Below are 72,089 nucleotides of genomic sequence, written 5' to 3'. Positions count from 1 at the left end.
TTTTTTTAATTAATATATTTATTTTTGTTACAGATGTTTCTCGTTTTTACCCCACTGATTCCTCCCTCCCCGCCCTGTCCCCAGCCTTGTTGTCCATGTCCACTGTTCATACATACATGCATATAAGTTTTGTGGTTTATCTCTCCCCCACCACCCCCTCTTCTGGGGATTGTCAGCCTGTATCCTACTTCCACCTATCTGGGACTACCCCATTCCTCAGACTGTTATGTTCATTATATTCCACAAATAAGTGAGATCATATGATACTTGTCTTTCTCTGTTTGGCTAGTTTCACTTAGGATAATACTTTGCAGGTCCCTCCATGTTGTCTCCAAAAATAAGAGATCTTTCTTTCTTAGAGCTGCATAGTACTCCATTGTGTATATGTACCACAGCTGTTTATCCATTCGTCTACTGGTGGACACTTGGGCTGTTTCCAGATCTTAGCTATTGTAAATAGTGCTGCTACACACATGGGGGTACATATATTCTTTCTGATTGGTGTTTCAGGCTTTTTAGGGTATATTCCTGGAAGTGGAATCACTGGGTCAAATGGCAATTCAATTTTTAACTTTTTGAGGTAACACCACAGTGTTTTCCATAGTGGCTGCACCAGTCTGCATTCCCACCAGCAGTGTACTAGAGTCCCCCTTCTCCACACCTTCGCCAACACTTGTTTGATGATTTGTTGATGGCGGCCATTCTGACAGGTGTGAGGTGATATCTCATTGTTGTTTTAATTTGCATCTCTCTGATGATTAGTGATGTTGAGCATTTCTTCATATGTCTCTTGGCCATTTGTATGTCCTATTTGGAGAGGTGTCTATTCAGCTCCTCTGCCCATTTTTTAATTGGATTCTGTGTCTTCCTTTTGTTGAGTTGTATGAGCACTCTATATAAATTAGAAATTAACCCCTTAACTGATATATCATTGGCAATTATGCTCTCCCATATAGTGGGTTTCCTTTCCATTTTGATGATTGTATCTTTTGCTGTGCAGAAGCTTTTGAGTTTGATGTAGTCGCATGTGTTCATTTTCCTCTTTGTTTCTGTTGCTTTAGGGGATGTGTCAGTGAAAATTCTGCGCGTATGATATCTGAAATTTTGTTGCTTACATTTTCTTCTAGGATTTTTATGGATTCATGAGTCACATTTAAGTCTTTTATCCATTTTGAGTTTGTTCTTTTGTACTGTGTAAGTTGATGGTCTAGTTTCATTTTTTTTTTTTTTTTTTTTTTTTTGCATGTAGCTGTCCAATTTTCCAACACCAGTTATTAAAGAGGCTGTCTTTACTCCACTGTATGCTCTTGCCATCTTTGTCAGATATTAATTGAACATATTGCTGGGTCCATTTCTGGGTTCTCTGTTCTGTTCCACTGATCTATATGCCTGTTCTTGTGCCAGTACCAGACTGTTTTGATTACAGTGGCTTTGTAGTAGAACCTGAAAACTGGTGATGTGATCCCTCAGACTTCGTTCTTCTTTTTCATTATTGCAGTGGCTATTCGAGGTCTTTTTTGGTTCCATATAAACTTTTGATGTATTTGCTCTAGTTCTGTGAAGTATGTCATTGGTATTTTGATGGGGATTGCATTGAATCTATAGATTGCTTTAGGTAGTATGGACATTTTAATGATGTTGATTCTTCCAATCCATGAACAAGGTATGTGCTTCCACTTTTTTATCTTCCTCTATTTCTTTTTTCAATGACCTGTAGCTTTCTGCGAATAAGTCCTTTATTTCCTTGGTTAAGTTTATTCCTAGATATCTTAATTTTATTGCTGCAACGGTAAATGGGATTCTTTTTTTCTCTTTCTGTGAGTTCATCATTGGTGTATACGAATGCCATCAATTTCTTGACGTTAATTTTGTATCAACTTGGATCCCTTTTATTTTTTCTTCCTGTCTGATTGCTGTGGCTAAGACTTCCAGTACTATGTTAAATAAGAGTGGCAAAAGTGGGCATCCTTGTCTTATTCCTGTTCTTAAGGGAAATGCTTTTAATTTTTACCCATTGAGTGTGATGTTGGCTGTAGGTCTTTCATATATGGCCTTTACTATATCAAGATATGATCCGTCTATTCCCACATTACTGAGCATCTTTATCAGAAATGGGTACTGGATTTTGTTGAATGCTTTTTCAGCATCTATTGATATGATCATATGATTTTTATCTGTCATTTTGTTCATGTGGTGTATCATATTTATTGATTTGTGAATGTTGTACCAGCCTTGCATCCCTGGGATGAATCCCACTTGGTCATGGTGAATGACTTTTTTGATGTATTGCTGGATTCAATTTTCTAGTATTTTGCTCAGGATTTTGGTGTCTATGTTCATCAGGGATATTGACCTGTAGTTTTCTTCTTTGTAGTGTCTTTTTCTGATTTTGGAATTAGAATTATGCTGGCTTCATAAAATAAGTTTGGAAGTCTTCCTTCTTCTTGAATTTTTTGAAATAGTTTGAGGAGAATGGGTATTAGTTCTTCTTTGAATGTTCAGTAAAACTCCCCCATGAAGCCGTCTGGGCCTGGGCTTTTGTTTGCTGGGAGAGTGTTGATTACATCTTCAATTTCCTTTCTTGTTACTGGTGTGTTAAAGTTTTCTATCTCTTCCCGGTTCAGTTTTGGGAGACTCTGTGTTTCTCAAAATTTTTTCCATTTCACTAGATTGTTGAATTTGTTGTCGTATAATTGTTCATAATGTTTGTTAACGATCCTTTGTATTTCTGTGGTGTCAGTTATTATTTCTCCTCTTTCATTTCTGATTTTGTGTATTTGGGTTCTCTCTCTTTGTTTCTTGGTGAGTCTAGCTAAGGGTCCATCAATCTTATCTTTTCAAAGAACCAGCGCTTTGTTTCATTGATCCTTTGAATTGTTTTTTTGGTGTCCATATTATTTATTTCTGCTCTGATCTTTACTATTTTTTTTCCTTCTACTTGCTCTAGAGTTTTCTTTTTGTTTGCTTTCTAGTTCTTTAAGTTGTGAGGTTAGATAGTCTATTAGAAATTTATCTTGTTTCTTGAAGTGGGTTTGTACTGCTATGAACTTTCCTCTCAGAACTGCTTTCGCTGCATCCCATAGATTTTGTGTTGTTGTGTGCTCATTTTCATTGGTTTCCAAGACGTTTTTAATTTCTTCCGTGATCTCCATGTAACCCATTCATTGTTCAATAACATGCAATTTAGCCTCCATATTTTGAAGTGTCTTTGCATGTTCTTGTTGCAATTGATTTCCAGTTTCATACCATTGTGATCTGAGAAGATACTTGATATGATTTCAATATTCTTGAACTTGTAGAGACTTAGTTTGTGCCCTAATATGTGGTCTATCTTTGAGAATGTCCCTCGGGCACTTGAGAAGAATGTGAATTCTGCTGTTTTGGGGTGTAATTCTCTGTAGATATCTATTAAACCCATTAGATCTAGCGCTTCATTTAGAGTATGTGTTTCCTTGTTATTTTTTTCTCTAGATGATTTTTCCAGTGATGTTAGCAGGGTGTTGAAGTCCCCTGCTATGATTGTATTGCTGCCAATTTCTCCTTTGAAGTCCTCCAGAAGATTTTTAATATATTTTGGTGCTCCTATATTGGGTGCATATATGTTTACCAAGATTTTATCTTCCTGTTGGATAGATCTTTTCAATATGTAATGGCCTTCTTTGTCTCTAGTTATGGCCTTCGTTTTTAAATCTAATTTATCACATATGAGTACTGTTACCCCAGCTTTTTTTTCCTTTCCATTTGCTTGGAAGATTTTTTTCCATCCCTTCACTTTCAACCTATATGAGTCTTTTGTCGTGAGGTGGTGTCTTGTAAACAACATATATATGAGTCATGCTTTCTTATCCAATCAGCTACCCTGTGTCTTTTTTTTTTTTTTTTTAATCCTCACCCGAGGACATTTTTCCATTTTTTGTTCAGATAGAGCGGGAGGGAGAGAGAGGAAGAGAGAGAGAGAGAGAAACATCGATGTGAAGGGACGCATCAAGGGGCTGCCAACCACCCGCACAACCAACCAGGGCTGGGGACAAACTGCAACCGAGGTACATGCCCTTAGCAGGAACCGAACCCAGGTCTCTCTGTACCGCAGGCCGACACTCCAACCGCTGAGCCAAACCGGCCAGGGCTACCCTGTGTCTTTTTATCAGAGCATTCAATCCATTTACATTTAAGGTGATTATTAATATGTACTTTTTTTTGCCATTTTTTTGTTTAGTGTGGTAATATTTTTCTTCCTATTTTTTCTACTAATTACAGCAGTCCTTTTAGCATATCTTACAGTGGTGTTAATATATTCCCTTAGCCTTTTTTTGTCTGGAAAGCTCTTTATTTGACCTTCTATTTTGAATGATAGCCTTGCTGGGTAGAGTAGTCTTGGATTCAGATCCTTGTTTTTCATGACCTTGATTACTTCATGCCATTTCTTTCTGGCCTGATGTGTTTCTGTTGAGAAGTCAGCTGAAGAGTCTTATGGGGTATCCTTTGTAGGTAACCCATTGCTTATCTCTTGATGCCTTTAGAATTCTCTCTCTGTCTTTAATTTTTGGCATTTTAATTACTATGTGTCTTGGTGTGGGCCTGTTTGGGTTGTTCTTATTTGGGGCTCTCTGTGCTTCTTGAACTTGAATGCCTTCTTCCTTCACCAAGTTAGGAAAGTTTTCTGTCATTATTTCTTCAAATATATTCTCTAACCCTTGCTCATTTTCTTCCTCTTTGGGGACTCCTATGATGAGAATATTATTACATTTCCAGTTGATCCACAGTTCTCTTAAGCTGTCTTCCTGTTTTTTAATTGTTTTTTCCTTTTGGTTTTCTGATTGGTTGATTTTTTTCTACCCTATCTTCTAATACACTGATCTGGTCCTCAGCTTCCTCTACTCTGCTGGTTAGTCCTTCCAATGTGTTCTTTATTTCTGCTATGTCATTCTTCATTTCCACTTGGTGGATTTTCAGTGTTTCTATATCTTTACTCGTGGTGCTGATGTCCTTACTCATGCTGTTGAGCTTCCTCAAGATCATGTCTCTGAACTCTACCTCTGATAATTTGCTTAGCTACATTTCATTTATCTCATCTTTGATAGAGTTCTCTTGTTCTTTCATTTGGGATTTGTTTCTTTGTTTCACCATTTTGGCTATCTCAGTCAAATTTTCCCTGTGACTGTTGGTGTTCTGCTGTTTGTAGCTCCCTCTATTGAGTTTGGATGAGCCTGGGTGGGCCCATGTTAAACACCACTGTCAAGTCTTACTTTCCTGGGTAGATTTGCAAGCCCAGGAAAGGTTCAGTTATCCTCTACCTTTTTCCTGGTGAGTAGTAGTTTCAGTTACTCAGTGCCTTGGAATATAGCCCTGGTGTTCTGAGTAAGAGGATTTCCAGAGGGTGGGGTAAATGCTGGTTATTAATTAGCCTCAATTTGCATTTCTTTGCCTCACTTGAAAGTGGCTGAATCTCTGAGTAAGGGGTCTGCTGCTTTTCCCCACAGCTCTGGGAAGGAGCACACTGGCCATTGTTTTTTGTGGCCGCAACTCAGCAAAAACTCTGAGTGCCCTCCCAGGTGTCCCCACAGAGTTCCAGTCCAGTCTGCCCTCCCTCTGCCATAGCCCCCAGGTGAGTGGCTGTGGCTATTTTAGATCTCTGTCCTGGATCCCTGCGCTGTGGTGTGGGCTTGGTTTTTATTCCCCAAGGGTGCTGCTCACAGCTAAGACTGCTGCTGTCTGTGGGCTCCCAGCCTGCCACCCTCTCGTGCCTCCACAGATCCTACCGTGTCCCTGGTTATGTGGTCCTGTCCTGCTGCTTTTCTGTTGCTTTTTTCCAAGGATTTGTCTTTGTTTTAGTTGTAATTCCCATTTGGTCCTGGGAGAGCATCTGTGTAGCTTCTATTCATTCCACCTCCATTTTCACATCCACTATGCCTATTGGGTGCACAGCTGGGTTGCACATGCCTTTCTGGTGGCCCCGTACACCGCAGGTCCCGTGGGTAACTGAATGGCACAGTCCCTGCTAGGTCGCACAGGCCTCTCTGGTGCCCCCGCACCCTGCAGGTCCCAGGGGCGGGCAGCTGGATTTCACCAATCTCTCAGGCTCCAGCTTCCCACTGCTCTTGTGAGCTACTGGACCGCAAAGGCCTTTGTGGAGCCCCAGGTCTCACTGCTGGTGGCTGGGGAGTGCTGCTGCCCCATGGGGCTCAACTCCTGCTCAGCTTTTGCTATAGTTTTTGGAGATGGGTCTCAGCTGCTGGTCTGTGCTTCTATTGCCTGGGGATGGATGTCTGCTCCCCAGCCTCTGTTGCTGTGGGTATATCTAGACTCTGATCGGGCTGCTAGTATGGGGGATGGTGCTGGACTCCAGGCTGTCTGAGGCTTCTGTGACTGGCATCTTGGGAACTCCACTACTGTGCACCGGTCTGTGTTGACACAGGGTGTCCACTGGTCCGATGGTGCCAGGTGCACTGGTGGGCTCAGGCTGTTGGGCCCTAACTGCTCCCACTGCCTCCTCCCAAGGAAGACCCGGGATCTTCCAAAATGGTGGGACCTCCCCGCAGTGCAGGGAGAAGTGCCCTGAAGAACCAATTTCCCCGGTAGCCGACTGTTCCATCCACAGCACAGGGACCTTCTGTTCCTCGGCTCTGCTCCGCTGGGGTTTGGTTGTCCACCTTCACGTTCACTCACACTCTCACACACTCACCCTCCCTCCGGTCCTGCCCAAAGCCATCTTCAGGTAGCTTTCTCTGGAACTTTTTTTTTTTTTAAATCAGGGCTTTTGGTTGAAAATGGTGGCTGAGCGCACATGTTTTACAACTCAATCTCCTTGAGTAAAATTAAAAAAAGGGTGACTTTTTAAAAATAAGTATAATCCCTCAAGAATAAAGAGGAACAGTAAAGGGAGAAATTTGTAGCTGACAAGAAATTGCTACATATTTCTAAATGATGAAAGATGATGGAAGGTGTGTGTTAATGAAGATGGAAAAAGGAAGCCCCACCTCAGAACACGTGGGAGAAACTGCATCCAAGGAACCAGGAGAGGTTCAGCTAGATGGGACCGAGGGTGGGGAATGAAGACTGGCTGGAAATTGAGGAATCATTTCTCTATGAATATGCCTAACAATGAACCTGTCCCACATCCCCCCTCCCCCCCTGTGGAAGAGCTTGTAGTCAGGCACTCGGTGCAAAGCAAAGTAGTTTGAAGGTTCTTCTCTAAAGAAATTGGGCTGATTATCTAGAAAGAACTAGAGTGTCATCTACAAAAGAATGATTATCAGGCTGGTACCAGATTCTCATCAGCAACTCAAAGATGTGGAAGAATGCTTCAATATTTTAAGAGAATCCTTTCTCTCTCTCATAAAAATGAGAGAGATGTATTTGCTGGAAATGGCACGTGTAATTGTAGGGAATGACACATCTGAAATTTCTAGAGCAGGCCAGCAGGCTGGAAAAGTCAGGCAGGAGTGGATGCTGCAGCTTTAAGGCAAAATTTCTTTTGTTGCTCTTAAAACCAGTTACTGATTGAATGAGACCCATTCATATTATCAAGGGTAGTCTTTACTTAAAGTCAACCAACTATAAATGTTAGGGACATTTACAAAATACTTTCACAGCAATATGTAGATTGGATTTTGACTAAATAACTGGATACTGTACTCTAGCCAAGTTGACAAAACAAACCAACACAGGTGCCTACTTTAGCCTTTTTATGACATCTATTTTTTTTTCATTGTGGTTAATATATGTACCTAAAATTTACCATAACAATGTTGGAGGGTTATGATTTCTTTACATCTATGCCAACACTTGCTATTTCCCACCCCAGCCCCATCATCAACCTAGTGGGTATGAAGTGGTAACTCATTGTAGTTTTGATTTTGATTTTGATTTCCCTAATGACTGACGACATTAGTTATCTTTTATGTGCTTTTGGCCACTGTTATATTGTCTTTGACTATTCAAGCCCCTTGCCCATTTTTAAATTAGATTTTTATCTTTTTGTTGTTGAGTATAAGAATTCTTTATATATTCTGAATACTAGATCTTGACAGCTATATAGTTTGCAAACATTTTTTTCCATTTATGGATTGATTGTCTTTTCACTCTTGTAATGGATTTTGATGCATAAAAGTTTTTAAATTCAATGAAATACAATTTATCTATTTTTTTCTTTTGTTACTTGTGCCTTTGATGTGATATCTAAGAAAATCATTGCCAAATCCAATGTTATAAAGATTTACCCCTACATTTTCTTCTAAGACTCTTATAGTTTTACCTCTTATTTTAGGTCTTTAATTTATTTTGAGTTCATGTTTTATATATAAAATGAGGCGAGTGTCCAACTTCATTCTTCTACCAATGGATATCCCATTGTCCCAGAACCTTTTGTTGAAGAAACTATTCTTTCTCATTAAATGGTCTTGGCATCTTTGTCAACATCAACTGACCATAGATCCACAGGTTTGTTTCTAGACTCACTATTCTGTTCCACTGATCTATGTATTACCCCTATGCTCGTGTCACGCTGTTTTGGTTACTGTAGTTTGCAATAAGTTTTTAAATTAGTAAGTGAGATCTCCAATTTTGTTGTTCTTTTTCAGTATTGTTTTAGCTATTTAGGGCCCTTTGCAATTCTGTATGAATTTGAGAGTTGGCTTTTAAATTTCCGGAAAAGGGGGTTATTGGAATTTGATAACATTGCATTAAATCTGTAGATCACTTTAGGTAACATTACCATTGTAACAATATTAAGTCTTCCAATCCATAAATATGTTATCTCTTTCCATTTATTTAGGTCTTCTTTAATTTCTGTCAGGAATGTTTTATAGTTTTCAGTGTACAAGTCTTTCACCTCCTTAAATTTATTTTTAAGTATTTTATTCTTTTGGATGCTATTATAAATGGAATTGTAGTCCTGATTATTTTGAGATTGTACATTGCTAGTATATAAAAGTAAAACTAAATTTTGTGTGTTGATCTTGTATCTGAATTAATTTATTAGTGTTAATAGTTCTGAAGAATTCTTTAGAATTTTCTGTATGTGAGGTCATGTCATCTGTGAATAGTTTTACTTCTCACTTTGCCATCTGAATGCCTTTTATTTCATCTTATTGCCTAAATGCTCTAGCTAAAAGTTTCAGTACAAAGTTGAATACAAATGATAAAAGCACACAATATTGTTTTATTCCTGGTCTTGAGGAGAAAGCTTTCAGTTTTTCACCATTGAATAGATGTTAGCTGTGGGATTTTCATAAATTTCTTTTATCATATTGTGGAAGTTTTAAGGGATTTTTCTTTTCTTTTTTTTTGCAACTTCAAATTCAACACTCAGCCAATCTCTCAATCAGAAGTGAGAGCAGAATACGTTTTCAAATGTGAATGTGTAATGTCTCAGAACATTTGCATCATGTTAACTTTTTCATAGGCAGTTGCTTGAAAATGCACTACAGCAAAACAAGATACAAAGTAATCAAAAGGAAGATGTGAGATACAAAAATAGTAGCTCCATCCAATCCAAGAGCACAGTGAAAGAAATTTCTAGAATGACATCAAGTTTAGAAAGTAATTAGTCCAAATTTTAATGCTATTAAGATAAAGGGATTCTAAGAGAGAGCTCCATGGTTGGAGTTGGGAGTGGGGATAAGTATGAAAATATTGGTCCACAAATGAAGAAACTAGTCAAATTAAAACATAAAATCGGGAAGCTTAAGGAAGAATGAAATTTATTCCAAGTAATAAAGAGTAAGAAAGAGATTATTTAGATACATCATGGAGAAAGCAACATAAGAAAACTGGCTGGCTGGGTGAAAAAGTGAAGGGCTTAAGAAAAAAATAAATAAAATAAACCTCATAGATACACACACACACACACACACACACACACACACACAACCGTCTGAACTAGTTATCATGGAACAAACTAACTGTGGAAGGATTTTAAGTAATTGGTAGCATAAGAAAGCCAACTTTATTTAAACTTAACACAAGAAACTGTCCTTGGAATGGCACCAAAGTCGTGAAATTGTACCATTGGGAAGCCTTTAAGTGATGAGTATTTACATACTCATAATAATTTTAAAGCTGGTTATTGCTTTGCATCATCAGGAATTCAAAGGAAGTTTTAATTGTGGTTATAGAACAGAATGAAAATATAATCAACAGTCTGATGGGAGGACAAAAAAAATTATTTGGATTGTCCCTTAAGCAAAATGTTTTCCCTAACTGTCTCTTAGGTTGAGTTCTTTGTGGGAATGGACTCTACCAACAGGCTCTTCCAGGGGTGTGGGAGGAAAGGGCGGATTTACAAGGCGGTGTGAGGACTGGTGGCATGGCGTCCTGCAAAGGGTCTGAAGGACACTTTTCAAAAGCATTGGTTTTAAAAAAGGAGGATATTCTATCATCCTTTAGGGAAGAAAGAAGTAGTGATAATTAGTATAATTGAGGTGGGAACAAAGAAAGTTCCAGGAGAATTTGTCAGATTACCCTGAAAGTTCCATCTTTATTTAACGAATTTCTAACTTTTGCCTGAAAATCAAGCATGATATATCACATCCAATTCATTTTAAGCTTATATTTGAATCCATGAATAAAGTTCTTCATTTTTGCAGACTCCACACCCTTTTCCTGTCCTCTAGTTCTGTTCAATTTTGTTCCATCGGACAATTGTGCCATTATGATCATGGAAACCATTCCGCACATTCTTGGCATTCACTTTTGGTCCTCTTGGTATCTATAACTCCTATTGGTATGAATGGGCATGACATCAGTATCAAAGGGTCATTTAGTTTGGCGTAGACCATGCAATATGCTCATAATGAATTACTTTTAGTGCATGTAATATATACAACTCAAAGCTCACACGGAATATAAATAGTTCTTGAACATATTCTGTCCTTTTTGAAAAGCCATGCTATATTTATATGCATAAATCCCATAATTCCTTCCAGCCATTTTGGACATATTATATGTGATTTCACCAGAAAAGGAAAGTGGAAAATTAAGCAATTACCCAATGAATGTATTTAATGGAGACAGTCAGTCTGGACCACATAAATAATAAAACATTTTCTCAGAACCTTTTTTTAAACTTGCATTATCAATACGGACACCTCAACCCCTGAGTTATTTGTGTATGTGCTGCCAATCACTTGGAATGGGGATATTAAATGGCAATATTTTGCCTGTTTTCATAGAAAAAAGAAGAAATTGACCCTGTTTAAATAAATTTTAAGACTTTTGAAGCAGACATTGGCAAGTTTAATTTTTTTCAATGTGGTAAGTGATGTACCATAAGCTCTAGCTGAAGTATGAAGATTGTTGCTCTCCCCATGGGCCTCCTTCAAATACAACTTTTTCTAACACACTAGAAGTGGAGAATAGGCTCCCCTAGAGATTTCAATTTCTTGTCTTAAGTGGTCTTTTACATACTTATGGTTAAGAACTCTGGGGCTGAGCCCTGGCCAATTTGGCTCAGCGGTTAGAGCGTCGGCCTGCGGTCCGGAGAGACCCGGGTTCGGTTCCCGCTAAGGGCACGTACCTCGGTTGCAGTTTGTCCCCGGCCCTGGTTGGTCGTGCGGGTGGCAGCCACTCGATGTGTCCCTTCACGTCGATGTTTCTCTCTCTCTCTCCCTTCCTCTCTCTTCCTCCCACTCTATCTGTACAAAAAATGAAAAAATATCCTCGGGTGAGGATTAAAAAAAAAAAAAAAAAAAAAAAAAAAGAACTCTGGGGCTGAGAGTGAAGATGTGTAAAATACATAAATTAGCACCTTGAGTCAAAGCCAAGGTATGTTTTTTTAACACCCACTGAGAAATATGGATAAGGCTCCTCCTACTCTTCCACCTGTTTAGGGTAATCCCACAGGAAGCAGAAGGGAAGAATACTTTGTTTTCCACCCTCTCCAGCCTCCTGTCTGTCGCAGGCAAAGGCAGCTCATTGGAGTTATACAAATAGGCATGGTACATCTGAGATTGAGGAGGAAGCTGCTGAGAATTGGGCTTTAATAGTGCCATGATTTCTGGAGCATGGTGTGGGTACTACGAATACTCACATGACATCCATTATAAAAGATTATATAGCCCAGCCACTGTGGCTCAGTGGTTGATCGTCAATCCATGCACCAAGAGGTTGCCAGTTTGATTCCCGGTCAAGGCACATGCCCAGGTTATGGGCCAAATCCCTATTGTGGGGCGTGCAGGAGGCTGCCAATTGATGTTCTCTCGTCAATATTTCTATCTCTTTCTTCCTCTCCCTCTAAAATAAAATTAAAAAAAAAATTTTAAGAAAAAATTATTATATAGAAACTCACTAAAAATTAGTTACAAGACAAGGCCAAGCAAATATTCATCAGATACAGATCTACCACCTGTTTTTAGGATTGATTGCAACATAATGTAGCTGAGTAATCTCTGCCATAATGCGTTGATCTCCAAAGCACTCTTCCTTGTTTCATAGGGACTTCAGTCTTCCTCAGTGTGCGTAAGCATCTACCCCCAGCATGACCCTTCCTAACGCCTACCCTACAGCCCCTTAATCAATGAATTTCTTATTTCTCTCGTCTCTGTTCTCACTCTGATACTCATGAGAAGACCATGTACTTCAACCTCCAAAGTTCTCTACCTTCAAAGTCTCCACTGTAAAATCCCCACGCCCGAAGAGCCTCCTGTTTGAGATCTCCCGTTCACCAGCTCAGCTCCATGTGCATTTGGTTACCACTGAAAGTGAAATGCCCGCGTCACCACATGTTCAGCTTTCTCTCTATCCTACTGTCATGTCCATCCTGGCAGCCATTTAAAACTGTCACTTACCAGCTTTCAGAGAAAGATACCCAAGGTTGAAAGGGATGTGCTTTTTTCTTTTCTTTTCTTTATAGATTTAGAGAGAGAGAGGGAGGCAGAGGGAGAGAGAGATAGAAACATCGATGAGAGAGAACATCGATTGGCCGCCTCCTGCATGCCCCCCACTGGGAATGTGTTCCACAACCTGGACATGTGCCTTGACCAGGAATCGAACTTGTGAGCTCTTGGTGCATGGGTCGATGCTCAACCACTGAGCCACACCAGCCGGGTGTGTGTGGTTTTTTGTTCTTGTTTTTTTTAATCATTTGCTGTAGATGATGAAAAGGTAAGATTTGCCTTATTCAAATCTACCCCTTCCAAATAATTGTATCCAAAAAAATGCTTTTTTTTTCCCACTCCCCGAAACTGTCCCCCATTAAAACAGACACAGGAATGTATGTCTCACTCCTCAGTACATGTAATATTTGTACCAAAGTATCTTCTATGAAAGCGATTTGTATTCTTTAGACTTAATACCTGGGAGATCTCTTGAGATGTGAATCTCATCCTCTGGGTTGTGGGATTTTTGTTTGTTTGTTTTCGCCAAAGAAATCTGATCTTTAAAGTTAAAGTTAATAAATAAATAAAATGTGTCATCCCCACCCCACCCCCCGCCCCCCCGCAACAAGAGATTAGCTCTACAAAGTATCTGATGATCTGTAACGATAGAATGTGACTGTTACACGCACGTTTAAGGGAGACAGGCTTCCGGAGTCATGACATGGTGCGAAGTTTCTCATGACTAGATAAGCCAAGCTCTGCTGGAGGGAGATGTGGACATAGCTCTGTTATCGTGGTGATGACTGCCAGGAAGGCAGAACCAAATCTAGTGCCTGGGCACAGCAACTCTATTAGCCCTTGAGGTTGACATATTTGCTTTTTCCTTCTTTCTATGATCTTGACTTTCTATTTCAACTTTGTCATCCTTATAATACATCTCTTCTTATTCATGTGCTCCCTAAATTCCTTTTGAGAAAGAAAAAGAATATAAATAAGGGAAGTAAAATTGTAATAATAATGATGATGCTATGGTAAGGGGTTATTCCTATATATGGAAAGAACTGTGGTGGTCTGTACTCTACTTACAGTCTTTTCCCAAAACACACAAGTAATTAGTATTTCCCAGTACCAGTGTATAAGCGTCTGAAATTACAGGAAGAAAAAAATATATGTTCCTGTTTGTGTACAGATAGAAAAAGCTGAACCTACTACTACATTTGTGAAAGCAACCTCATTTGAACCTCAAACTTGAGGAGGTTTCTGTTCTTTCTCAGGAGAGGTGATGTCCTGATCTGTGGATGTTTTCTGTTTGCCCCTCCGGATCCGCCCTGCGCCCTTCTCTGTAATGGACCGCATCAGTGCCACCCTTTCCTCCGGCATCCATTTTCATGTGACCAATGCGAGGCAAGAGCAAGAAGGTGGGGAGAGAATAAGCTGTGTGTTTATTTTCCCAGCTTTTTTATGACAGTCCACACATTGAAATTCCCTTTCAACATGATCCCACTTATATGTGGAATCTAATGAACAAAATGACTGATGAACAAAACAGATCCATAGACTTGGAAGCCAGGAACAGATTGATGAGCCTCAGAGGGAAGGGGGGAAGGGTGCGGGAAGAGATAAATAAACCAAAGAACTTACCTGCGTATACGCATTACCGACGGACATGAACATTAGTGTGGTGGAGAATGCGTGCCTGTGGGGAGGCAGTGGGAAGCAGGGGGAAGTTAGGGAAAAGCAGGGAGTAGGGGGAACATGTGTAATACTTTCAACAGTAAAGATAAAAAGTAATTAATTAGTTAATTAATTTAATTTTCTTTCAAAAGCCTCACTACTGTCAGGTACAGCTGCTGGTCTACAAGTTGTGTGTCTTCTCCCCTTTCTCCTGCAGCCCCAGGAAAGACCACCTTTCAGGGCTTCACTGTCCCTTATCTGTTCCCACAATCCTTCTGTAGTGGGTTGGATGGTGGCCCCCAAAGAGATGTGTCCACCGTTTAACCCCTAATCTAGAAAAAAAATTATCTTTGCAGATGTAACTAAGTTGAGGATCTTGAGATGAGGAGACCGTCCTTTACTATTTGGATGGGCCCAAAATCCAATGACAAGTGTTCTTATAAAAAAAAGGCAAGCTTGGCTGGTGTGACTCCGTGGTTGAGCATCAACCAATGCACCAAGAGGTCGCCAGTTCAATTCCTGGTCAGGGCACATGCCCGGGTTGTGGGCCTGATCCCCAGTAGGGGGCATGCAGGAGGTGTCTAATCAATGTTCTCTCTCATCGATGTTTCTGTCTCTCCTCCATTCCTCACTTTAAAATCAATAAAGAAAGAAAAATTTTTTTAAAGAAAGGCAAAGGAAACTAATAGAGACCAAAGATAATGTGATGTAAAAACAGTCACAGAGACTAGATGATGTGGCCACAAGTCAAGGAAGCCACGGAATGCCAACAGCCACCAAAAGCTGGAAGAGGTAGGAGGATTCTCCCCTAGAGATTCTGGAGGGAGTGAAGCCCTTCTGACACCTTGCTTTTTACTCCTGGCCTCCAGGAAGGTGAGAAAACAAATTGCTATTGTTTTCAGACACCAAGTTTGTGGTCATCTGTTACAGTCGCCTAGGAAACAAATACACCTGCCCATACCTTTGTAAACAGACCATCTTGAAACTCATGCCAATTACCCAGTTTGTATGTGCAACCTATCTCCTGCCAAGATCTGCTGGGTATGTCTGGGAATGAGTGAGTACCTCGTTATTACAACTCTGGACGCCAGGAGTGTCCTGGTGACATAAATGCAAACCTGGTATTGATAGTACTTATTCTTATTAAATAGTATTTAAAACTGTGTACACTGGTAACTTTCTATTCACCTTGAGGTATGTCTAGAAGCATAAGGTACATTAAAAAGTCCACAAATAACCTTGCTGTGGGGTTGTTTTCCTGTAAGACAGTTCCACAGTAAGGATTACGGTTTGAGATTGGTTCTATGAAACAACTCTTGTGCAGTGGGGGCTCATACCTGGAAGAAGAGTCTGTAGTTCAGCTTCATGAATAAGAATTTTCATATCTAAATTGCAAAACGATGATTAAACCAAGAATAAAGTCACGATGTGGCCTACTAAACTAAAACAACCCCTGTGAGAGAGATCAGGCCAACAGACAGTTGTGAGGACATTGTTCATAGAGCGGTGGAGCCATGACGGCGTCCAGGGAAAAGGATCGGAGAAGCCTAGGAAAGCTCTTTGGGGAGCACCTGCATTTAAAGTGCAAAACGTTGAAGACAAGGCAGAAGAAAAGTTAGAAGTACAGGAGGAGAACCAAGAGAGTGAAGCATTTTCAGGTGCTTGAAAATATGGAGTGTTTCTAAATCTGAACCAAAGAGGTTCAGAGGAATAAGCACTAATAAAAAGCCATTGATTTGGGGTCTTTCAAGAGAGTGCCTGGAACAAAAGCCAGATTGCAAGAGAAGGGTCTGCTGATTACCACTGATAAGGGTCCACTGTGCAGGGTCAACTTTCAAATACACAAACAGCACTATTTCAGAGCAGTGGCTTGCAGCACTGACTGTACATTTTAATTCCTGGGGAGTTTTAATTTTTTTCCTGTATTGATTTTAGAGAGAAAGGGAGAGGGAGAGAGAGATAGAAACATCGATGACAGAGAACATCGACTGGCCTCCTCCTGCATGTCCCCCACTGGGAATTGGGCCCACAACCTGGGCATGTGCCCTGACTGGGAACTGAACTGGCGACCTCTTGGTGCATGGGACGACACTCAACCACTGAGCCACACCAGCCAGGCTCCCTGGGGAGTTTTAAATAATCCCAACACTGAGCACCCTCCCAGACCAAGCAAGTCAGAATTTGGGGATGGGGAGTCCAGGCAACACCATTGCTTAAAAGCTCATGGGTTCTTCTAATGATCATCCAAGATTGTGAGTCACTGCTATGAAGTGGTCCACAAACTGAAGCCCAGGCGCAAATCCAGTACAGGGCAGCCTTGGCACTCTGGACATTTCTTTTTGTACAGTTATCCCTCCTTTTTCCCCCATTGACACCCTCCACCCTGCTTCCATCCCCCCATCCCACCTTCCCCCACACTGTTGTCTGTGTCCATTGGTTACGCATATATGCATATAAGTTCTTTGGTTTATCTCTTCCCACACTCCATCCCTCTTCCCTCTGAGGTTGGTCAGTCTGTTCCCTACTTCCACGTCTCTAGATCTATTTTGTTCATCAGCTTATTTTGTTCATTATATTCCACAAATAAGTGAGATCATGTGGTATTTGTCTTTCTCTGACTGGCTTATTTCAGTTAGCATAATACTCTCCAGGCCTCTCCATGCTGTCTCAAAGGGTAAGAGATCTTTCTCTCTGATAGCTGCATAGTATTCCACTGTGTAAATACATTACAGCTTTTTTATCCATTCACCTACTGACAGACACTTGGGCTGTTTCCAGATCTTAATGATTCTAAATAGTGCTGCTATGAACATAGGGGTACATATATTCTTCCTGATTGGTGTTTCAGGCTTCTTAGGATATATTCCTAGAAGTGGAATCACTGGATGAAATGGCAGTAAATATAGTTTTTTTAAGGAAACACCATATTGTTTTCCATAGTGGCTGCCCCAGTGTGCATTCCCACCAGCAGTGTGCTAGTGTCCCCTTTTCTCCACACCCTCGCTAGCACTTGTTTGAGAATTTGTTGATGGCCATCATTCTGGCAGGTGTGAGGTTATATCTCATAATCATTTTAATTTTCATCTCTCTGATGATTAGAGATGTTGAGCATTTTTTCATACGTCTCTTGGCCATTTGCATTGGAGAAGTGTCTATTCAGGTCCTCTGCACATTTTTTAATTAGATTGTTTGTCTTCCTTTTGTTGAGTTGTATAAGTACTCTATATATTTTGGAAATTAACCCCTTATCTGATGTATCATTGGCAAATATGTTCTCCCACTTTGGACATTTTTGATGGGATCATTTTCTCTTCCATTTACTGGTTGCACAATATTTAGAGTCATTAAATTGATTCACAGCCAAAAGCACTATAACTCATATCCAATGCATTGTAAGAAGTTTAACAGCATCCTTGACCTTTACTCACACTCTCTTCCAACCTCCAATTAGTCATGACCATCAAAATGCCTCTACACATTGCTAAATGTCTCATGGGATACAAAAAATCACCATGGTTGAAAACCACTGTTACAGAATATCAGAAACTATAATCATATATAAGTCGATTCTTATTACTCACAGTAGTTATGTTCTATATAGTCACTGGAAACACTGAATTAGTGAACATTGAACTATTGCTCCTAAGGGACATACAGGGTTTGGTTCCTGCAAGCTTCTGGTCACAATAAGATCAATACGTAATATTGTTTTATTCTGTTAAGAGAAAACATGTTTGATACAGATTTTTCACAAATAGTTATATGCAGTATTTCTTATAATAAGACACTAGTCAAGAGGAGTTTAACATTTTCCTGACCCTGAGTAATAAATTCTTTGGTTTTCAGCCTCACAACAATTCATTATCTCACAAATATGCAAATTCAGCCACTTCCTCATTTTTTTGGTAACTTCATCATGCACTGTCACTGTTACTGTAGCCCTTTCTGGAGCAGTCTCAAGCACAGATTGGTGAGTTTTTATACAATATTTTGATACATTAACATTGACCTCACAGCCAGCAGCACTAGAACTCACGCCTAAACAAAGCTTATCTAATGTTATTTCTCCTTAAGGCATAGCTCAGCCTTGTGTTTAGGGACACTACCAGCACTTCAGGACTGTACTTGGAGACAATTTAAATAGCAAAATCACCGACAAAAAGCACAAAAATGCAAAAAAGATGTGGTAACAAAGAGACTGCCAGAAAGACACTGTCTACGGAATGAGAGCTGAAGAAGGCAGAGCATGGCCTCGTTCGGCTTCGCCAGGGTACGTGCCCGACACGGGGCTCTGTGCATGTCCACCAGTGACCACTAAAGCACCACAAGTCTTGAAAATGGAATGACAAACAAATTTTTATTGAGTAGACTAAATAATAATGAGGATCAGCCATATCAGAAATCAACACTGAACCTGATAGTTTAGTTACACCAGAGTATAAATCTCACATGGACAAGACCATGATTTATTTGTCCTTACATATCAATTGCTTAACACATACTAGTGTTCAATACATATTCATCTACTAAACTCATGGATACTACAGATGAGAAAGCGTTTTAATTCTACTTGCAGCTCTTTTAAAAGTAAGCAATTCTTACGGATAGCACGAACAACAGGGGGAGAGCTAGTGAGCTTTACTGACTGTTCCAATACCATCCGAAGGAGTTTGAAGCTTGGCAGCCGGTTACTCGACTGTGGGAAACACAGATGAAACCTGGAGACTGCACCACGGGGCAAGTGGAGAGGGTGACAAGTATGCAGGTAAGGCAGCGTGCAGGTCCCATGAAACGAAAAGGAGTTTGGAACATGTAACCCCATGCATCCTGACCGGATTAGGTCAGGCTGGCTCTGGACATCTCAAGAAAGTGATAGTTGCCTCTATGACTCTTCATGACAATTAACTGAACCTTAAGATTTAGTTAATTGCAAAACAGTGGTCACTTTGCTTAGCAAAGGGTAATTCTTTCCTTGTTTTTGCACATCATCTAGGAGTTCCTGTACTGTCTAGAATTTCTATGAACAACTTCTCATTTCTAAACACCAAAATTTTTGCTCATGTCTAAGATCAGTATAATAATTGCAGCAATAACAGCTTACATTTTAAAGTTAGTAATAACAGCTGACATATACAGTGCTTATTACTTATTAGATACACTTCTCAGTGATGGATACATATATGATATAATATACTATAATATGAATACATGTTTATTTACAATAAATTTAATATTCATAACAACTTATGACTAGGAATAATTATTATCTTTCCTACTTTATAACAAAGAAACTGAGGCACACAGCAATTAAGTGGGAGAGAAAGATTTCAAATCTAAGTTCACCTCCCGACTCCCACCCACTGTGGCGTCTGCGTGTATGAAAAGACTGCATTATCGTCTGATATGATCAGCAAATACATCTTTGGCTACACCTTCTGAGTCTGCAGACTATTAACCACTCAGTAATATTTGTTGAACATAGACCTACTGAACACTGGTAAAATACAAAATTGTATCACACTTGAGAAGTTCATAGCCTGATGGGAAAGGTATCTTGTTTCCAGCTTTGTTTTATTTTGTTATTGGGTTCAGACTGTTGTCTTCTTTTTCTCTTTTTTTACTAATGTAACTGGCCTCAAAATTATTTATAATATGAAAAATAAAATCATGTCCTTGTCAGGGGGATTTTATAATTCATAAAAAAGATCAAGACAACCTGTCAGAGTGATATTAACCATTTTCACAAGTATAAAAATATGTTCCTAGAAAGTCCAGGAGATACTGTAGCATGAATGAGAGAAAACACTTGTTTCAACGAAGACATACACACACAAACTAAGATGATTTAAAGTCACAACTTTGTACAGTGGCTGCCAGAGGAACCTTGAAAACACACTCTGTTTTGCCCATAACAAAATTAATCATGTGCAGAACCGCTGAATCTGATAGAGAAATCTTATCTAGCACTAGTGGCGACATATCAGCCTCAGTGCCAAAAAAAGAAAGAAAACAGACAAAAGAAGACTGGATCAAGGGGGAGAATATGCTCTTGTTTACATTCTTCAAAACAGAAATTTTCTAAGAAAAAGAAAATAGGAAAACTAGGCCAGTCAGAACGTTGATATCAGAGGAAAAGAACCGATCTCTTTTTGTAGGGTACATTTATAAAACAGACGAGCCCCAACTACAGCAGCAACGCGTGACGCCTTGGGAAAGCATGTCCCCGCCTGTTTAGAACAGTGCCATTGGGGTGCCAGGCAAGCAGGGTGGGTGTGTGAAAAACACCAGAATAGGGATGTTGATCAGGCACTTCAATCCTTCATTAAACTTTGTCCTTTTAAGTCTCCTGAAAATTTTCAGCTTCCTGATATTTAAAACAAGTAAGTAAAAGTTGATGGGAGGCAATTAGCAAAATACCAGCAGATTGGTAAATATCAATTTTTCCTCCCATTGAACAAAAGTAAAGCCATATTTTGGTTGTGGAAGGAGGTGGAGTGCTTTTCATTATTGTGTGTCTTAAATATAACCTTTTCTACCATAACCTCATTTAAACATGATCTAATTCACCAAAAAAAGAATAAAATATTTTGGGGGGGGGGGGGTGAGTGAAGGGTGCAACATTATCCACTACCTTAAATATAATCATATATTCCCAGTCAAATGTCTTAAAATATTTAAGATATGTATTCACACTTACAGAATTTGGGACTTTTAGGAAATATTTGCTATTGCATATCTTAACATTGTAACGTGATACAACATTGTACTAGTATATCTAAAATCCCAGGCAATATAAAATACACTTTGTTTTCTATTTTCCACACTTATTTTCCCTTCATTTTAAATTCACAAAAAATGTCTTATTTTAGATCTAAAGTTGTAAGAAGTACATGGAAGCTCTCTGTTAATTGCGTGAAAATTAAATCGAAAGTGTGGATAGGATTTGAAATGGGGTTATTCAGGAAATGAGAAATGCTCCCAGTCCCTGGATCTTGTTAAAAATAGGACAGAGTCTCATCTGTCTGGGTGGTTTGGGCGTGGTCCCGGCTGGAGGCAGGAGGGTAGACTAGAATAGATGACCGCACACTGTCCCTGACATCCTGAGGACGCTAAGGTTCTAGAAATGCTTGGACTCAGGCCTGTGGGAGTGAGTAAATGAGAGAAAAACTCTTCCTAGTTTTTATTGACCAACCAGGGCCTGAGAAGTCAACACACCCTTCATTCCTGTAGGTTTCTGTAACTGAAAACACCGAGGATATATGGGTAGCTTTATTTTGCCCAGTTCATGTATTCATTATGGCGGTGCTAAGAAAGGATATCAGAAATACCTTTACCAAAGTATGTAACTTTGTTTTTTGGTACATGCCCCTAGCGGAAACCGAACCTGGGACTCTCTGGTCAACACTCAAACCACTGAGCCAACCCTGCCAGGGCTGTAATTCTTAATTTTAAGAAATTAAATGCCCTGGGGACTCAAGGAAGCATTCTATTGAAAGGAATTCTATATTAATCCTTTTGTTAAGGAAATATTCATCCTTTGTTTTGCTTTCTCATTTGTCCACCATTGTGGTTTTCATAAAGTGAGGTGCACTTGTGTGGTACCGTCTTAATTTTCATTACCACATTCTGAATGCTTCTTTAATGATTGATATTTACTGACTGTGTTGTTGTGTACCCACTGAAATTATAAGTATAAAAAGCATAAAACATGGCCTGAACTGTGTGGCTCGGTGGTTGAGCATCGACCCATGCACCAAGAGGTCGCCGGCTCAATTCCTGGACAGGGCACATGCCCAGGTTGTGGGGCCCTATCCCCAGTGGGGGGCATGCAGGAGGCAGCCAATTGATGTTCTCTCTCATCACCGTTTCTATCTTTCTCTCCCTCTCCCTTCCTCTCTTTGTAAAAATCAATAAAGAAAAAAAAATATTTAAAAAAATGTATACAACATGGAAAAATGTAAATGAAATGTTACATGAGAAAGGTAGAATTTGAAACTGCATTTCCTATGATTACAACTATGTAAAATTATAATTGTATCTGAATTAAAATCAGAAGGCACTTTTACAAGATAAAGTTAGATAAAAACACAATGTTACAGAAAATTTACATAAATGTGCCTACTATTTTGAAAATTAATTAAATAAGCTACTCATATCTTTCACTGACTCTTTGTTTAAAGTGAAATAATAATACCTAATGTATTCAGTATGAAGTCAGTTCAAATCCTGACTCCTCCACTCTGAAATCTTGGGCAAGACATAACCTCACATGACCTTTGTCTTCTCATCGGCAAATGCAAGGATAGTAACTTAAAAAGCAGGGTAATTGAGAGGATTAAGTGAGATAACATTTAGTAAGTGGCTGACATTCTGCAAGAGCTATGAAGTGTAAGAGACTCACAGAAGTTAAGTGTAAGCATGACCTCCAGATCCTGGTGGGCCAAATGTACCCTGACCTAACCACACTGCCCATTCCCCACCAAAGCCAATTACCCATTTGGCAATCTAGTCTCCCTGCACAACATGCATTAAGGGGTGTTAACTCCACCTCTTGAGCACCCTAAGAGACCAATTTTTCAGAGTTGGAATATCCTAACGATTCCACAGCAGTAAACACCACTGCCCTGTAATCACATTACCCAGGAGGCTAACTTACTTCCTCCTAGACATCAGGGTCCAGGTTCTGTTCTTTTGAATGCTAGATTAGATTTCCTCCTCCCCCTAGGCCAGACATCTCCTGAATACAAGGAAATCCATCTAAAGCATCTTGACAGGGCAGGATTACTTGCATTTCATTATCGTTGCTGTGTCAATCACAATATGTACCAAACATAGAAAGTCCTGACAAGGACTGGATGGCTTACAATCACTGCCTTCTGCATCGTACATGCAGGAAATGGAAACAACGGAGGTTCGTATAAGCTAAAATTTAGTCCACCAGACAGATTTACAGGCACGCTTCTGTGCCAATATCCATTAAAGCAGGACGGTTGCAAACAAGAAAAGGTTTATGGAATCCTAGAAGCATAATTTGATGAGGGTAGGGTCCCCCTCAAAGTGCAGGTGAACAGCGTAGTGTCAATCTAGTTGAAAGCTACCACATTGGGGTGAATTTTAAGTCCCTAATGTTGCTCAATATTTTTTATCAGTGACAAAATGGAATCAGAGAAATTCTCGATTCTGGTATGATAACAAATGTGACAAGATTGTTAACACTTTAAGAAAATTCAAGAAAAAAAATGGAAAGTTTTCTTTATAAATTAGAGATATGTATAAACACAGAATTCTGATAGAAAAGTGTGAAGGCATCATTAACTTATGCCTTGAAATTAAAATATTCTCTATTTGGCATAATAAGAAAAATGATGACCAAGACATAAATATCCATGGATTTCAGATTACGATGGGACACAAGCTAAAAGATACTGACAAATCAAGAGTGGGTTTGCCTTGTTCCTTTTTATAACACTAGAACATGATACTATGCTAAAAGAAGGGTGGACTATACGAGCTTGATAGAGCACATTCTTTACTGAGCATGAGACAGTGCTTTGCGAACCTATTCAATTGAATCATGATATAATAAATTATAGGAGACCTAGAAAATGCATCTAAATAATAGAAAATATCTAAAGGAAAAATGAAAGACCTGAAATTATTTAGTCAATAGAAAAGATGCCTGAGACATTATTTATATCAGAGAGCAGTGACTAAACATTATCCAGCCTCCACAAAGCAGAAAGTGATTTTTTAAAAAAATTTTTAAAATTGATTTTAGAGAGTGAAGAAGGGAGAGGGAGAGACATAGATTCATCGATGAGAGAGAGCATGGATTGGCCGCTTCCTGCACACCCCCCACTGGGGATTTGGCCTACTACCCAGGCATGTGCCCTGACCAGGAGTCAAACCGGTGACCTCTTGGTGCATGGGTTGACGCTCAACCATTGAGCCACACCAGCCAGGCAGCAGGTGATTTCTTAATGTCATAAATTGCGATTTGAGCTCTTAGAAAAAGGGGATTTTTTTTTTACCCTCACCCGAGGACATCTATGCATTTATCTTCAGATAGAGTGGGAAGAAGAGAGGGAGAAAGAGAGAGAGAGAAACATTGATGTGAGAGAGACACATCGACTGGCTGCCACCCACATGACCCCAACCAGGGCCTGGGACAAACTGGGTATGTGCCCTTAGCAGGAACCAAACCCAGGACTCTCTGGTCCATGGGCCGACACTCTTACCGCTGAGCCAAACCAGCCCAGGCAGGGGATTTCTTGTTAATAAAAATGACTAAACTTCTGAATAAGTTATCAGAAGAAATCATGTGACCCTACAAAGATGATAGATCAATGTTAAATGAGAAGTTCTGCCTAGAGAGAGATTGTTTGATGCTTAGGTGACTCAAGGTGACTCAAGGTGTTACACCAGAGTATATCTAGAGCTTTTAGCTAAGTCTTATAAGCAGTAAACTTTCTAACTTAATTTCTACCTTTGGTCTTTTGATCTTTTTTCTGTACATGTTCTCTTTAGGTGATCTTGTTTCATGTCTTAGTTTTGAACACAACCCATACAGAGTTTCTGACACCAAGTCTGTCTCCAAATACCTGATGGACACATTCACTCACCTATCCCTTGACACCTCAAAATCAGTATCCTTCCTAAACCAGTGCTTTCACACAAATGTTCATAACAGCACTATTCGTGATAGCTGAAAGATGGAAACAACCCAAAAACCCATCAATAGATGAATGGATACATGAATGTGGTATATACATACAATGGAAAATTATTCAGCCATAAAAAAGAATGATGTAATAATATATGTTTCAATATGAATAAACCTCAAAAACATGCTTAGTGAAAGAATCCAGACAAAAAGATCACGTTATATGATTCCATGTGTATAAAATATCCAGAACTGGAAAATCCATTGAAAACAGAAAGCAGATTGCTGATTGCCAAGGGAGGAGATGGGAATGGGGAATAATTGCTTAATGCGTAATTTTCTAAATTAACTTCCATGTAGTATACATTGTTTATTATATGAATAAGTAGATTAATTAAAAGAATAAATAATAAGAATGTGCCCATTTGAACTTTCAACGTACATTATTGTGATAGACACCAAGATGGCCCCCAGTGATCCCCACCCCGGGTGTTCACATTCTTGTGTAGTCAGTCCCTTGCCACATTGTAACTTACAGAACATGGCAGAATGGACAGTGTATCACTTCTGAGATTAGATCATAAAAGACACTGCAGCTTTTCTCTCTCTCTGCCTTTGTCATGAGCAGTCCTAGAGAGAGAGTCAGTGGAGTGGAACTAAGGATGCCAACCAATAGCCACATGGATGAACTTGAATGTGGATCCTCCAGCCCCAGTCAAACTTTCACGTGAACACAGTCCCAGGCGACAGCTACATTTCATGAGAGACCCTGAGCCAGAATCATGGAGCTAAGTCACTCCCAAATTCCTAACCCTCAGAAATAATGTGAGATAATGTTTGTTGTTTAAGTTGTTAAATTTGGGATAATTTATTAAGCAGCAATAGATAACTAATATAATTATTAGAACTCAATGGTAATCATGGCAATTATTAGGAACGTAGACCTACAAAGAACCTTTTTAGGGAGGAGTGTTTTATCACTAATATTGCATAGTAATAAAAAAAAAAGGGTGCATAATGGTAATATAAAGCATATTGACTTTCAGTTAGCTTGCGTATTATTTTTAAATTCTCCACAGACAACTCACCGCCCCTCATTGCCTGCACCCAGGGTGGACTGCTCCCACTGCTCTCGTACATCCCAGCTCTAGTTTCAGCCATTGTCATCTCTTCCCTGGAATAACTGCAGTTTCTGATTTTTGTCTCCCCTACCCACACTGAATCTACTGACCATACTCATAAATCTGACCTTGTAACTCACATTGCAATTCAGATGGTATGGCTCGTGTTGCTTATGCAGAAAATATAGAAAAATTTCACTTGTTGCACAGTAGTATTCTAATAAGGTTGTCATGGTCTGACCCTCACATAAGCTTTTCCAGCCTCAGTCCCTACTCACGTCTGCATGTTCCTGGAGTGGTAAGCCACCATGAAAGATCTGTGGGTCTTTGAACATACTCATACTCTTCCACATTTCAATATTTTACTTGGAATTCTCTAATTCTCCTCCAACTTTACCCCAACTTCATCCCAATTGTATCCCTATTTACTTAGTGAATCCCCCCCCTTAATTAGAGCCCCCTCCCCCCAAAAAAATGTCTCTTCTGTCCTGGCTGGTTTGGCTTAGTGGTTACAGCATTCGTCCATGGACCAAAAAGTCACAGGCTTGATTTCCAGTCAAGGGCATGTAGAGCACGTATCTGGGTTGCAGGTTTGATCCCTGGCCCAGTAGGGGTTGTGTGGAAGGCAACCAATTGATGTGTCTCTCTCACATCGATGTTTCTCTCTCTCTCTCTCTCTCTCTCTCTCTCTCTCTCTCTCTCTCTCTCCCCCCCCCTCCCTCCTTCCCTGCCTCTCACTCTACCTAAAAATTAATGGAAAAATATCAGGTGATGATCAACAACAAAAAGAGTCTCTTCTTAGAGAAACATCACTGAACTTTCTCAGTCCAAATAAAGTGCTTCTTTCTTAGTTAGCTCTCCATACTCTATACAATTATATGTTTACATGTCTGTTTTCTCTACTAAACTGAGAACCACTCAAGAACAGGAACTATGTTCCATTCATCTTTAGTGCCCTGTTAATTAATTAACACAGTAGATACATACAAACAATACAATAAATAAATATTGAAAATTAAAGCAACAACAGCAACAAAACTATCACAGCAACTATCTACTATCACAACATTCTAACACACACCATTATAATTTTTATACAAGTACTTCCATATTTTTCTAGATAATAATTTTATATAAATTATCCATCTCAATTCATAGAATGTCCACAGTTCAGTATTCTGCATTTATTTTTCACTTTGGATAGCCTCTCTTGCTCTCTGTTCAAGTTCACTAATCTTTTCTTCTGCAGTGTTTAAGCTGCTGTTAATCTTTCCGAGTACAATTTTCATCCCAGGCATTGTTTTTCATAAATAAGTAAAATTGATAGCTGTAAGTTAAATATACAGCATAGTGTGGTTGTTAGCTAAAACCTGTCTCATTCATGCCATGATACATATTTCCTTCCTTCCATTTCTCCTTCCTTCCTTCCTTCCTTCCTTCCTTCCTTCCTTCCTTCCTTCCTTCCTTCCTTCCTTCCTTCCTTCCTTCTTTCCTTCCTCCCTTCCTCCTTCCCTTCCTCCCTCCCTTCTTCCTTCCTTCCCATTCACCCTTCCTTCTTTTCTACTTCATCATTACATTAAAAACAAATTTATCAGCATAATTTCCTTTCAAGTTTGCTGGCAACTTAATTAATTATGTTAGTGCTCCCAGCGGTGATGGTGGTGCCAGCGGTGGAAGAGGTGATGAGGGTGACGGTGGGAGAAGGAAGAGGGAGAGGAGAGGAAGGAGAAGATGAAGGGTAAGAAAGAGATGAAAGAAAAAAAGGGATGAAAGGGAGAGAAAAAAAGAGGAATATTTTCTTAAATCTTAAAGGAAACTCTAAGAAGGAGAGTAGCACTGAGCATACTAAAAATAAGGCTTTTAGTATTAGCAGTCTTGTAGTCTTCCTTTAGATTTTTAACTAATCATAAAGAACTACCTCAGGCCGCCCTGGCCGGTTTGGCTCAGCGGTTACAGCGTCGGCCTGCGGTCCGGAGAGACCCGGGTTCGGTTCCCCTAGGGGCGTGTACCTCGGTTGCAGTTTGTCCCCGGCCCTGGTTGGTCGTGCGGGTGGCAGCTACTCGATGTGTCCCTTTCACATCGATGTTTCTCTCTCTCTCTCCCTTCCTCTCTCTCCCTCCCACTCTACCTGAACAAAAAATGGAAAAATGTCCTCAGGTGAGAATGAAAAAAAATAAATTAATTAATTAATTAAAAAAAAAAAAGAACTACCTCAGGCCAAATTCTGACTATCTGTGTATGTGTGTGTGTGTGTGTGTGTGTATGTGTATGTATGTGTGTTTGTGTGTGTATATATATGTGTGTGTGTTTGTGTGTATATATGTGTGTATGTGTGTGTGTTTGTGTGTATATGTGTGTGTTTGTATGTGTATATGTGTGTGTGTGTATATATGTGTGTATGTGTGTTTGTGTGTATATGTGTGTGTATATATTCATGTATGTGTGTTTGTGTGTATATATGTGTGTATGTGTGTTTGTGTGTGTATGTGTGTGTATGTATTGTATGTGTATGTATGTGTTTGTGTGTATATGTGTTTGTGTATGTGCGTTTGTGTGTATGTGTGTTTGTGTGTATATATGTGTATGTATGTGTTTGTGTGTATATGTGTTTGTGTATGTGTTTGTGTGTATGTGTATGTATGTGTGTTTGTGTGTGTGTTTGTGTGTGCATATATGTGTGTTTGTGTGTATATATGTGTATGTATGTGTGTTTGTGTGTATATGTGTTTGTGTGTGTATATATGTGTGTATGTGTGTGTATGTGTATGTTTGTGTGTATGTGTGTTTCTGTGTGCATATATGTGTGTTTGTGTGTGTATACATGTGTATGTATGTGTGTTTGTGTGTATATATGTGTGTTTGTGTGTATATATGTGTGTTTGTGTGTGTATATGTGTATGTGTGCGTTTGTGTGTATATATGTGTATGTATGTGTGTTTGTGTGTATATATGTGTATATGTGTGTTATGTGTGTTTGTGTGTGTGTGTATATGTGTGTGTGTGTGTGTGTGTGTATAAAATAACTCTGTGCCAGGCACTATTTTAAATGCCTTACTTATATTAACTCACTTAATCTGCTCAACAACCTTATTGTACACTTTCCCAGCAAGGAAAGTGAGCAGCAGCTTTAAACCTGGGCAGTCTGGCTCCAGAGTCCGTGCCCTGAATAACAACATTGACCTGGAAGGATTTCAGGGAGGATCAAATGAGGTAACTTATGGGAGAGGATTTTGTCAACTAAAAAATAATGATGATGTTAAAACAGATTTCAAAGTACTTGTGATGGCAATGATGGTGATAAAGTCCAGATAAAGACAACAGGAAGTCTTAAGAACAAAAGCAAAGTATTGCAGAGAATTCCATTATAATTTCATTTTGAAAACTTTATGAGTGCTAAAGAAGCTAAAGGTGACGCTTCCCTTAGGTGTTCTTTCCTTCTTCCCCGGTTTTCTAATTCCACAGCAGCGTCAATCAATAGAAGGACCAATGCCTTCCACCTTGACTTGGCTAGTAGTCTGTGGTACCACAGAGCCCATACCCTGGTGGGTAAAAAATGAAAGAATTTACAGTCTTGAGGTTTTCTTTTTATTAAGTATTTCTATTGATCTAGAAATACATGTTATATCTTTTCATTTCAGTACTGTATTGAAGAGTATGCATGTGTGTATACAGATACATAAATAATATATGTACACACACTGGCTAAATCTCAGCTTTTAGGACATTGTTCTATCTTCCCTTTAAGTACTTTTTTTTTCAGTCTCTAACATCTAAGAATCGAAACTACTAGATAGTTACCTTTAAAGTTGGTTTCTTGAAAGAAGTGAGGAAAGGCAAAAACTCCCTTCTCTCTGTCGCTTCTGATGCCTCTTTAGGAGTTATCTTATTGGTGAACACACTGGAAACATCTCTGATTAACAGGGAACTTTAAAAGGTTTGTAGCCAGGGCACCTTTTCTCAACTTCTTCTGACTATGAAATCACGACATCACAGCCAACTTCTCAAAGGCATCTGAACATATTGATGCAGATGCCAGGCTATTTTGAAAAGTGAAATTACAGTTAAAAAAATAACCTTCAATAGACTCATGTTTAATAATATGTTTTTCTTGGTCATCTTAAAACATTTTGTTTGTTTGTTTGTTTGTTTGTTAATCCTCACCAGAGGATATTTTCCATTGATTTTTAGGTAGAGTGGAAGGGAGAGGGAGAGAGAAACATCGATGTAAGAGACACATCTATTGGTTGCCTCCTGCACGAACCCCCCAGGGCCAGGGGTCAAACCTGAAACCCAGTTCTGTTCTCTTGACCAGGAATTGAACTCAAGAGCCCTCGGTCCTCAGGCCAATGCTCTAACCGCTGAACCAAACTGGCCAGGGCAGTCATCTTAAAACATTTTTAAAAAGCATTTCATTAAATGATTTTATCTAAAGCATTTTAAAAATCTGGAAAGCAAAGGAAAAACAATTAAAATCTGTCTTTAGGAAATATTGGCCTCTACAAAATCCAAATTTTTAACAAAAAGCAGCTCTCGCCCTGCTGGCCTATATAGGAAAGAAATCAAACAGTAAAGTGAAAGATATTTTCCCCTTATCCTTCAACTGCTTACTCTCTTAACTTTTGAAATTTTTGTTATTTGGGGCCTTGACACCATCAAACATTAATAATATTTGTTGGCAACCTGTTTATGAATACATTTGCAGGATCATCTAATAAGTTCAAATAATGGAACCATGGGCCCTTGAGGGCAGCGGTTATGTCTTTACTTGCCTCTAGAGGCCATCAACAAACAGTCCCTTGCATGCTGATGGTGCTTACTAAAAGCTTACAGGATGAGTTAATTAGTTACTAAATTACTTCATCTGTCCCTTTGTTGAGATGGTCATCTGGGCTAAGTCAGATAGGGTATGGTGATAAAGAGGTGAAACCTGGGCAGAGCTGATTAGGGGAACATACACATTAGATGGTCAACTGAACCCTTAGTTCCACCACATTCTTGGAGAGCAGCATCTGACTCTATGCATTACTTGCTACATTTAGGACACAGTCGTCTGCTGTCATCGACATTAGTAAATATGCGCTGTAACTGAGTTCCTCAACAATGCCCAATTTTAGCCCTCATTAATAAATGTAGCAAAACATTTTTTAACTTAGGTATGCTTTTATCTATTTCACTTCTTGGTGGAATATTTTCTACTGTTTAGCACCTACTGTTTGACATTTGTGCTCCTTTATTTTGGCCTGAAATACACTGGGGCAAGGAGGGGATGAGGTGGAGCTCATTATACAGTTACTCTTACAAATGACAAAATCACTGAATTCTAAACTGGAAGGGGCCGTTGAGCATTTAAACACCATTTCCTACTACACATTCTGGAGGATACCTAGTCTGGACACTTTTCTATGTGCCGCCAATGAATCTGCACACTCACTGGATAATGCTATTCAGAGAGAGGTTCAGACTGGGTGCCAGGGGAGAGGCATTCAATCCAACCTGGTACCTGAGTCTGAAGGAAAGAGTAAGAGCGGACCGGGTGAAGAGAGGGGAGAGGTGCTCTGGGCAGATGGAGCAGAAAAGGTCAGAGCCATTGGAGTTGTACAGCAGTATGGGGAGGGCTGGAAGGAGCAGGCCTGGAGGAGGAACGAACAAGCCAAGAGGGAAGGTGGTGGGAGGAAATGAATCTGAATAATGAGAAGGGTCTGGTCAGGAAGGGCGTTATGAACTGTGATTTTTTTTTTTTTTTTTTTAAAGTGTGAGTTAACCAGTGCTTCTCAAACTCTGGTGGGGTATAGGACATATTCTGAGAATTTTCATATTTGTGTTTCATTTGGATGAAAGACATTTTTAAGTATCTTACTACTTATAAAGATAAAAATGCCCTGGCCAGGTGGCTCGGGTGGTTGGAACAATGTTCCATACAACAAAAGGTGGCAGGTTGATTCCGGGCACATATCTAAGTTGCTGGTTCAATCCCTGGTAGGGCACATGTGGGAGGCAATAGATCAATGTTTCTCTCTCACGTTGATGTTTCTCTCTCTCTCTCTAAAAATCAATAAAAACATATCCTCGGGTGAGGATATAAAAACATAAAAATAATAAGATTTTAGTTTCTTATGACAGGGCTCCAAAAAATATAGCCGGAGGATAAATATCTGAGAAACATCAGGCTAGAAGATTTGTACATAACCTTCCTTGAAGACTATAAAACAATTCCCTGTTCATGACAAAACTTCATTGTAAATAATAACCACTGGTTCCCTTCTATCTACATTCTTATTTGTTTAACCCTCTAGGGACTCTACCATGTATATAAGTTACAATTACATCTTACCAATATCAGGTGGCCTTGCCCTGGCCGATTTGGCTCAGTGGTTAGAGCGCCAGCCCACGGACCACAGAGTCCCGGGTTCGGTTCCCACTAAGGCACGTACCTTGGTTGCAGTTTGTCCCCAGCCCCAGTTGGGGTTGGGTGGGTGGCAGCCAGTTGATGTGTCTCTCTTGCATCGATGTTTCTCTCTCTCTCTTCCTTCCTCTTTCCCTCCTGCTCTATCTGAAGATAAATGCAAAAATGTTCTCAGGTGAGGATAAAAAATATATATATATATATATTAGGTGGCCTTTCTGATTTAAGTCTTCAGTAAATGTATCACAGACATCACCTAGTTACCTAGTGTAGAAGTAAGAGTACTCACCCATCTTTCTGATGAACCTAAATTCCATTTCCAATTCACTGATGCTCTAGCACAGGGGCTTTTTTGCAGCAAAATTTCTAATTTTATTCTTCAATTATTTCAGTACTCCCAGGCAGATGGCAATAGAACAAAGGCATTAATCAGTGCTAATTTGTTTGGTCCACTTCTGATTAGCTGTAATAAAAAAAAGTTTACCTTTGGTTATAATTGAATCCAGATTGGAGGTCTTGGATGGGACGATTTGTGCCTCAACATCTTTAACTTGCTGCTGCTTCTTCAAGGACACACTCCGCCTTTCTCCTCATACTAGGTACATATGGCTGATTCCCTCTTACTCATCAAGTCTCCTCCAAGTGGTTTTCCCTGACTACTCTACTGGAAATTTCTAATCCAACTCCCACACAATTTCTCCTCTCCCATTATCCTTTTGTTTTCTTCAAAGAGTTCATCACAGTTTAGCATTGTCTCTCTCACTAGATCGTAAGCTCTGTGCAAGCAAACACCAAGTCAACTGTATCCCCAATGTCCTCCACATAGAAGATGCTTCGTAAACATTGGTGAAAGTATAAATGTATACCTTCTCTTGCAGAAAATTGCTCAATGGTTCACGTTCCCCTATGGGTCATCTTGACATAAGTTTCATTAAGAATCTTCATGAGCCTCTTCATCCAAATGTGATAAGTATGAAGAACACATTTTAAAGAATTGCTTATTATTTTTTTAAATGCTTTAAGAGCAAGCTAAGGTTTCTTAGAAAAATAGTTGATCCAGGTTTGAGTATGAACTGCACAAGAACCTGGGAGAATCTTATTATGCTAGAAAGCAAAATAATCTATCAAAGACTATTTTAAAAAAGACACGGGAGTCTGGTAAAACACAAACAAAACAAACAAAAAAACCACAGGAGCCAATTCAAAGGACATCCCATTGGCTGAAGATGAAACAATTTGCGCATCAACAAAAATAATGATTGTGATGGATTAAAACAAATCAAATGTATAAAAAGTCACAAGTTCAGGATGTTACTTAAAACTGGTTAGTTTTGTAGTTTCTTATGGCATCAACTCATTATTCTGAAAATGGGAACACAAGAAAATTTAATCCTGTTTTTCTGGGCTAACTGTATTTCAAGTTAACTAAAGAGTTAAAGAGAAAAGGTTCTCCAGCATTGACAATATCCAACTAATAAGTGCAGAAGGAATGACAAAATTATAAAAACCACAATTTTGCCACCTCTAATGAAATAATGGATTGAGGTAACACAAACATTAAAACAATGGACAATTTTAATAGATAAATCAGACTGGTGTAACCTGAACTTTTTATCAATCTTAACCTCATTAAAAGTGAGACAACCATTGTATATCTCCTGATATGATGCATATCATATCGACTATGTGTGTTTAGCACCATCTATGAAGTCTTCTTCACCAAAAAAATGAAGCTTCATGTAATTAAACCTCTAGAACTAACCATCACTTTAAATGACATCGTGAGCGTGCCATCAGTCGTGTGGGAAATTCTATAGAATAAGTGACCTGATTTCTTTAATAAATAAATAGCAAGTTAAAAAGTGAGTAGGGGAGAGGTAAACTTTTATATATTAAGAGGCTTAAGAGATATAGCAATCAAATTTAATACGTGGACATTGTTTCATCCTAATTTAAACAAATGAACTACAAAAAGTGACTTTTAGATAATCAGAGAAAAATGAATAAGAACTGAGTATTAGTTGATCTTAACAAATTATTGTCAATTTTGTTAGATGAGATTATGATATTGTGTTTTTAAAAAGTTCTCATTTGTTACAGGTAGATATTAAAATAGTGGCACTCAAAATGGTGCCATGTTGGAGATTAGCTTTAAAACACTCCAGAAAAGTAAAACTGCGTGTGTGTGCATATGTGAAACACAAATGACATGTTAATACATGTTGAAGCTGGATGTTAAGAAAACAGGGGTCATTATTTTATTCTCTCTGATTTGTATTTGAAAATGATCATGATTAAAATGCAAAGCTGAGTTTTGTTTTAAAATGTGTTAGTATAAAATACAGCAAACATACAAGAGTCTGTGAATCACTTACAGAAAAATATTGAAGTATATTTCTATGTATCCACAATCCAGTGCAAACCATGAAGCATTGCCATCTCTGCAAGGTCCCTTCAGTCCCTCCCTGAAATCTTCCCTTTCTTCTCCCTCAGAGATAACCACTCTTCTGAATTTGGTGTTATAATCCCCTTCTTTTTCTTTATAGTTTCTTTTACTATTACACAGTACCTATTACACAGATTACTGTTTAGTTATTTTGTTTGTTTGGTTTTGAACTTTACACACATGGAATCATGTTTTATGTTGACTTGCTTCTTCAACATCAATTTTGAAATGATCTATGTTGATGCTTTTAGCTGTAGTTTATTTATTTCCATTGCTTCGAGCGTTTTGTTGTATGAATATACCACAGCCTTTTTATCCATTCTACAGTTGATAGACATTTGAGTTATTTTTAGTATATTATGAACAATCCTGTATATTTCTCATGGTGCACATATTGAAAAAATTCTTTGAGGTATATATACCTACAAGTAGAATTACTGTGTCATAGCATACATGCAATGAAATTGGGTAAAGCAGAACTGTTTTCTGAAGTGGTGTTTGTACCAATTAATGCTTTCTCCAGTAAACAGTGTTTTTAAGATTTCCCCCCTTTTTACATCTTTACCTACTCTTAATATTTTCAGAATGCATCATTTTTTCCAGTCTGGTGAGTGTGAAATAGGTATCTTATCATTTTAATTGCATTTCCTTTAATACAGAAAGTGAGCATCTTTTCAGATGTTATAGGGACACTTGTGCTTCCTCCTCTGTGAAATACACATGTTCATGCTTTTGCTCGTATTTTAACAAGTTGTTTTTCTTTTTCTTATTGATTTCAAGGAGTCTTTTATATATTCTCTATATTAAGCTTCTATAATTATGTAGATGACAAAGAACTATTTTGTGGCCTGCCTTTTCATTTTCATTATAGAATACTTTGATGAATCAGTGTTCTGAATTTCAATACAGTCAAATTGATCAATCTTGCTTTCTTGGTCACCTTATTAAAGAAATCTTTTCCTGCCTTTGACTATAAAGATATTTCTCCATGTAGTCTCCTAACAACTGTATAGTTCTGTTTTTTACATCTAAGTCTTTAATTCACTTGAACTTTTTTCTTCCCCTTTTGTGAGGCAGGGCTCCAATTTCATTTTTTCCATATGAATAACCAATTGACCTAGAATCATATATTGAAAAGCTCATTCTTTCTCTACTGCTCTGCAATACCAACTCAGTCATAAATCAAGTGTCTACGTAATTGTGGGTGCGCTTCTGGGCTCTCTAAAACAGGCTGAATTTCATCAGACAGAAAAAAGTAGAACAGTCTAAGTTTGGCAATTTCCCTTATCACCTCAAGCCTAGAACTTCTGAGATTGTTCTTAACTTGTTCCCTTCCTTCAGTCAGTCCTCCAAACCATCATTCCTAGTCTGAGCACTAGTTAGATGATGTCAGTGCTCTGCTCAAAAACATTACAGTGTCCCACAGTGAAACAATATAAAGAACTATTTTAAGTTCCCCAAGCTACACAGTTAACTACTCTGACCTTCTGATTAACATTAACCTCAATAGTGACCACAATGTAGCAGAAGCTCAGTAAATACAAGTGTCCCTATAGGATTTCACATAGGTTAACTGCTATTATTACTAATTTTTAAGAGAACATGATTTGCTTTCTGGCATATCCATAATATTCTCATAGGAACTCATATTTCTTTTGTTTTGTCAAAATGTATGACCTATGGGAGAGATAAATCACAGAACTTATATGCATGTATGCATGACCAATGGACATAGACAACAAAGCTGGGGATGGGGGGAGGGGATGGAGAGAACGGTGTCAATGGGGGAAAAGGGAGAAACATCTATAACAAAAACAAATTAATAAAAAAATAAATTAAAAAATTACTGTTAGCTCATAAAAATGTATAACCTAGAAATTTGTCTAAATCATATAAAGGTTTCAGTTCACTATTTCATTGTTTGAAGTATCTTACTAAACCTGTTTTGAGATGTAATCATATAAAAATGTCACTGTTTAGCAAAATCATGCATTCCATTTTAGTTTGATTTACCTTTGGTGCTGTTAAGCAAACAGACTCTCGGAAAATCAAAATTACAAAATAAAGTAATCAAGCTCTATTTAATAACAAATGATTTTTTTTTATTTCATTTTATTAGATGTGGGAGAATGCCAATTTGGAGGCTTTCTTACTTATCCTATTTGTACATTTTAGGATTATCTCTTTTTGAGCTAGAATATAAAAAGTCTTCTCCAGGCAGCTTCAGGGACCAATTAACTGCATTAAATTATATCCAGTTATGTAGCGAACTAAACCACTGCTGTGTGGGGCTGTCTAGAGCTGTGACAATTAGGAGATGGAGAGGCAGAAAGAGAGAGATTGATTTTATATGTCATTGAAACACACTGCAACAATATGCCAGCGTGACTTTCAAAATGGCCTTAAAATATTCCAAACTCAGGGAGTTTCCTTGCTCCTGAGTGGGAGTTGACAGACTGTCTGGCAGCATTAGAAAGAGGCAGAGAAAAGCTGATGTCTATATTGTGTCCTCTAATGATAACATTCTGCCTCTTAGCGGCATCTCCCCTTAAGAAGGATCCGTCTGTTTGTTGTGAGGGGTGTGTGTGTGTGTGTGTGTGTGTGTGTGTGTGTGTGTGTGTCCATGTCCAAGCTTTGCCTCCTCTTGTGCAGAGGGCATAATTTCACCTCTCACATCGGGGAAAACCAAACTGAAGGACACTAACCCTCTCAAGGTCACCTAGAAAAGCAGTGTTATGGCCTGGAGTGGGGGTGCGGGATTGGGCTGGGGGAAGGGGTGAACAGAACCCAGGTGCCCCGACTCCAGTCTTAAGGTTGAGCTCGAAATCATTTTTTCTTCCCTTGTGGAAAAAAAAAAAAAATCATTGGGCGGGGGGAAGTGAGCGATTAATCAGATTTCCTCTTCTTTCCTCTTACTTCCCCTCCCTCTTATGGAGATAAAAACTCATGAGAGCAAACGAGGTGTCCACTCCGCAGTTCTTAAATTGGGTCCCACAAATCCACCTCCACCCTGACACAAAGCGATCCGGGATCCCAGGGTTTCTGCGCGTCCAACCGCCGAGCCTGGGAGGTGAGGAGTGGTTAAAAGTCGGCCCGCACCTCCAGCGGGTCCCGGTTCTCGGCACCCAAGCCCCGCCCCCGCCCGCCCTTCCCCCACGGCCTCGGCGCGCCAGCCCCTCTCCCCGCTCCCAGTCGGGCGCACCCACCCCAGATGCCGCCTGGCACCGTTCGCAGCCGCCGCCGCCGCCGCCGCCGCACTTTCCAGTTGTATTGATCACCTCCCGGCCCCGATCAGCCTGCTCGCCGAGCCGAGGGGCCAGCGCGCCAGCCCTTGGCAGCCCCGGAGCAGTCGGGCTCCAGGAGGCAACTCCTTGGGAGCGCCTTTCCGGGGTGCCCTCTGCGTTCTGCAGTGTCTTTCTCGCTACCTGGGAGGAGAAGAGGAGGAAGAGGAGGAGGAGGAGGAGGAGGACCTCTGGTCCGGGCTGGGAGGTGGAGCAGCGGCCGCCGCCGCCGCCGCCGCCGCCGCCGGAAAGGGAGAGGCAGGAGAGATCGAGACTTGGAAACCCCAAAGTGCCCGCGACCCTGCACGGCAGGCTCCCTTCCAGCTTCATGGGCAAAGTGTGGAAACAGCAGATGTACCCTCAGTACGCCACCTACTACTACCCCCAGTATCTTCAAGCGAAGGTAAAGGAGCGCCGGGGTGGGGGCGTCGGGGGCGCCGGAGTTGCTGGGAGGTTGCTAACTATAGCGCTGGCCTGGCCGAGCGGGGCGCGGGCGGCGGCCGCCGGGGAGCGGGGCGCGGGATCGGGTTACAGAGAGCCGCGGGGGGAGAGACTAGACAGGAAAGAGCCGCCAGCCCCTTCCTGGCCGGGAGGAGGGAGGGTCGCGGGGCCGAGCGGCGCCCCTCGCCGAGCCCCTCGCCGCGCGTTGGCTGCTCCGCTGCCGACGCCTGGGGCCCGCGGCAGGACCCGCTGGCTGCGCGGCTCTTCGACCCCTTCTCTTGGGCCCCGCCCTGCGAGCAGTAACTCTTGGCTTCCCTCCGACTGGCACGGAGACCCCCGCCCCCGGGGACGCCCCTCAGCCTCCCGCGCGCCGTGTCTGGGGCTGGAGGTGGGGGACGGGACATTGTCCTGCCCGCCTCCGGCCCTGCGCGCCCGCCCCTCGCCTTGATCTTTGTGCGGTGTGGCACTTCACCTGGTTACTGATTTCTACTTTTACGCGGGTGTTTTGGGTAGGAAAGTGGCCAAAGTTCACTCAGCGTTCATTGATGTCCCTTTTAGTCTTTCCTGTAGCTTTTGCTTCGGAGGGACAATGGGCAGATTTCAGTGCAGAGAAAGAAGTGACTTTGTATTTAGTTTAGAAAAATACTACCTCGTGCGTTTACCACAGATCAATTTCCAATGGTGCTTTCTCCAAAGTGGCCTTGGTGTACTCTTAGGTAACGCAGCTGATGACATGTAGCCGCGCAAATTGAGATTGGCTTTCTAGGGACCCTGGGTACTTGATTAGCGGGCCTATCTTATTTTAACAAGAATTGGATGCCCCCTGAACTCAATAATAAAAAATATATATATATTCCATGAAGTGTGAGGATTTCACTGCTTTTGAAGCTTCTTCCACACTTTGGGAAGGTGGAAGTTGGATGCACCAGCCTCATTCAGCAATTAGCATCTCCTGTCATGACTCCAGGCACCCTTCTAGATCACAAAAGAATCAAGTATGGATGCAGGTCTGAACTTTCTTTGGAAGGCTGTAATCATGCTTGCTGGCAGAAGGCATTTCTAGCCTGGTGCAAAGAATCTCTGATTCAACCTTGGTAAGCGTTTCTTTCTCACAGTGCGTGTGGTCCATGTGATGCACCCACAGCATAGTATTTGTCCAAAGGGACACTTGTCGGCATAGAGACCAGACATTTCCTAGCCCTCAGGGGCCTCATCTCACTGCCCCCAGTACTTATTTTACTTCGGGTCACCTGAAAGCAGCAAGAGGGTAGCAGCAAGGATAGCCATTATTCATTCCTGTGTGGTCCCCAGAAATTTGTTTTCAGGGACGCGAGGGAGATGCTTGGTTTGTTTGTTTATTTGTTTGTTTGTTGTGAGCTACATTATAAATATAAGTTGCTCAAAGAAATTTTGAGGCGTAATCAATGCACGACCTTTTAGATAGCATATATGTTTAATGCACTTGTTTAAATTATGCAGCATTGGGTGGCTAAAGGACAGCCTATTCAACACTTAACTATATGAATAATACATACGTACACTCAGGTGAAGAAAAAAGGCCATGTTTCTACAGGCACATTCACCTTGGTAATTTTTATGTACCATTAGTAAGTTAGAAACCAAGTACATAGCATTTAATATAGCTAATGCAATGTCATTGGGCTCTTTTTACCCCGTAAATAATTGAAGAGAAAGACAAACGGCAAGAGCCTGCTCTAGTAATTAGGGTCGGATCCCAGAAAGCTTTAGGGCCCATTTTCTGAAAGTGTGCTTCCTGCATAAAGCATTTAATATTGATTTGTGTTACAGTAAATGACATTCTCAAAACATATTGCGGTTACTACTATGAAATCTGAAATCCTATTACTCTGAATCTCTTTGTTTCCGGAGAAGGACATACATACTCACTTGACCTATATAACGTGGTATTAAAATTTGATAATTAAAGCTAAATTCCCTGTTGTAAAGTATCTTGATTATCTCAAAAAGGGGCATCTCCTAAAATGTAAAATGACTAGTTGCAGATTTTAGGTAAGCACAGTTTGGAACACATTGCCCTTTTTTTCTCCCTATGTATCTGTTGGTAGCATGGTAGTGTGAGTCATTTTTAAAAAATAGAGATTTCTTTTGATTTTTAGTTTAAAAACAATGTACCTAAAGAGTTAATAAACTCAGAATCTGTTGTCTACAGGGATGATACTTGCCTCTGTGTGTGTGTGTGTGTGTGTGTGTGTGTGTTTCAACCTTCCTGAAATATGGGATAGAAAACATCACTGTTTAAACTACAGTGATGTGTTTACTAGTCAGAGTTGTTTTGAAACTTCTGTTTGGAAGCTCTATCAAAAACTGAGGAATGGCATGGTCATTCACAAAGTGATATTTGCTTTAAACAGTGATCAAGAGATGAATGTGATTGATTTAAAATGAGGAGGAATAAATGGACGAGATTTCTTTCCACGAGAAGAAAAAGATACCAATTAACATGGTCCTTGGAAATGAGTTTTGTTACCATACTTTTAAAAGTTAATGTATGTCAAATTATTTTTGTGGGGTTAATCATTCAACCAGAATCTGTTTTGGAAAATTTATTTAGTAATTGTTTCCCATAAAAAATATTGATTACTTGTACATTTTATTAGCAACAACAAAAAAAATCTACGGAGTTGTATTATAGTGTGAGTGTATTGGTATGCTTTGCTCTTTGACAGAAAGAGATAATCATTAGAAAAAGTAATACCGCTGCATTAAACATAAAGTAAATTTAAGGAGGCTGTAGAAGGGCAGGACATGGGTGGAATTGAAGGAGAGTGTGAAATTTTCATAATATCTTAGTATAGAGCAACATAGGTTTCCAATAACCTGATTTTACAAGCTCGTTGTGTTTTTGTACCTCTCTATCAGGATGGTCTTATCACAGCAGGTGCTCTGAATCACCTGACATGTCCATTTTAAGATGTAGTTGATAAAGGTTGGTATATACAAGGATATATTGTTCTAAAGAATTTTCTGAAATATCTGAAATGATTTATACTAGATTATGAAAAATTAAATTTGGCATCCACTTTAAGACACAGATAATTCAATGTACTTTTTTCTAAAGATGTGTATTACACATTTTCAAACAATGGCTATATTAATTTCACTTACTGTAAAAGCAATCCGTCTAATCATGGTCTGTTGATTTCAAAGATACAACTTACCTTATTGACATCGCATGTATGCAAATATTTGTGGAAATTGAAATACTTACTCTATTTCTTTTGAAGGAATGGAAGTACAAAATGTCCTTTACATGATTAGCTAATTTTTGTACTAACTAAAAGCAATTTGACAAATTTGTGATCTTTTTTCATAGTTATCGAAATGTTTCTATAAAATATATCATAATGAAAGCTTGCTTTTTAAGTTTTATGTATACAAAACAGTATTGTTTTTCTATACTAACGGAATGTTTGTTTCTAAAGCAAAAGTTTGTTTTAAAGCCATTTTGTGTAAATGTATGCCAAAGAACATACCTGAACTGAGATTCAAAATCTGGAAAATAATGAGTGACATAGTTTGCGATTGTATTACTGAAGGCTACTAGAACAAAACAGCTTTTCTGAATTGAATTTCTGGGTGCATAAACATTTTGCTGAATTCCTTAACTTCTACTTAGTTGTAGCCAAATGAATATTGTGTCAATATGTTTCTCCAGGAATTAGGTGTCATGATTTGATACATAGAACTACTGAGTATTTTAAGGTAATAAGTTGTATTCATGTGTAACCACATTTATGAGGTGAATAAAGTTTGCTTAAATGTAACAATATAGTAATCAATATTTTACACAATGAATACAACTTATTTCCTTAGGTGGGTGGGATATTGTGGCTCTTTGGAAATGGTATTGGAAGAATTTTAAGGTCATGGAAATGGTAAAATGATGATGTATTAGAATGCAGTATTATAGCACCCATCTCCTTGGATGGCTGTTTCTTTTTGAATTTCCCATAATGCATATTGTTTTTTAATATGTTGGGAGCCAAATTTTAAGCTACTAGGAGGGAACAGAAAAAGATAAGTAAAGAGAAGGAGGAAAGTAATCAATCGTGTAGTATCAGTATAAGTAAATATATCTTACCTATTTGGCAATTTTTATGTAATATACTTTAAAGAAAAACATTTTAAAAACTTTACTGATTTATTGTTCAGACTATGTATGTTGCTTACTGGTTTATTGGAACTGTAAAATTACCTCAGCATACTTAATGAATACAGAAATTTTAAGTTATTATGGCTCTTTTAGCTAAAGACAAAGAGATCCTTCTCCTCTCTTCTCTTCTCTTCTCTTCTCTTCTCTTCTCTTCTCTTCTCTTCTCTTCTCTTCTCTTCTCTTCTCTTCTCTTCTCTTCTCTTCTCTTCTCTTCTCTTCTCTTCTCTTCTCTTCTCTTCTCTTCTCTTCTCTCTTCTCTCAGGAGGGAGTCACCAGAAAAGAAAAAAAAGAATCCCTCCTTCCCATATCTAATTAATCAGTGAAAATGATGTGAGGAATATCTAGAATGAAAGGATAAGGACTTGATAAAAAGGAACATGGATGCTTAAATATTGTTCTTTCCTTTTAAAGACGAGGAACTTCTTGTCTAGTTTGTATTTATTGGATGCTCAATTCACAGAAATTTATTTTCCCCAGGCTTGGTCTTGTTATTCCATTGTTAGTCTCTCTTCAAGGGGTATCAACACCTCCTGGGTTTCTTGCTTCATTCACAGAACAGTAGGTGCTAAATAAATGCTTGTTAGTGACCGTTATTATTCAGAATAAGTGCCTGCGAAATTTTTCTAGACTAGCAAAAAATCATAGACCAAAATCTACAATCCTAATTTTCTAATGAAGTATATATATAGTTAGATTTGTGTTTTGATATATTTTGTTTCTGTAATGAAAACTTTCATATGTTCTACGAATCAAGTAAAACCCCTAAATTAATCACATATCAACTAGTCAGTGCTTAATTTATGGAATCAAAGTGACTTTTGGTACAATCTTTATTAAAATAAGGCACCAGAGAAAAATCTCATAGTGTTATATTGAGGGGGGAAAATGTTACATAGGATGAGTTGGTGGCTCAGGCTCTCTTTGCTTTCTCTCTCAATGGTCCCAACTAACACAGCCCAAACTTTTTCCTGCTTAATTTTCAAGAAAATCCCCCCTTTTCCAGGGTATTTCAGAGTTGCTAAAAAAACAAAACAAACACACACACAAAAAATCACACAGACATATTTATATAATGGACAATAACTAATTACATAAAATACTGACTGTTGCATAACCCTGAACATGACAACCAGCCATCTAGCTTTTGATCCCATTCATTAGGATATTATAGAAATAAGCGGGAACATGTCAAGTTGCTCTTAAGTGGAATGGTTTTATTCGGTGTAACATAGCTTCTTTTAAAGAAAAGTAGTAATGATATGTCAGTGATTTAAATGCAGTGCCATGACATTTGGTATAAAAGCAAACCATATAGTATTCAAGACTGAACATTGGCCTTGGGAATTTTATGTGGAATGATTTAAATGTTCTGTTTTCTGCTGTTCATTTTAATGAATAAATAGTAGAACCTGGTGGAACTCGGCTGTGCCTCATAAAAGGCAGCACTTGGATGATAACAGATTTTACCACGAGTTTGTTCAGATGATACCCAGTAAAACATCTCCTTAGAAGCTCAAGTGTGAACACACATGCGACTTTGAGCTCACACACACATTCGATAACAGAAACCAAACATTTCTGAATCAGGTCGACATGAGGGGAAACATGCAAAGGAGATGATGCCGGCTATGCCCAGAAGAAGCTGAACACGTCTTTCATAACCAAATTCTGTATTGTTGCGTCGTGCATCTAGTCTCCTGAACATAATTATATGAATATTTTAATTTTTCAATCAAGCACTGGAAAATAAGAATGCCATTGATGATGAGAAAAGGAGAGACAAAAAGGAGAGGGCAAAAATCAACATCCTAGATATAGAGGAGAAAATGTGTGAAACTGAACATTGTCCTTCCCCTTGCATTGTCTTAGCTAATTCTTAAATGAATGCATTTGTCATTTTAGAGGATGGAAAACAGTCTTCTGGACAATGAATATGAAAACCTCAATTCGAAAAGAGAGTTTAGAGGCTAATATGAACAGTTAACTTGCTTATACATCTGGTACTGTAAGCACACAATTCAGTGTCCTGTGGATGATTTCCTACATTGGCTGTAGCATCTGTATCCTGGAATTGGGTTAAGTTTTAAGCTGGCAGCTTATGCTGAGGCTCACGGAGGGCTAAAATGCGAACCAATCATATTTTCTGAGTGACCCCACGGCACATTCTCTGCATTTGCCATCGGGAGAGGTTGGGGAGTGTAATATCTAGTCCCTGCTCTCCAGCATCTTACCAGCTACCAGGGAAGACAATAAACAAAATACAAGAAATAAGCAAAGAATATTTACAAAATAGTATACCCAAGATCTTAGTGACAGAGAAGGCACAAAGATCTACTTGTGGGATTAAAAGCAGTGCCATGCTGGGTCAAATGGCAGTTCAATTTTTAATTTATTTGAGGAAACACCATATTATTTTCCACAGTAGCTGCCCAGTCTGCATTCCCACCAGCAGTGTACCAGAGTCCCCTTTTTTCCACATATCTTAATTAGCCTGAAACACCCATCAGGAAGAATATATGCACCCCCATGTTCATAGCAGCACTATGTACAATAGCTAAGATCTGGAAACAGCCCAAGTGTCTGTCAGTAGATGAGTGGATAAAAAAGCAGTGGTACATTCACACAATGGAATACTATGCAGCTATCAGAAAAATCTCATACCCTTTGAGACAGCATAGAGGGACCTGGAGAGTATTATGCCAAACAAAGTAAGTCAATCAGAAAGATAAATATCACATGATCTCACTTATTTGTGGAATATAATGAACAAAATAAGCTGATGAACAAAATAGATCCAGAGACATGGAAGTAGGGAACAAAGTGACAAACCTCAGAGGGAAGGAGGATGGGAGTGTGGGAAGAGATAAACCAAAGAATTTATATGCATAACCAGTGGACACAGACAACAGTGTGGTGAAGGTGGAGGGAGGGGTGGTGGTGGGGGTCAATGGGGAAAAAGGAGGGACATCTGTAAAGAAAAATTAATAAAATAAATAAATAAAAATGCAGTGCCATGTGTGTTTTGTGAGAAAAAAAACCCTAAATTGCAAATTAAAGCTACAGTAAACCTGGGAATTTTAGAAAGAGACTGGACTTTAGATTAACGAGTGACAATTTTTTTGAATTGGTAATCAGCATTGTTTTGTATTCTGCTATATAATCATCTTATGAGTACTCAGAATTTTAAAGAATAACAGTTTTTAGTACTTTTTGTTAACTCCTTTCCCTCAGCTTTTCATATTCAGTTACCTTATTTTACATTATTACTTTTCCAGTTTTATGCTTATAAATGTGCATAGGCCAACCTATTAGGGTTGTGGCAATCTGAGAATATAACCCTTAAATGATGACATAATGGTTATATAGAAACATTACTTTTGTTATTTTAACTCATTTTGAAATGATGTTTATTTCTCTTAATTTGCTAGCCTTGCTTATGGCAAAGGGGACAAATGAGTTTGGAGTTGTGGTATGCTATTAATTAGACGATTGTGTGCCTGCAATCTACACGTTGATAATATGGCCAATGTGAGTTGGCGTTCCAGCAGAAAAGAACTGATTTTTTATTATTCCTGATCTTTCTTGGATATAGCTATTTATTCTTTTTATTTGGTCATTATCTAGCTTTCATTCTTTTTAAATATGCTATTATTCACCTCTGCAAATGGAAAACAGTACTTGAGGAGTCCTATGCTGTCCTCTGTTTGGCCTCAGTGTGGGACATGGCTCATCCCTCTGGCTGCTCATTGAACAGCACCTGCTATTGGGCTGCTGGTCCCACATCAAGAATGGCTTCCGAGAAAGGTTTTGTGTAATAAAATTAGATTACTTTGTAGGTATCAAAAATATGTTTTAGCCCGGCTGGTGTGGCTCAGTGGTCGAGCGTCAACCCATGCACTAAGAGGTTGCCGGTTCGATTCCCAGTCAGGGCACATGCCCAGGTTGTGGGCCAAATCCCCAGTGGGGGGCATCCAGGAGACGGCCAGTCGATGTTCTCTCTCATTGATGTTTCTCTCTCTCTCTCTCTTTCTCTGTCTCCCTCTCCCTTCCTCACTCTCTAAAATCAATAAAGAAAAAAAAAAAATATATATATATATATATATGTTTTACTCATCTTGAAGGGAAAATGCATCATCTTCCCAGGTCTGCAAGTGTGTGGACCAATTTTTACATTATACCAGTTTTATTTATTTTATAAGTTGAAAATGTAATAATTAGAATGGGCAGAATTGGATATATCAAGGAACATTGTGCTCTTAACTTGAGCTTCTTGAGGGAAAAATCAAAGTTGCCAAAATGAATTTTAGATTAAATTTCCATTTATCTTATACTTAAACTCTTTAAATGACACTATACTATCTTCCCTGTTAAACACTTTTTAAACATGGTGATTTTGAAAGTTGCAATTGGAAGTATATTTCTATTCTGAAGAAACTCTAAACCCTTTCCTACCTGTAGAATACCAAGAAAGTATTTTCACACTTTATAAAATGAAATCTCAGATAAAATATTTGTTTATAAGGAAAAGTAAATCTTACTAGAAATTTGTAATACTATCATCTTTACCTTTGTCCTCTGAACAGCAATTTGTATTTATCACCAACAAGCTTTTGATAAATGCAAACATTTATAAAAAGAAAAAAATTTGCCAGTTTTTATTCTCAGGTCATTAACTGAAATACTCCCAAGAGCCTCTCTGCCTCCCACAAAGCACAGCTTTGATTAATTTCATTGTTTTCAAACTGGAAGTCTTTTTAAAAAGGTTCCTAATCTTAATCTTTTTGTGGGTTTCATTCCACTTGATCACTTGCATACTTTTATTAAACAACAACAACACAGAAAGATTTGGCTACCAGAGAAACTCTAGAGCAAAAATTATAAAGCAGGGCAGAAGGTATTTTTCTGGGGCTCTGTATGACTTGTTTAATAATTGGGCATACTTTACCTTACACGTGAGTTGTGTTTCCAACAGGTTTTATTCCAAAAAGTTCACTTGTCAGTTACTTAGAACTTGAAACTCATTTCCTATATTTCATATATAAGAGCTGCAAAGTGGGCGTGGGTGGGAGATAAAGTCCCTGAGTTAGGGCAGTGTCCAAGTGTGCATCCTCTCTCCCTTTGCCTAGTCCTTCTCCTTCTCCCTTCTACTTCACTCATCCTCACAACTGCTCTCCCTGCACACAAGAGTAGTGCCACTCCGGACTTACGTCTCCAGGTGCGCATGCCTGTGGTGGGTCTGCCAGGGTGACCGTCACGGATAAGCCACTCGCATTGCATTTGCCTGAATCAGGGACCAAGTGTGCCTGACTGTAGTTTTGCTAAAGAAATCTTTACTAGCTTCTTTATGATTAAGAATTTCTTGCCCTGGCTGGTTTGGCTCAGTGGTTAGAGTGTCAGCCCGCGGACCAGAGTCCCGGGTTCAGTTCCCGCTAAGGGCACATACCTCAATTGCAGTTTGTCCCGAGCCCCAGTTGGGGTCATGTGGGTGGCAGCCAGTCAATGTGTCTCTCTCACATCAATGTTTCTCTCTCCCTTTCCCTCTCCCTCCTGCTCTATCTGAAGATAAATGCAAAAGTGTCCTCAGGTGAGGATAAATAATAATAATAATAATAATAAAATAATTTCTTAACTACAATTGCCTCTTTGAATTTGATTTTCTTTTGGATTCCTTATCCAATTTTATATGGAAATTTTAAATAAAATTTTATTTATTAATGTACAAGCATGTTAAAGAAGCACAGTCATGATGGAATACTTTGAACAAAAGAGAACATAATTAGCATAATAGAAAGTATTTTTATTATAAATGTATACTTTAATGAGATTGGAACATAAATATGACATAGTGAAATGGTAAGATGTTTACTTATTTTCTTCACCCATTCTTTAACTTAAAATTATTTATAACAATTGTTTTCTGTTTCTTGAATATTTCACAAAATTGTTCTTTATCTAAAAATAATCACAAAAGTATTTTTTTTTAATTTTGTAAAAGACTAAAAAAGTGTTTCATGGTACAATTCCTTAGATTTTAATTTTAATAGCAGAAATCTTCAATGTTGACTTTGATTTTTTTTTTTTTTTTAAAGAATAGATTATAACTTAATGTATAAATAGGATTTAGAGTGATAGGGGGTGATTATCTATTCCTTTCTACACCTCTGTCTCTATCATAAAATTCAAATTCATGTTTCAGCAGTACGGGATGTTCTTCAGCGCACATCCTTTGAGCCTTCAAAATTTGATTTGACCGTGTGGTCTGAGGAGAGCATGTTCAGATAAGCACACTGTGATAGTGATCTGTGTCTGGGCCCTAATGAGCATCTGCTTTCTAGGGCGCCACTGCAGCACCTTCCTTTGTTTCTTTTTCCTTTGCCTTTTTGATTTAAATCTTGTTTAAACCCTGCAAATAGGGTTGTTTTTCAGTATGTAAATGATCCTATCTCCCTTTTGGGGGGAGGAGGGAAGCCAGATATTTTCAATATGAATGCAGGAAGCAAGCACACAGCTGTAGTTTTACTATTGATAACTCAGACCTATTGTACTATCTAGTTAAAATCATGTAGTTGGAACTACCTGGCCAATTTAATTAAATTCAACAAACACTGAGCAGGCATTATATTAGGCCCTGGAAAGTGGAAATACGTAAATAAGACATAATTTGTGCCATCAGGGAGTACAATGGAATGTTTTTATTTACTTGTTTCTTTGTTTAAAATATTTATTGAGGTAGAACACACATACAGTACAGTGCAGAAATTTTAGATAAATGGATATACTTATATAATGGCCACCCAGATCACCCCGTAACATTAACATTTCCAGCACCTGGAGAACACCCTCATGCCCCCTCCCAGTTTGTACTCCCTAAAAAATAAACATTAGTCTTACTTCTAGCTTTGTAGATTGGTTTTGCCTATTCTTGTACTTCAGAAAAACAAAATCCTATAATATGCATCCTTTTGCGTCTGGTCTCTTTAGTGCATCGTACTGGTCTGATTCATCCCTGTTATGGGCAGCAGATATTGGTTCTTTTTTTTTTTTTTTAATGCTATGTAGTATTCTATCACAGAATAGACCACTGCTCTACTGTGTTTGGATTATTTACATTTACATTATGAGTAAAATTGCTATAATTATTTGTATTCATATCATTTGGGCAACATATGCACTTACTCATAATAGAGAAACTGGTAGGTCATGGGAATGGTATGATATGTATATGTTCAGCTTTGGTGATATTACCAGGCAAAGCATGAGAAGTCTAATTGCTCTGCAAGTCACTAACACTTGGTATTGTCAGGCCTTTTAAGTGTAGCCCTTCTGGTGGGTGGTATCTCATGATTTTAATTTGTATTTCCCTGATGATTAATGATGTTGAGCACCTTTTCATATATTTATTGACCAAATGGCTATCGACTGTTGTGAAGTGCCTTTCAGGTTTTTTGCTTGCTTTTTTTTAAAACAATTTATCGACTAATTTACATAACTTACAACTTAAACTTTTACTCGCTTTCTATATTGGATTTTTCTTTTTATTGCTTTATAGGTTTTCAAATATAGTCTGGATACAGATGCTTCATCAGATATATGTATCAGAAATATCTTCTCTCAATTTTCAATTTTCCCTTTCACTGTCTGATTAGTGTCTTCTAATGAATGGAAGTTCTTAATTTTAATGAAGTACAATATACCTGTCTTTTATGATCATTGCCTTTTGTGTCTGTTTAACAAACCTTTGCTTACTTTAAGGTCATGAAGATGTATTCCTGTATCTTCATCTAGAAGCTGTATCTTTTCTTTCCCATTTAGGTCTGCACTCCATTTCTGTTTGTGTTTGGTGTGGATAGGGTCAAGATTTGCCTCCCCCCCCCCCACATGAATATCTAATTGATCCAGCACCATTTATTGAAAGGACATTTTCATTTTCTCTTTTAGAGTTTTGTTTTTGTTTTTGTTTTTAATTCTCACCCAAGGATATTTTTCCATTTATTTTCAGACAGAGTGGGAGGGAGAGAGAGAGAAACATCAATGTGAAAGAGACACATCTATTGGTTGCCTCCTGCACAACCCTGACCAGGGCCAGGGTCAAACCGCAACCAAGGTACATGCCTTTGACTGGAATCGAACCCACGACTCTTTGGTCCTCAGCTGAGGCTCTAACCACTGAGCCAAACCAGCCAGGGCGTATTTTCTCTCTTGAATTTTAGTATCGCCTTTGTTGTAAATTAGGTGACAACATTTATGTCTCTTTTTCTGGACCCTGGTTTTGTTCCATATGTATTTTTGTGTCAATACTACATGGTCTGAATTCTTGTAACTGTATATTAAGTGTACATTCTTCAAAGTGGTCTTAACTATTCTAGATCCTTTACACTTCTTTGTAAATCTTAGAAGCAGTTTGTCAATTCCTATTAAAAAAAAAACACTGATAGGATTATCATCAGAATGGCATTAAATCTATACATCCATTTTGGGAGAGTCGATATCATCCAAATTAAGTATATTTCTTCTTATTTACTTATGAACTTACCACTTTTCAGTAATTCATAATAAAACACATGGAAAATTACTATTGTTTTGAGCGCTCATTTCTTAAATACACCCAATAATTGCTTCAAGATCTGTAGCATGATAATCGGTATAGACTCTTTTAAGAAAATAATTCTTTTCAGGAGGGAAAGAGACTATTTATTATCAGAGATCAAAATTAATTTTGAAAAGTAGCTTGCCAACTGAAACTTACCCTTTCAGAACAGATGACATTCTTTTTGGTTTTCCTTGAATGCATCTCAAAATGTGACTCATTCTCCCCTCTACCCTTTATTCTCCTTTTGAGGCTTTGTTTATTTGATGTTGTGACATCTCATCACCCTGTCATATACTTATAAGCATCAAATTGAAAATTAGCTGCATTTGGAGAATTTTCTGGCATCCCTTGGGATTTTTCCGTATGCTCTGGATATTGAGAAAACGAAGCCTAGGAATGCTGCCTAGACACAGACCTCCAAGCAACAGAACATGCTGCTCTGTGGGCTTCAGCTCCTTCAAACTTTTTCTTAGATGTTCTAAAATTCTTATACGTGTATATATATTTCATGCTTTTAAAGCTTTGATTATTGCCATATTCGGCCAGCCAAAAACAACTACAGAGACCTTTCAGAGGTTATTAGTTCTGGCTAGGCTGGCTGAGGTTGAACAGGAGGTTGAATAGACGGCTTCTGGAGTTCCTTTCAACTCTAAATTTTAGGATTCTGGGAATTTATAACATCCAAGAATCACAGACTGTTAGAACTGGAAGGGACTTTAAGATAATCTGGTTCAAGCTACTCATTTTACAGATGCGGAAAGCTACCCAAAGTGAAGAAACCGAAGTAGAGCTCCAGAGAGGCAGAGCGTTGCGGGCGTGGCAGGAGGGCCCGAGATGGGGAAGGGGGGGGGCCTGACCTCACCTACTAGTCCGTACAGTGACCTGAAGAGGAAGCAAGGGGAAGGCAGGCCACACACAGCTTTAGCAGTCATCCCAGGAAATTTGTCACAGAGGCTGACCGGGGTGTAATTGGGGCCAGCATCCTCAGCTGATGTTCAATCAGGAATCAGTAGTGGCCACTTGGTCCGGGGTCACCCCAGCAGGTAGGGCTGACCAGGCATCTGCATTTCCTTCCCCTCGCAGGCCACTTCTCCTGGTTTGCCAGAACAGTGATCAGAGCTTTGTTCTGATGTTTCTAACCTTGCACATGTTGGGAACCTGTAGTTGGGGCCGCCTGCTCACCCTCCATGGCGTTTGGTCTCTTCATGGCCTTGTTCTTCTTCTGGATCCTTCCTTTACCACATTCCTAAGGGTCTTCGTTTTTATAGCCCTGGCTTGGGGGCCAAAACCCTGTCACGTCTTTAGCGTGCCTGGAGCTTTCCCTCACTGGCAGCATAGGCTTCATCCTGCTCAGGTTCTTCATCCTGCCCTCACCGCCCCTGTCACCTGTTGGAGTCTCTGATCAAACGCCGTTTCTATTCGCCGAGGCCACCCTCTGGTTCACCGCTCTGATGGGAACCGTCGTCTTCAGTGCCGAGCCCTGCACACCGGTCTCTAGTATCTCTTGTTTATTCATGAGACATGTGAGCACCATTGACAGCCCTGGTACTCATCATAGGACCCTGCCGCAGGACCTCTGTTGTAGTCAGGTTTCTGGGGAGCCTCAGAAAAACAAACACATAGTTGGTGGCATCGAGGAGCCCTGGTGTCGCTTGCACATAGCTTCTGTCATGCTCTTTGGATCATATGCTCATTAAGTACACTGACAATATCATGCTTGGCTATATGCTACACACTATGGACACCAAATACAGGAGAAATTGGAGCATATTAAACCCATAAGACAAGGATTTTTCCACAGTTTACAAAGAGATTCACCAGTGAAAATGCCTCCTTAGTAATTTCCATGTTTCAAAGACTGTCACAGGTCACTAAGCCTTTGACAGAAAGTATAAAGTTAAGTTATCGGGAACCATGGCTTATTAAAGATTAATTAGATATTAAGAAAAATAGTTTGTGCAATAATTTCTCAGGTCAGTTGGAAAGGATTAGTTTATTTGGTGCTATCTGATTTACGCCCAGCTTAGGGACGCATGACTGAATCAAGATGCAACTGTTGCTAGCTTTGTTTGTGTGTTTTTCTCACTGTTTCAAGAATCCTCTGCACTGATTGGTTCAAGTCTTTAGCTTTTCCTCCCGTAAGTGTGTGTAACCATGACTGAACTTTAAAAGTCGTGGGCTGCATGGAAGAAGGAGATGGCAGAAAGGGCTGTTGGTGATTGAAAATGGTGTTAGGGCCTCTATGTGATCTGTAACGAAACCGAGTTGTTTGTGGCCCATTATTAGTTGACACGTGTCATAGTCAAGGTTTCCAGTGAGGTGGTATGTTTAAAGGATGGGATGAGGCATGCCTTTTTAGACATTTTAGGGTGCCTTTTTAAAAGAGCAGTTGATTACTTGGGCTGGAAAATTCTCTCAGGTGAGATTCAGTGAATCATCTTAAACAACTGATGATTCAAAACATTTAGCTGTTAATGTGTGCATAAACTACTCTCCCAAAGCAGCAGTAGCCTTGCATTTGGATTTCTTTTACTTGTTTAAGATGGGCGTGCCTGACACCTTACAAGTCATGTTCATTTTCATCTAAATTAAAAATTTAACTCCAGCCAGTTTGGCTCAGTGGTTGGAGCGTCAGCCCTCAGACCAATGAGTCGTGGGTTCGATTCTGGTCAAGGACACGTATATCAGTTGCAATTTGTCCCTGGCCCTGGTTAGGGTCGTGCGGGAGGCAGCCACTCAATGTGTCCTTTTCACGTTGATGTTTCTCTTTCTCTCTCTTCCTCTCTCTCTCCCCACCAGTCTATTTGAACAAAAATGGAAAAATGTCCTTGGGTGAGGGTAAAAAAAAAAAAAGTTATATATTTAATCAGAGCAACGTAAAGTCTAAAAGGAAAACTAGGGTTTAACTAAGCACATGAGTAATTATTGTCCCAAGAAACAGAGGGAATTTCCTTTCTGATCCAAGTTTACTTCCTAAACTGCAAGTGTCTGGCTTCAGAATGTTTCATCTAACTTCCTCAACATATTAGGAAGCTGTTGAGCACAGTTTACCCACATTTGAAATAACATACAGGCAAATTGAGGGAGCTATACCAGAACTTGTGCTGTTATATGTTCACTCTTAGGAAGCTTGTAAAATCTTATTTTTAGGATATTTAAAAAATTGGAGACATGAGAGTTTACTAATTTAATTTTTCCTTTTCTTAATACATTTAAACTTTCACTAAGCAGCATTTCATTTAGACTGTACTGTATAATAAATTTATATTATAATCTAATATAATTTCCCTTTTGGGGGGAAAGACCTAAAAAGTTAGAAGATATCAGGGAAAAAAAAGAGCTTGCATGAAGTTGTACATGTATGTAGTAACAGTTGAATGTAGTATTTTGTTATCAGCAATTGTGTTCCCATGGTCTCCTTTATAAGAATGTGAGATTCTTAAGAAATGTATCTGTTCACTTTTGTGCCCATTATAATGCTTTGCACATAGTAGCTACTTAATAAATATTTATTTAATTGAACTCATGCCTTTTCTTTTTTTTCGTATATGCCCCTAGCGGGAACCGAACCGGGGACTCTCTGGTCTGCAGGCCGATGCTCCAACTGCTCAGCCAAACCGGCCAGGGCTATACCTTTTATTTTCTATGATGATAGAGAGCAATATGATGATAGAGAGCAATATGATGATAGAGGATTTTTTTTAGGAATGAAATAGTTCCGCTTAAAATACACACATGATTAGGATAAAAATGTGCTAAATTACATAAATAATTTTCTCAGTCTCTGGCTTTACTATTAGACTTCGAGTTCATGCCTAGCAGGCTATTAGTGCTGTTAGGCCAGTTTATCATTGTCATATAAGCACTTTATGAAGTACAAAAACAAAATATTCAATGGCTATTTTCAGTTAAATACAGTGAATATAATGTGTGTAGAAAGGGGAGGCCCATTAAAAGAACACCTTTGCTCTATTAGTGTAACGTTTTTTATATCACCTGGATAGGGCATTATTATTGAGAAGCAATTAAGTATTTTAAAAGGTCTACATTTCTAATAACTATGTTTCTTTGGATTAGCTGGAGGTCTCGAAGGGCCTAGAACTGTGTCTGAAAAGATGCGTGATTTATTTGTCAGCATCCAGACAGGAAACCTATGACATACTTAAACTTGGCATTTAGGGAATGTTTAATTAATAAGAATATTTACAAATGTGTTGGCAGGACTTGGGAAACAAAAAAGGGATAATGACCTATTCTGAGGCCAGCGAAAGAGGGGCACCTTCACCAGACAGGGTCTAGGGCTGCGTGAAGTTGCGTCTGGGGCGGGAGCATGGCCAGAACCTAGAGGGCTACACCCTGCTCTGGGAAGAGGGCTGCCTGAGGAGCGGGGACCGTCAGCCAAGGACCAAGGCCACGCCACGTCGAGCAGACGTCCCTGACTTCGCTCCTACTTGGGATCTCCTGCCTGTGCCTTCAGCTGAAACCTGTAGGAAGTTGGAGGGAGGAGGATCCCTTCCATGCAAGGCATTATGGATCAGCCTCCCAGGGCACAGAAGAGGGTGGAGAAAGGAGGAGGACAGACAAACAGAGGTATGGAGATCAGTAAGTGTTGGTCGAATAAATGAACGGCTGCTTGCTAGTTTTCTTCATGGATAGCTTTGTTTCTTTTAATTAGCAGTGCCACGGACTGCCTGCTTCAAATTCTGCATTATTACCGGAGTGAGCTGAGTAGTATTTATTGAGTGCCTACTACATGCAAAGCATTTTACGAGGCCTGTTGCTACGGATAGTAGATAACTTTCTGAGAAAATTAGCTAGTGCTGGAGTTGTATCTCCCTTTACATAATACATAGATACTGGAAGCAAAAAACCCAAAAAACGATCAAGTATTGACACTAAATACTTTGAGGTGACATAAAATAACCCAGTGTAGTTCATTTCAAGTAAACGTGGGAAGGTTGCCCTTTAAAGCAATCCTGCAGTGCAGCTCTGTCCAGCAGACTTTGTGCGATGATGGAAATGGTGTATCTCTGCAGTCTAATGCTCTGGCCACTGGCCCTGTGGGGGCTATCAAGCACTTGAAGTCCAGCTAGTGCAAATGAGGGACTGAACTGAAACATTTTAGCTGCATGTGGCCTGTGGCAGCTATAGTTATTGTTAAGTAAATCCATGCTCCCCGATTTAATTTTGTATGAAATCCTTTTTGAAGTAAGACATTGCATCTTGCGTTTTCAGGTTTTCAGATTGCCAGCCTCCATACAGAAGAAAGTTGCAAATACTGGTGATGAGAATGAAAGAGGGGAGAAACAAAAAGCAGCTAAGGTGAAGCAGGTCCTAAGGCTTGGCTAATAATAAAGCAAAGCAAAACATTAGGAATCCTTTTATGTTACATAGTCATGTATGCTTTAGACTGAATTATATTTCAAAACAGACAATTGGGTTCAGGTTTCTCACCATTAAAAAGTCTACTTCAATTTAAAGAAAATACATCTATTTCTATGATGTAGTTATTCTGGATATTTGATCCTTAATTACCATACCACTTGCTTTTATGCATAAGCAATTGGTTTCAAAGAAGATATGAAAAAAATGAAAATAGGAAATCTAATGTACACAGCTAGACAAAAATATGACTGACGATATATTAAAGGCATATATATATATTTTCTCTTCAAGATTTTGATATTTAGTGTCTTTGTTTTACTTTTTTTTTTTGTTAGCTTTACTGGATATATGTATATACATTATATTTATTCAACTTTATTGTAAAATCTGAGAGTTCTCTTGGCCCTTTTTATAACACTTATTCTTCATTTTAGCTTGTCTTCAGAAATCCATGTTAAGTTCAGAATTTGAAAAAACAATCACTTGGAATTCATAAGTATTCCATAAGGACAGACAGATGATCACATCATAAATATATATTATCTATAATGCAACTGAAAATACTTTTTGGGGCAATAAATTCACGAGTTTTTGTTTTCTGATTATTCTTATTCTACTCAAGGCTACCTTCTGCTTACCTTGTTCACATTATGCTTTACTTGATATGTATTTAGTAGGACATAATTATATATGAGAGTGTGCCTTTTAAAAGGTACAGGATCTAAAACATAAAATTTACTATTTTAAATATTTTTAAGTGTACAATTTCACGGCATTAAGTAAATTCATATTGTTGAACCACTCATGAACATTTTTGTGTGTGTGTGTTTTTTTTTATCCTCACCTGAGGACATTTTTCTATTTTTTGTTCAGATAGAGTAGGAGGGAGAGGGAGGGAGAGAGAGAGAGAAACATCGAGGTGAAAGGGACACATCGAGTGGCTGCCTCCCGCACAACCCAACCAGGGCTGGGGACCAACTGCAACTGCAGTACATGCCCCTAGCGGGAACCGAACCTGGGTCTCTCTGGACCGCAGGCCGATCCAACGGCTGAGCCAAACGGCCAGGGCTGTGTGTGTGTTTTAAAACTTTTTTCTTTACTACTTTTTAGAAAGAGGGAAAGAGACATAGAAACATCAATGAGAGAGAACATCAATTGGCCGCCTCCTGCATGCCCCCTACTGGGGATTTGACCCACAACCTGGGCATGTGCCCTGACCTGGAATTGAACCAGCGACCTCTTGGTGCATGGGTTGATGCTTAACTACTGAGCCACACTGGCTGAGCTCATGAATGTTTTTTAATTCTCTTTATTGAGAGGTGATGTTTCCAGTTTTGTGGATTTTTTTTCTCTTCCAAGAACAACAAAACCCTCCATAAATTCTTATTCATTTCAGTAAAGAAATATCACTACAATCCTATCAAATGGCATTTTAAAGTGATATTAAATTAGCAAAGCTGTTGTAAGCTTGTTCATCAACATATAAACAGAACTTGTTGAACTAACTTTTTAAGTGAAAATGGCACTTTAAACAGGAAGATGCGGTTATTTTTCTTCTTTGCATTTGGCTTTTGAAGGAATTTTGTCAAAAACCCAACTAAAGCTATAGGACAGTGATATGGTATGACGGAGGAAGGTTGTGGTTGTGGTATATGGGATATGCCATGCTTTGTGTATGTATATGGGATATGCCATGCTTTGTGTATGTATATGGGATATGCCATGCTTTGTGTATGTATATGGGATATGCCATGCTTTGTGACTCACCTTCCTTTAACGTATTTTTCAAGTTTGTATAATTATATCCAGACTTAAGCTTTCTTTCTTTTGTTCATTTAATAGAGTTCTTGAGATGATACTAACACAATGAAATTTTAACACACTTTTATGTGTCATAAAACATGTAATTAACTCGTAGCTTTGTGAAAATATAAAAGATAAACCATCTTTCTCTTACAACATGGGTTTCTCCTACTTACCTGTTGCCATAGCAGCCAGGTAAACACCAATAAAACCAAATGGGCATCAAAAAAGTTTCTTCCATAATTTGTGTTGAAAATTCATAGGATCTTTAAAAAGACAACCTTACTGGGTAGGGGAAGGAAAGATTCAAATAATGGAAGAGGGAAGTCAAACTTTATTTGAATAAAGAACGGGAGTCGAAGGGGTGGAAGTCTGTATCGCTGAGAAAAGCGTTTTCAGAGCAGACTGTTCTGGTATTTTATACCAATTATGTGCAGCTATTGCTTTGAATATGTTTTGTTGTCCTGCTGAGATTTCCTTTTTATAAATCCTGGAGCAATTATAAGATGGAAGTCTGGAATGTATAAACAATGTCCTTTGAACAGTAAATGAGCCTCATTCTTATAGAACTCCAGGGTCGGAATGAGCTACCTCTTATACTGGTCTTTGCCTTTTCTTCCTTCTTCAGCATTGCACCCCACGAGTGTCTGCTTCCAGGGCACAAAAACATAAATGTTTGCCTAGAAATACCTTGAAATAATTATTTCCATCACATTAACAAAATCTCTCAGTTGCTATCACATTATCACCAGTATTCTGAATACCTGTTCAGTATAGCTATTGACTATACATTCTGTATTTCCCACTGTAACACAACAGATTACCTTTATCTATAGACCTGGAAACAAACACCGCACCAAGTCAGTGTTCATGGGGGGAAAATGACACCCTTAGAACCTAACATTAGACTGAGTTTCTAAATGTCAACTTGTTTTATGTGACAAAGCAATCTCCACTTCTCACGACAAACAATATAGAGAAGTAAACTGTCACTTGGAGTTAACTATAAAAAGCCTGAACTCCATTATTTTGCTGAACTTATAGACCTTGTACAATGTTTACAATAAGATTTGGAGAGTTGCCTAGCATTGGAATATATACAATTAAACAACAGAGTTGAACGGCCCTTTTATGTCAGCACTGCTTAAAGACCGCCATTGTACCCACATGATAGTCCTTCTTGGAACTCTTAGCATAAACAGGAATAGAGAACATTCATTTGTAATTCTATCTAAGTGCATGAACAATTTTATTTTATTTTATTCTATTCACATAAACCCCCATGGAAACTAAAGATAACAATAATAAAGGGATCACCGAATGAGAATCCTTTCTTTGACTATCAAGGAATGGAATACTTTCATTTTGTTTGCAACTGAGCCTAAACACTCAGCTCTTTGGACTTTTATGTAAGCTTATGTAAATAAGGGAGATTGTGTTTAAATTTATTACAAAGTGAATTGTATTTGTTTGGAAATTAACGTTACACTAAAAATGAACACAAAATGCACTTCCTGGTTTCCTCTTTCAGACATTTACTTAAAATAACAAATGCAAAGAGATAACAGAACATCATAGATTAAAATGAAACCAAGCACAGACTATGTTTCAAGTCCACATCCATGTTTTTTTGAAAGTTTAGGCCGATTTAATAGTGATAGTGAGGCCAAGAGGGTTGAGCCTGCGGCCTTGATGGTGACAATAAGGGAAAGATACACAACGGAAGCAGTTTCTTCTTTTTAGAAAGTGGAAATAGTTGAGAGATTGATTTATAGTGCTATTCTTAAGTAATATGAATATATATTATAATACACATTTGGGTTTTCTCTGCAGTAATATTATTTTTTTTTTTTGCCTGTCAGTTTCCCAGAGATGTTTGGCTTTATTATTCTGAAAATTAGTTTACAACGACACCAAAATAAGGCATAGCTATATTGCATGACTCAATACTGAAAGGAAGATTTGAGCTCAATTTAGGTCACCGGAGCCAGTGACTCTAGCTCTTTTGTCTCTGTTTTCTATCTGTTGTCTAAAATTTGGGAATTTGTTAAGCATGTTTGTAGAGAGGTTTGAGCTGCAGCAGAAAGTTGACCTGATATATGGAAAGGAAAAAAAAAAAGACTGTCAACTTAACTTATGAAAGGTTTGCAGTATGATATATGAATGACAGAGCACCTCAAAAAAAAATTAAAAGGTTATCTGAAATACGACTTTAAAAAAAAAAAAAAAAAAAATGAAATATTTGCCCTGGCTGGTTTGGCTCAGCAGTTAGAGCGTCGGCCTGCGGACCAGAGAGTCCTGGGTTCAGTTCCCGCTAAAGGCACGTACCTTGGTTGCAGTTTGTCCCCGGCCCTGATTGGAGTCGTGTGGGTGGCAGCCACTCAATGTGTCTCTCTCAAATGGATGTCCCCCCACACACACACTCTATCTGAAAATACATGGAAAAATGTCCTCGGGTGAGGATAAAAAGAAAAAAAATGAAGTATTTGTCTCTCCCTAACCCTGGCCTGAAACTTGTAGTTTCAAGTCTTCAATACAGACAACTTTTCATCTTTTACTTTCTCCTATAAATCCTTCTCCTCACATCTCAAAATACCTAGTGGGCCTCCACTATAATCAGAATTTATGAAAGTTTATATTGAGTCAGACCAAAGGATTTTCTAAACATGGTTTTGTCCCTACTTTTGGAAACAAGGAAGGGACTTTTCAGAGCAATAGCCAGTTGGACGAGGTCAACCAAATGCTCCAAATATCCCTTAAGTAACCAGTGAATCAATCATCTGTGAGTGTGCCCAGACCACTCTTGGACCTATTTCTGTGTTTAGGACTTGAGAGTAATGAGATCCACAAACGTTTGTGAAGTGCTGCTGGCTTTTTGTTTGTTTCAAAAAAAACCCTACATATTTCAAATGTTTTTTCTATTCCCAATTTTCCATATTTGAGGAATAAGTTTGGTAACAATTTTAAAAACTTAAAATATATCTCCTTCGAATTAATATTTTTCCAGACCAAAGACTCTTCAATTTAAAATTATACTCGCATTGCCCTGGCCGGTTTTGCTCAGCAGTTAGAGCGTTGGCTTGCAGTCCACAGAGACCCGAGTTCAGTTCCCACTAAGTGCACGTACCTCGGTTGTGGTTTGTCCCCGGCCCTGGTTGGGTTGTGCCGGTGGCAGCCACCCTGTATGTTCCTTTCACATCGATGTTTCTCTCTCTCTCTCTCTCTTCCTCTCTCTCACTCCTGTTCTATCTGAATAAAAAAATGGAAAAATGTCTTCGGATGAGGATTAAAAAAAATTTTGTTAATTATACTCGCATGGAAATACCCCTGTTCTTTGAATCAGTTTAGTTCTCTGTTTTGCTGTTTTGGAAGGGCAATAATGACATCTTTTTGGAGCAACTTAGATGCACTTGAATTTTGTACATCGTAAGATTCGTTTAAAAGAAAATTTTATTTTCATTAAATAATCCTCTGTGCCCAGTGTTTATTGTCCTTTTGGGCTATGGTTCGTGTTGGGCTGCTGCCTTTCAGGTAGAACAAGTGACTGCCAGACATCGCCCAGTTGTCACTGATAGTTCAGGAGGCTGTGTTGGGCTTACTTTTATGGATGTAGAAGATAATTGTTGCCTTTGGATCCACCTTCCCACGGCTCGACTTATCAGCTCAGTGTGATTAAAGGGTAGAGTGTTACGCGTGGATGTGGGTATTTCCATGTGTACCTCTTCTTTCTTGTGCTCTATATAAAAACGTTCAACTAAGCCAGAGAGAGAGGCCATTCTTGGAACTTAAAAGAATTATGTCATGATTCTTACATGGGTTTCTTGTTAAATTTCCTTTCATAATAATGCTCTTTGCACAGATATTCTTAATTAGGCATAAGGAGGATTCAGAGGTAGAAAACGCATCCAAACTAAGGGGAACAGTATGCAATAATTGCCATTAGCAACTTCGATGAGGGCTGTGGATGATATGAGGGGGATGACCTACGGAAAATTGGAGAAACAGACCTCACCTCTGTTCAGGAAGATCAGAAAAGCTCTGGATGGGACAACATTGGCGCTCAGCCTTCAAAGAAAGATAATGCGCAGGATGGGAGGTGCTGGTGGTAGAACAGCCTTGTTGTGTCGGGGGCGGACCACAGGAGCAGTGTGGATACAGCCTGGCGAAGCCCTGAAGGAAGGCTGGGCAAGAGGAACACTCTTACCTTATCCTTGGGCAAGGGAGAACCGTTAGAAGATTTAAGCTGAGGAATGACAACATTTCAGAGAGATTAATCCAGCATATGCATGAAGAATGAGGTGAGTGGGAATTCTAAGCATAATGAGGCTTTCTTGTAGGTATTTGAAAGTGGATTTAGTAGGAATCTTGTCCCAGATTTCTTGAAGTGCCCTCAGCTGAGGTGTTGTCTATATTCTTTTGGACAAAATTAGTGTTAAGCAACCCTTTTCACTAGTGATTATCAAAGTATTCTAAGTACAAAATCAAATGTACCTGTGATGTGTATAAAAGAGATCTAACCAAAGTGAGTCTACATTTTTTCATTAATTGTTTGAATTTGGAATCCTACATTGTAAGACTTAAGTACTATATAAATCCATCTGACAAGCTGTAGGAATTTCCTGGCAGGTATAAGGCTATGATATAATTAGAATTCATTATAGCAAGGTTAATTGTTATTAACGTAATGACAAAAATAATAATGGTAATGATTACAGCTAACATTTATTGAATATTTACTGTATTCCAGACATTGTTCCAAGGAGTTTATATGTATACAACTCACTATTGTTAAAATACACGTGGTTAGGTATGAATGTACTTCATGTTAGAGTAAACAATAGTGAGGCAAGAGAACAACAAATCGATGTGCTTGATAAATAGAACAAATTTAATCTATAAATATTGTCTTTTTATATAATGAAGAAAATACCTATGTACTAGGCACTGTGGGAAATGAATCATGTCACTGTTTTATACTGAGAAGTCTATAATACAGTTCATTAACATATGCTAGAAAGTAAAAATAAATTGAGTGTACAGAATAATATTTAGGGAGTGTGATATGGAGCTATTCCAAGCAGAACACCAGCTTGGATTTGTTTTTCTTTTACTTCTACACCCGCACAACAGCCTCATGGATTTAAAAATATTAACTGTGCAGCGTTATCTCCTTGGCCCTGGTGCCCCACCCTCGGTGAACATCACCGTTATCTGCAGTAGGCTTCAGATGCTGCCCGCGTGGGACAAGGATCTTTTATTAAGTCTTCTTTCCCATTCTTTAGTTCAGAAATGTATAGCCCTGTCCTCCCCCCACTTTTCATTGTTTTCTCTATTCACAGTGAGGTCAGCTTTTGTCTCCTTAACTTCATTTTTATTTATTTTTTAAATGCCCTTTTCACTTACTTGTGGAGCTCCAATCCAGAATGTGTATCTCCTGTAATTATACATGCTGTCTTATAACGACCCTCTCCATGCTTCCCCAGAATGCTTTCCGGGTTGTTTACATAAGCCTGTGGCTTCAATGAGAATTCTAGGGATACCAATAAGATCCTAAGAGAAAACAGGAGATCCGGATATAAATGCCGAGATTAGTGACTCCCTAAAGAAAAATGGTCTGTGGGGTAGGACACCAGTGTGGGCAGTTAGGGACCTTTGGATAGTGATTCTGGTGGAGTGTTGTCCCAAAGTGAAGAAGCTGAAGCTACTAGAGACATGATGAGTTTGGAAAACAGCTGGAAGTTCTCAAGGCCCTGCACACCCTAGTTGTTATCAGAGGCCACAGAACTTGTAAGGGCAGAATCCAGGGAAGCCTGGAGTCAGGGTCGTGGTGGCAGCAAGGACCCAGGGGATGAGAAACAGACCCAGGCAAGAACCTCTGGGTCCTTCATGCCCAAGAAGGCAGACAGAGAGGACTCTGGTTTGAATTTAGGTTGAGAGACTTGGAAAAGAGATGGAAAATGCCAGGAAGGAATGATGTAGTGTGTAAACATGAGCCAGACCATGTGGAATTCGAGTGTATACCTGTACTAAGTCTAATGTGCATGTAGTTTGTTCCTTGAGATTCTTTTATATTTGCTTGTAAACAGGTACCAGTCAATCATTTTTTTTTTTTTTTCCTATTTTAAATGACTTTCTGAGCGTTTGGACCTGAAGGATCCAGAGTGGGGAGGAGGGCATTGTAAGAAAAGTACAACTATGTGAAACCAAGTGGCTGTGTGTTTGGAGGAGAAACCTGTGTTCCAGGTGATGGTAACAGAACATTTCCCAAGAAGTGGCACCAAACAGAGACTTTTTGTGTAAGGGTCTCCTGGGCTCGATGTTGGCATATGTGCATGTAATATTCCCAGCACGGGTAAATACTGACTCTCTCATGGGCGAGGGCAGAACTAATGCTAACAAATCATTTTTTCCAACGAGCTGTTATTAACCTAGCCCCATACCTCTTTCCATACAAAAGTTCAAATCTGTCTTGACCAGTAAATTAGATGTTCACTTTTCAAAGCCGAATCCATGAATAAAAGTCGCTTTTATGAAGCCTTACATTATAGTATTTTTAAAAAAGTCTTAAGGATAAAGTTTCTGCAGATTTTCCTGCCCAAGATGGAAGTTAATCATATGTACTTACGCTATAAATTTTAGCTTGACCAAATGATCACGATTGGATATCCCACATGCTGTACATAATACCTTTATTTTGAGTGAAAACTAATCAAAGTAATCAGAAAGCAGCTTGCATGTATTTTTGGTTGGAATTGGAGGAATTAAAGTAAAATTACTTGTATGAAGCTGACTGTATATAAGCTCTTTTAATCGCTAGAGCATAAAAAGCAGACCCGAGATGGGGGAGTGTGTGTGTGCATTGCCGCTGTAACCAGTTAGCGTCAGTACTATAACCGTGCTGGCCAAACAGTCCAGAGATCAGAGATAGAAACATGAGTCTGTGCTCCCAGAGAGATTGTTAGTAAGCTGCTTGTAGGCAGGGGTCATGCCTTCAGTTGTTTTGGAACCTCTTTTTTTGCACACACTAATAAATACTTGTCCAGTGACCCACATCTATATGTAATATCATCTTACTCTTTTTAAGAAAACAGCTACCGCCATTTCTTTAATTCTAAGCGCACACAGTTCCCCCCATACTTCAGCATCTCTGAAATGGGAGTGTGTATGTGCATATATAATATATATAGTGTTTGAGGGGCCACCAGCCTGGATTAAAGTCTAGTTCTTCCAGAAGGGGTTTGTGGATTTGTGTTTACCAGTCTGAGACCACTTGAAATTAAATTCTCTGCTTGAGGTTTTCCTGTGCCGCTTGGGCTGTGTGGATGCAGTGGCAGTTGGTAGTTCAGATCCTCAGGGGAGTTTTTTTCTTCTCTTCGCCCAGGCACAAGCTTGAGAAATGCGCATTTTCTTGTTGCCTCTTTCGGCTGGTAAGTTTACTTCTTGTTTGCGCTTCCCCAGAGAACAGGACCCTTTGGTGTCTCAGTTTCCTGTAGCGCTCTTCCATTAGATTCCTCCCGGGGAGCATGTGTTATTTCCAAGGGGTACATCGAAGAGTGGTGTATCCATTGCTGATGGCACCTTTGGTTTGTTGAAATGTAGTTCTTGTTCATGTTGCAATTATCCAGCCGCTCTGTGGCATTTGAAAGCCCAGATAGAGGTTCTGCTGATTGGCTGCCTGTGGCTCCAGAAAGTTCATTTTGTATGGAAGATGGTTATGATACCCTTGTGGATCCAAAGATATGAGTCAATCTGGATGACAATTAATGTCTTAGCAGTGTTATTTCTGCTAAGCCTCTTTGGGGTTTGGGAAACAAAGTCCCACCATAGTTACTTCAGCACGGTTCCTTGCTACGCTTGAAGTTGACTTTAAGATGGCACTCGAGTAAAACGATCAGGAATCTGAGTGGCATTTAATTAGAAGTCCTTTTTCTTCTCATTAGCTCTAATGAACCACCGGTTCTGTTCCTTGATGGATAAGCTTCTACTTTACAGATTTACTGGTCAGCTGCATCCCTTTTTGCATTTATCATAGCGGTTAGTCCTCACCCATCTTTTTGATTTCTCATGTGCAGAATAGCACACCCTCCCCAGCTATACTCTCCACTTGTTAACAGATTATTCATTTCTCTCCTTCGTGAGTGTTGAACTTAATGCTTCTGTTCCCGGGTGATTCTCTTCTTCTTTGGGAAAAGAGACGGGGAAGAGGATTAACAGTTACTTATTGCCTACTATTGTCAGATACCTTATGAGATTATTTATTTAGTTCTTACAGCCACACGGGGCAGATCGCTATTCTTACCCCATTTTACATAAGAGGAGACTGAGTTCACAGAGGCGAGGCACCTGCCAGGTGACGTGCCATAGGGACGGAGATGGGCCAGGATTTGAAGTGTGTGTCAGACTTCAAAGCCAAACTACTTTCACTTTACCTCATTGTTTCACTTGAGGGCAGAGCTTTCCCTAGTTTTTTTTCCTTTTAAGTAAGACTCATTTAAGTGATTTATTCATGATAAAGATTCAACACACATATACAATTCAACTAAAAGCAGATGCTGCTTCTGACTGCATCAGAGCTGTAGGCCCTGAAGCTTGACATTCGGGCTTTCTGCTGTGTGTGTGTGTGTGTGTGTGTGTGTGTGTGTGTGTGTGTTGCATACATGATGGTTTTAGCTGCTGTGTTAACATTTGAGAAATGAGTACTTTTACCTCAGATAAAAACAAAAGCCGAGGCTTCGATAATCTAATTTTCAAGTTGAAACATCTTAAAATTAGCCCTACATCTGCTTTGTTATCTCCTTTTCACATGGATGTGTAATTTTATCATTTGTTTCTCTCGTTTTAAAATTTTTTATTTTCTTTATTGATTTTAGAGAGCAAGGAAATGAGAAGGAGAGAGAGCTAGAAACATCGCTGAGAGAAAATATAAATTACCTGCCTCCTGTATGCCCCTCACTGGGGATCAGGCCCACAACCTGGGCATGTGTCCTAAACCGGCAATCTTTTGGTGTGTGGGTCAACCACTGAGCCACACCGGCCAGGCTAGAATTTTTTTCTCTTTAACTAAGTTTTGACAAAGCATCAATTGAAAGCAAACAATATTTTATATTTATATTTAATAGTATATAAGTTAATACATGTAATATATATTACTTATTAAAATATAAATATTTCATATTTTTATTTTATATTCTGAAAATCTCTAGAACTTAGTGTAATATAATTTGAGTAAGATTCATGTCATAAAAGAAAATGATTTTAGAAACTTTTGTTTTATAGGTATGGTTAACAGACATAATCTGACTCACTTGGTATTACAACGAATTGCAATAAAATTATAATAATACACTCTAAGTGTACATATGCCATATGATAATAACGCACAGATACACTTTAAGCTAACAAAAGCTTTCCAGATGAGTGTTAGAATTACCTAGAGGGGGAGGCTTTGTGAAAGCTATATGACATTCAAAATTACTAAGTAAAGATTGAAATTCAAAAGACTGCGTGTGTGTGTGTGTGTGTGTGTGTGTGTGTGTGTGTGTGTGTACACATACCTGTAGCCCTACCAAGGCTTAATTTCTTTACCTGGCCTTCTATTTCCTCCTGTTGATCAGACCGATGCACAGGTTGGGTAATCTGAACCAGCCTTCCATCTGATGGGTTCTACTGCGAACCTGATGATTGATTAGCTCTCTCAGGAGAAAGCATTAGAGAGAAGAGAGTTCTGTCCCACAGTCCTCTCACTCGGTTCCTGAGCCAAAGCTTTAATGATTTCACGATGGGATTCCTTACTCCTCATACTGGCTGTGCTCTGGTTAGTATCTGACTTTTTCTCACCCTTAGAACTGGTCCCTCTTTGAAAGTTAAATAAGAGTCAGAATAGCCCGACTGAAGGCCTGAGGGCTGACAGGTGATGACTGAAAAAGTGGTGCCTTTCTTATCTTCATCAAATAAAAAAAGTTGAATGAAGAATGTAGGATTGAGTTGGACAGAAGCAATAATATTGGAGGTAGCGAGCAATATTGAGGCTTGTTTTTTTTCAATATAGGTGACAATATATGTTTGTTGTGCCAAGACTATACCCAGAGACTTTAGAGAAAAACAAGATACACGAGACATTTAGTCTTGACTTTCTCCAGAATTGAGACATGTTGAAAGTGCTGTTGTGGTGTTGTAGTGATTATGCCAAATTCAACTTTCACTACATCACATATGTTGTCATTAGTAGTGACAGGTTGGCCAATTAATCTGTCTCTTTGGAAAACCTTCAAGGAAAGATCAACTTCTGTGACTTCTTGTCATTATGATTTTGTCTGTCTGATAATAACTCACTTTGGAACATCTTCAAAACTCATTTGTTTTAGTGCCCTTTCAAAAATTCTTGGCAAGAAGATAGTTAACGATAAATATTGACACGTATTTTTGGACCTATGGTAGCATGCTATTTTATTATAAGCACACTGCAGTTACTCTTGAGCAACTTCAAACTTAATGGAAGCCCTTCCTTACTGTATGCTTTGTGGAGTGTGATGGGATTCCCAAATAGGAATTATTCCGTTTTTGTGGGCCTTACAAGGGCAAGGATCTCTTCTTATTCTTTAGATCCCAGGATTAGTAACACATTTAGCAAGTATCGCCTGAACTCATGACTCAATGGGCAATCGAATGCTTTTAAGAGAACGTATGACTTTTAAATAAAAGGTATTCAAAGCTACACCATCTTAAAAAGTCAGTGTCACATCCAGAGCTGCAGAGAATGACTTAAGAACCCATATGTCTGCCTTAAAGTTTTAATCATTACCATTTTCCCCCTATGCTTTGCCTTCTTTTTTTTCTTTTAATTCAAGAAATAAAATATTTCCTTTCCTTCTTCCTCAAGGAAGGACTCTCTTGTTGTGAATTTTGAAATTATTCTTCTTGTTTATGTCCTTATACTTTTTAAAAAAAATCCTCACCTGAGGAGATTCTTTTTATTGATTCTAGAGACAGAGGAAGGGAGAGGGAGAGAGAGAAACATTGATGTGAGAGAGAAACCGTAATCAGTTGTTTCTTACACACACACCCTGACCAGGGATTGGACCCACGATCTTCTTCGGTGCATGGGAGGAGGGTCTAACCACTGAACCACACTGACCAGGGCTTCTTATACTTCTTTTACACTTCTGTGCATCAACAAAATAATTTATAGTACTGGATTATTATGTTTTTGAATTTACATCTCTGACATTATACTCTATGTATGCTGGAGTATCATTCTGCAGTTTTGTTAATTCAGAGTTACGTTTTTGAGTAATGTCCTTGATGATTACATATCTATTTTAGTCATTTTTTTATTGTTTTCCGTCTTATACCAATCCATTCACTTTTTGATGCATATTTAGATTGTTGCAGGCTTTTTCGCTGTTCCAGAAATGTTCCTGTGAATATCCATATACAGTTCTCTGTGTTCACGTGCAAGCTTCTCTGAGCAGTGCTTCCGGGGTTGGAGTGGAGAGTCTGGGTGTGCTGTGTGCCCCTGAGAAGTCTGTCTTTGCTCACCCTTCCGCCAGCATGCAGGAGAACACGTTCCCCTTGCTCTTTCAAAGAGGCTGCAGTGTTTAGTTAGCAACATATGCAAAGTGGGTTTTTTCTTTTTGAGTTCACAGTGGATGTCTTAACTGCTATTTAACTGTGTGAAATTCCAGTTCTTTTTCATAACCTTAGAAGTTTAAAGAAGACAAAATACTAAGCAAAACACTTGTGAATGAAACAAGGAGATAGCCATGAAATAAAATGAGAGACTTGAGGTTAAAACCCCCTATGTCACCCTCCATCCAGGTTTGCTGCTGAGCTACACCAAAGTGCATCTCATTCTGTAAGGTGTGGTGACTGAGCCTCCGACAACAACCCTGGCTGAAGTCCTGGCCAAGGAACTCAGTTGGTAGAGCATTGTCCCAGTGCATCAAGGTTGTAGGTTTGATCACCAGCACACACAAGAACCAGTCGATGTTTCCCTGTCTCTGAAAATCAATCAATAAATTTTTAAAAAAGCAATCCTGGCTGAAAAAAACTATATAGTAATCATTTCTTCAGCCTAATAACTTGGTTTCTTACCGGCCTGAACTGATGCTTTTTTGAGAGGCATTTTACACAACGAAAGTAGATATCTAATGAAAGGTTCAGGATCAAATAGTTGGAGTAAGAATCAGCTCCCTCATTCTGACCACTTTAAACCTCTTTTCTTTTTTTTTAAGAAATGATATCATCTTTATGTGGAAACTATTGTTAGCAGAAATGAAACCCTGGTTTTGTCAGAAGAAAAAAAAAGCTATGACAAATGGTATGGATCCTGTGTTTTCCTCTCCTCTCCTGACAGTGGGTTCGGTTTTCTCAGTTCTGTAGGGAGTCCATATCCTCACCGTGCCTTTCTTTTCCTTCACCATATAAATAGCAAGAGAGACACAGTCTTTTTCACCTTCAGTCTCTTCCATTGATCTCTGATTTTCATCCTTCAACTGAAATGTGTGTCCCAACCCAGCGCATGACCATGGCTAAGATGATGTTCTTTATCTTTTGCCCAAATTGTCTATTCTTCTTGCCGAATATTTTTATTGTTGGGCATATCATTTCTACTTACCTGGCACTAGAATCTCAAAAATCACCTGGTTGTAAAGTCTTTCTCATGGGTGCTACTCATTGTGCTTGTTAGAAAAAAAAAATCACCCCCACCTTTGTCAGCCCCTTCCTTTTCCGCCTTAATCTGGCCAGTGTGATAGGTTAAATCATAGGTCCACAGAAGGCCCGCGTAGGGTTGCTACCTTGAAACCTCTGGGCAAAGGACATATGTAGGAGCAGAGGGCAGGGATCATATCCTTGTTATTTCAGTATAGCACTTAGCACATTTGTGAACTCAGTAAATATTAAGCACAAACTCTTGAATGTCCAGTTCCCAGTTACCTGTGATAAATGGCACAAAACGGATTGATTTTCCTCACGACACAATATGCTTTCAGGCCACTTGAATATCCTCCCTCAGATGAATTTGGTGCACATCCAAGTTTGGGGCCCACTGGGCTCAGCAGAAGGGGGGTGGGAATTAATGGGGACAGGGCACGTAAAATAATGATAATAGCTAAAACAATAATAATAACTTCCACGAACTGTGGTTCTGGGTCGTCTGCTCTGCCGCTTGCCTTCTGCTGTCACAGAAAACTGAATATGGATGGACATTGTTAAATGGAGACGAGAACACGGTGGTTCCATGCAGCGGCCTGTAAGCCTGCGGGGTCATTC

Source organism: Molossus molossus, unplaced genomic scaffold (genome assembly GCF_014108415.1).
Source record: "Molossus molossus isolate mMolMol1 unplaced genomic scaffold, mMolMol1.p scaffold_m16_p_11, whole genome shotgun sequence".
Classification (NCBI taxonomy): Eukaryota; Metazoa; Chordata; class Mammalia; order Chiroptera; family Molossidae; genus Molossus; species Molossus molossus.
The sequence above is the reverse complement of the archived record's forward strand: the minus strand, read 5'-3'. Positions refer to the sequence as shown.